Source organism: Gracilinanus agilis, chromosome 4, assembly GCF_016433145.1.
Source record: "Gracilinanus agilis isolate LMUSP501 chromosome 4, AgileGrace, whole genome shotgun sequence".
Taxonomy (NCBI): Eukaryota; Metazoa; Chordata; class Mammalia; order Didelphimorphia; family Didelphidae; genus Gracilinanus; species Gracilinanus agilis.
The window spans coordinates 196,872,036-196,937,034 of NC_058133.1; the positions used below are offsets into that span (position 1 = coordinate 196,872,036).

General features: G+C 40.1%; 1 protein-coding gene and 1 pseudogene across 1 annotated transcript; one reads left to right on the top strand and one right to left on the bottom strand.

The window, feature by feature from the left end:
* Window positions 1–46,226: 46,226 nt before the first annotated feature.
* Window positions 46,227–47,941, top strand: LOC123246176 (annotated as a pseudogene).
* A 13,808-nt stretch (window positions 47,942–61,749) lies between these two features.
* HOXB13 (homeobox B13) lies at window positions 61,750–63,720 on the bottom strand. Its single transcript, XM_044676733.1, has 2 exons — window positions 63,120–63,720; window positions 61,750–62,003 (listed from the first exon to the last, which is right to left on the bottom strand). The coding sequence occupies exons 1-2, from the start codon at window positions 63,718–63,720 to the stop codon at window positions 61,750–61,752; spliced, it is 855 nt and encodes a 284-aa protein (XP_044532668.1).
* Between the last annotated feature and the right edge of the window lie 1,279 nt (window positions 63,721–64,999).

Below are 64,999 nucleotides of genomic sequence, written 5' to 3' on the forward strand. Positions count from 1 at the left end.
GAACACTTTCTCATGTGCTTATTGATACTTTTGATTTCTTTACCTGAAAATTGCCTATTCATGTCTCTTGCCCATTTATCAATTGGGGAATGGCTTGATTTTTTATACAATTGATTTAACTCCTTGTATATTTGAGTAATTAGACCCCTGTCAGAGTTTTTTGTTATAAAGATTTTTTTTCCCAATTTGTTGTTTCCCTTCTGATCTTGGCTGCATTGTTTTGGTTTGTACAAAAGCTTTTTAGCTTAATATAATCAAAACCATTTAATTTACATTTTGTAATTTTCTCTAACTCTTGCTTGGTTTTAAAATCTTTCCTTTCCCAGAGATCTGACAAGTATACTATTCTGTGTTCACTTAACATGTTTATAGTTTCCCTCTTTATATTCAAGTCGTTCACCCATTCTGAATTTATCTTGGTGTAGGGTGTGAGATGTTGATCTAGACCTAATCTCTCCCATATTGTTTTCCAAATTTCCCAGCAGTTTTTGTCAAATAGTGGATTCATGTCCCAAAAGTTGGGCTCTTTGGGTTTATCATACACTGTCTTGCTGATGTCATTTATCCCCAGTCTATTCCATTGATCCTCCTCTCTATCTCTTAGCCAGTACCATATTGTTTTGATGACTGCTGCTTTATAGTATAGTTTAATATCTGGTACTGCTAGGCCACCTTCCTTCACCTTTTTTTTCATTATTTCCCTTGATATTCTTGATCTTTTGTTATTTCAAATGAACTTTGTTATAGTTTTTCCTAATTCAGTGAAAAAGTTTTTTGGTAGTTTGATAGGTATGGCGCTAAATAGGTAAATTAGTTTGGGTAGAATGGTCATTTTTATTATGTTAGCTTGTCCTAACCATGAGCAATCATTGTTTTTCCAATTGTTTAGATCAAGTTTTAATTGTTTGGAAAGTGTTTTGTAGTTGTTTTCATATAATTCCTGTGTTTGTTTTGGTAGATAGATTCCTAAGTATTTTATATTGTCTAGGGTGATTTTAAATGGTGTTTCTCTTTCTACCTCTTGCTGCTCTAATGTGTTGGAAATATATAGAAATGCTGATGATTTATGTGCATTTATTTTGTATTCTGCAACTTTGCTAAAGTTGTTGATTATTTCTACAAGCTTCTTAGTTGATTCTTTAGGATTTTTTAAGTAGACCATCATATCATCTGCAAAGAGTGATAGCTTAGTCTCCTCGTTGCCTATTTTGATACCTTCAATTTCTTTTTCTTCTCTAATTGCTACTGCTAGTGTTTCTAGTACAATGTTGAATAATAGAGGTGATAGTGGGCATCCTTGTTTCACTCCTGATCTTATTGGGAAGGCTTCTAATTTATTCCCACTGCATATGATGCTTGTTGATGGTTTTAGGTATATACTGTTTATTATTTTTAGGAAAGGTCCTTCTAGTCCTATACTTTCCAGTGTTTTCAATAGGAATGGGTGTTGTATTTTGTCAAAGGCTTTTTCAGCATCTATTGAGATAATCATGTGATTTTTGTTTGTTAGATTGTTGATATGGTCAATTATGTGGATGGTTTTCCTAATGTTGAACCATCCTTGCATTCCTGGTATAAATCCCACCTGATCATGGTGGATGATCCTCTTGATCACTTGCTGGAGTCTCTTTGCTAGTATTCTATTTAAGATTTTTGCATCTATGTTCATGAGGGAGATTGGTCTGTAGTTTTCTTTCTCTGTTTTTGATCTACCTAGCTTTGGAATCAGTACCATATTTGTGTCATAAAAGGAATTTGGTGGGGCTCCTTCTTTGCTTATTATATCAAATAATATGTGTAGTATTGGGATTAGTTGCTCTTTGAATGTCTGATAGAATTCACTTGTGAATCCATCAGGCCCTGGCGATTTTTTCTTAGGGAGTTCTTTGGTGGCTTGTTCAATTTCTTTTTCTGATATGGGATTACTTAGGTATTCTATTTCTTCTGCTGTTAATCTAGGCAATTTATATTTTTGTAAATATTCATCCATATCTCCTAGGTTGCTATATTTATTGCCATATAATTGGGCAAAATAATTTTTAATGATTACCTTAATTTTCCCCTTCATTGGAGGTGAGGTATCCCTTTTCATCTTTGATACTGTCAATATTGTTTTCATCTTTCCTTTTTTTATTAGATTGACCAGTACTTTGTCTATTTTATCTGTTTTTTCAAAATACCAGCTTCTAGTCTTATTTATTAATTCAATAGTTCTTTTACTTTAGATTTTATTAATTTCTCCCTTGATTTTTAGTATTTCTAATTTAGTTTTCATCTGGGGATTTTTAATTTGTTTGTTTTCTAATTTTTTAAGTTGCATGCACAATTCATTAATCTCTGCTCTCCCTAATTTGTTAATATATGCACTCAGGGATATAAATTTCCCCCTTAGTACTACCTTGGCTGCATCCCACAGTTTGGTAGGATGTCTCATCATTGTTATTCTCTTCCATGAAATTATTGATTGTTTCTATGATTTCTTCTTTGACTAGCTGGTTTTGGAGAATCATATTATTTAATTTCCAATTAGTTTTTGATTTGCCTGTCCAGGTGCCCTTCCTAATTATTATTTTATTGCATTATGATCTGAGAAGGTTACATTTATTATTTCTGTTCTTTTGCATTTGTTTGCAATGTTTCTATGCCCTATTACACGGTCAATCTTTGTGAATGTACCTTGTGGAGCTGAAAAGAAGGTGTATTCCTTTTTGTCCCTATTTATTTTTCTCCACATATCTATTAAATCTAATTTTTCTAGGACTTCATTCACCTCTCTTACCTCTTTCTTATTTATTTTTTGGTTTGATTTATCTAGATCTGAAAGAGGAATATTTAGATCTCCCACTATTATGGTTTTAGTATCTATTTCCTTCTTGAGCTCTGCCAGTTTCTCCTTTACAAATTTGGATGTTATGCCATTTGGTGCATATATATTGAGCAGTGTTATTTCCTCATTGTTTATACTGCCTTTAATCAGGATGTAATGACCTTCCCTGTCTTTTTTAATCATATCTATTTTTACTTTGGCTTTGTCAGAAATCATGATTGCCACTCCTGCCTTTTTTTTCTCGTTTGAAGCCAAAAAGATTTTGGTAAAGCCCTTTACCTTAAACTTGTGTATGTCCACCCGCCTCATATGTGTTTCTTGTAGACAACATATGGTAGGATTTTGGTTTCTAATCCACTCTGCTATTTGCTTCTGTTTTATGGGTGAGTTCATCCCATTCACATTCAGAGCTATAATTATGAGTTGTGTATTCGCTGACATTTTGGTATCCTCTCCTAGTTCTACCGCTTCTTCTTACACTATTTCCTTTTAAACCAGTGGTTTGCTTTAAGCCAGTAACCCTTGTCTCCTCCCTTGATTTACTTCCCTTTCTTCTCCCTCCCTTATTATTCTCCTCTTTTTATTTTTAAGGCCTAAAGAATTCCCTCCCCCTTCTTCTTCCCTCCCTTTTTTTGACCTCCCCACTCCCCTGTTCCCCTTGGTTTATCCCTTCTGACTTTCTCAGTAGGGTTAGATAGAGATTTATATCCCAATGGATATAGCTACTCTTCCCTTTCAGGGTTAATTACACTGAGGGTAAGGTTTAAATATTACCTCTTAATGCTCTCTTCCTCTCCTTCTTATAATAGTATTCATCCCCTCCTCTTCCCATGCCCTCTTTGTGTGTAATAGAATATCTCATTTTTCTTATTCCTTCAAGATTCTCTTGGTGTCCTCTCCTATTCACCCCCCTGTTTCCCACCCACCCATATCATCTTAGACCATTTAGTATTCCAACCTCTCCCTATGAATAATTCTTCTAATTACTATAATAGTGAAATAGTATAATGGTGAACAGAGTTCACTACAGAGAATTATACATTACATTTCTCCACATATGAATACAAATAATTAGATCTTATTGAAGCCCTTAAAGAGGCAAAATTTTAAAAATATGAGTTTTCTTACTTTCCCCTCTGTTTCTTATTTACCCTTTCATGTTTCTCTTGATTTTTGTGGTTGGATATCGAACTTTCCATTTAGTCCTGGTCTTTTCTGTGCAAATACTTGGAAATCTTCTATCTTGTTGAATGCCCAAACTTTCCCCTGGAAGTATATAGTCAGTTTTGATGGGTACATGATCCTTGGCTGTAGACCCAGTTCTCTTGCCTTTCTGAATATCATATTCTAAGCCTTGTAGTCTTTTAGTGTGGAGGCTGCCAGATCCTGTGTGATCCTGATTGGTGCTCCTTGATATCTGAATTGTCTCTTTCTGGCTTCTTGTAAAATTTTTCTTTTACTCGGAAGCTCTTGAATTTGGCTATTATATTCCTGGGGGTTGTCTTTTCAGGGTCTAGTGTAGAGGGCGATCTATGGATCCTTTCAATGTCTATATTGCCCTCTTATTGTAGAACTTCAGGGCAATTTTGCTGAATAATTTCTTTTAGTATGGAGTCCAAATTTCTATTAATTTCTGCCTTTTCAGGAAGTCCAATGATTCTCAGATTGTCTCTTCTAGACCTGTTTTCTTGATCTGTCAATTTCTCATTGAGATATTTCATGTTTCCTTCTATTTTATCAGTATTTTGACTTTGTTTTATTTGTTCTTGCTGTCTTGATAGATCATTGGCTTCTACTTGCTCAGTTCTTGTCTTAAGAGACTGGTTTTCTGCTGTAAGCTTTTGATTTTCCTTTTCAGTTTGGTCTGTCCTGTTTTCCAGCTATTTGATTTTGGTCTCCAATTTGTTTATCAATTCTTTTGATTTGGGGGCATCTTTTTTCAATTGCCCAATTCTAGCCTTTAGAGACTGGTTTTCAGCTACAATCTTTTGGTTTTCGGCTGTAATCTTTTGGTTTTCCTTTTCAATCTGGTCATTTCTGGTCTTTGATTTACTTGCCTCATTTTCCAATTGTGAAATTCTGCCTTTTAAACTGTTTTTTTTTGCCAGATCTCTTCCATCTTTCTCATAACCTCAGTTTTGAACTCTTCAAGACCTTGTGACCCATTTTCATTGTTTTGGGAAGGATTGGATATGGTTACTTGTTTGTTCTCCTCTGCTGTCTGGATTTTTTCTGTGTAAAAGTTGTCAAGTGTTAAAGATTTCTTCTTCATCTTTCTCTTCTGGTTTTCCTGATTCTGGCTTGCCATTGTGTGAGCTAGGTGCCCTCTCAGCTTTATGCTCGTGCCCTGGGTCTGTCTGCACTCTTTAGGCTCCTGAAGTCCCAGGTCTGGTTGTTCTCTGGGTCAAGCCTTCTGGTGGTCTCCTTGCTCGTTCTTCTGCCTGAAGCTCCTTTGACAGTCTCAGGGCGCTGCTTCCACCACCAAGCACCTCTCTGCACTGGGTCCCCACTCAAGGTCCACTCCTGCGCTCAGGATCAGCCCCTTCCTCCTCGCCTTAGCCCTGCGCCTATGTCCACACCTCTGCCTGCACCTGCACTCAAGGTCTGTGTTCAAAGTCCGTGAGTTCTTTAGCCTCTTGGGGTCTTAAGTCTTGCTGCTCTCAGGAACAAGCCCTGGTGAGCTGCCAGCGACTTAATGGGTGCCCCAAACTTGCTCTAACTCTTTTGTGCTGGTTTTGGCACTGTAGGTGGTGTGGGGTGGGCAAGGGGGTTGCTCAGCTAGCATTTTAGTGAGAGCTGTTTCACCCCTTTATAGCATGGAAATGCCCCGAACCCACGTACCTTCAATGCTGCGCCCTGTTGTGGGGTCCCTTCATTCCTCTGGATTTGTTTTTCTGTCTTCTTGAGGAGTCCTATATGCATGGGTTAGGAGAGGTCAAGCAGCTGCTTTTTACTCTGCCACCATCTTAACCCGGAACCTCTGTGACAATTCATAAGTTCTTAATAAACGCTTTTTTTAAATCTTGACTTGACTCAGGATTGGATGGTACTGGTGACTCTATCAAGAGAGGATAAAGGGTAGAGTAGACTTGTCTGAGGTTCCTGCCTCTGAGGGAAAGTCTTCTGTTCTTTTCTGACACAGCATCCTTCCAACTTTTATATCTGCCTGTGCATAACTTGTACTTCTGTAAAGATAAAACATTGTATTCAGTTTTTGCTTTACTTTGAGTACTCTATCAAATAAACCATTAATAATATTATCTCTAATTTAGCTAGTCTCCAGTCAAGAGAGAACCATGATAATTTTAGTAAGGTCTAAAACTTTCTCTCTTTTTATTTATATATATTTTTAATCACTGTTCCTCCCCTTTCCTAAATAACAAAATGAAAATAACTTTGCAAATAACCAAGCACTTAAACCATCAAAATAGTTTTTGCAACCATTTATAAAAAACAATTATAAACCATATTATAACTTAAAGTTATAATAGTGCAGTTGATAGAATGCCAGGTTAGAGTCAGGGAGTCCTGATTTGAAGTCTGGCATCAGGCTTTTACTAGCTGTGTGACCCTGGGTAAATCACTTAACCTATTTTGCCTCAGTTTTCTCAACTATAAAATGTGAATAATAATACCATCAACCTCCTAGGGTTGTTGTGAGAATCAAATGAAATTATTTTTTCCATCTTTTTTATTGCCATGTAAAACACATTTCCATATTGATAATGGTTGTGTGAATACTCATACATAACCCAAACCCCAAAATAAAACCAGAAATACACTGATATGAAAGATGACTCCAACAGTTTTTTCTCTGCAGGTGGATTGCATTCCCCATCATAAGTCTTTCAGGATTGTCCCATTGCTGAGAGTAGCCAAGTTTTCACAGATAATTATCATCTAATATTGCTGTTATTATGTATGTTGTGTTAAAGAAATAATGTGGGTAGAGAGAGATATAGATATATAATGATGGTGATGACGTGTATCTATTTATGATCTCCTCAGCTGCAGTTGGTGGGAGGAACACCTACTCCTATCGCCCTGGCTGCTGCTGTAAATTATCCCCTTTCTCATAGGTTTGGTTGATAACCTGTTAGAAATTCCTTTAACAGCTGCCCAAGTAAGTACCCTTGAGAGGTTAGATAGATGGTTAACCTCTCCAGGCCCAATCTGGGGTTGGATAGATTGGTGATGGGCTATTGATCAGCTTTGGATAATGTTCAGGATCTGACTGTTTTTAGGAAGGTACTTGTTATTGAACACTCTTTTATCTAGAGGTAGGGAAAGGATAACAAGGTCAAGGAATGGGGATTTGAAACCCTATTGTTCTATTATCTATTGGACTAATTAATAACCAGGCCTGGAGGCTACTAAGCTGGTGGAGGCTTGAGATCTTTACCTTCCCTCTCTATCTCTGGCCAGACCTGGCCACAGCCAAGCCAGAGAATAGGGAAGGCTATTGCTGCTGATATATTGATGGTCTTTATTCTTTCAGCTCTCGCTCTCACAGTCTAGCCAGGAAATAGATTCAGGCTTATTCCTACCCTCTTCTTCTTTAACCACCCTTCAGCCACCCTTCAGCCACCCACTGCCCAGATAGAACCACAGAAGCTTGCAGAGATCTGTGATCTCCAGTTCTCAGCCTCTGAGTCCAGAGACCTTGTACGTAGCTGTGAGGGGGTATATATAGGGTGGGGTCAACTGACGTTTGCCCCTGGCTCACAGCACCTGTAAACATTTCAAACTCTCAACTGCCATCCCTGTCAGTCAAGGTGGCATCCATCTCATCCTAGATTATGAATATAACAGTTGTTCTCTTGGTTCTGCTTATTTCACTCTGCATCAGTTCCCGCAGATCTTTCCAGCTTTTTCTGAAATCATCTTGCTTATCATTTCTTATAGCATAATAGTATTCCCATAAGATGATATTTGTAAAGAACTTAGCACATAGAAGGCAATTAATAAATGTTTGATCCTTCCTCTCTTCTTACTTTTGGCAGTCTTTATTAGTACTGACTAAAAAGAAAGTAAATAACTTTAATGAAAAGAGATAAGCTTTGGATTTACATATGATCCAAGGGGAAAAATGAAGGAAAAGAGGAAGGTAAAACCTTACCTTTCACTGAGTTCTCTTAAAATATGTAGGGGCTGAGACTGGAAGAATTCAGTGCAATCTGACCTGGACCTTATCTTGGCTCCAGACATTTCCCATCTGACCAAAGGGAGAGAAGGTTTTTATAATAGTGACCAGCTCTCCGCCTCACCAGCACAGCATCTCCATTTCTCCCTTACCTCATTAAAACAAAAACAGACTTAAAACTCCAAGAACTTGATCTTCCAGGCCAATGCTCAGGTCAAATACTGCTAGTGTGGAGATATGAGGCCTAATCCCACTACCACCTTAAGCCCAGGTGAATACAGAACGGTGCCTTTTCATTTGCCTGTCAGAAGTCACATTTACACATGTCCTCTATTCTGGAGAAATCTTAGCAAGGCAGGATGTTTTATCATACTTCATAGAACAACATCCCCAGCATGTGTTTTTTCTGTGTCAGAGAGATACCCAAAGAGACATTTATTTATTTATTTTTGCTATGAACCCATACTGACTTAGCAGTTCATTAAAGTTTCCAGTATTCTCTTCTCTAGGCTAAATATCTCTAGTTTCTTAAATTGATAACATAAGAAGGGCTACATCCCACTGAATATGTGCAGAGCTGCCCTGCCTACTTCTAGACTTCCTTGTATGCTGGCTTAGTGATAAAGGGTTATACCATTTTAGATTGTTGAAGCAGGACCTTTATGGGTCTTTTATACATATTGCTGCAGTGGAGGATGTGAAATGTGTGAAATGGCTCTGGAATGTATGAAAAGTAGTTCTATCTCACAGGACTGTTATTTTCTCCAACGGTGGCAGAATTGGTGAACTGCATGAACATGACAGTTAAAGCAGTTGTGTTCATTGGGGAGGCCAAGAGTGGAGGTCTGATTTCTTGCTGTCATGCCTGTTCAATTTTTTTTTTTTTGACTGATCGTAGGCAATTGAGCATTGATCCTGATATGGATGTGGTTAGTACTGGAGAAAACTTTGTGAGTTAGAGAGATCTGGGGATCCTGGGTCATCCATTAGTGGTTGAGGAGCCATCTTTGAATCTACTTAAACATAGATAAATCCATCTTCTGGGTGACTTTCCAGAAGACTTAGACCTAAAGAGATTTGTTTGGACAGTACAGAGCTGAGGTGAAAGTGAAATATTAGTGTAGCTGTCCCACAGGTTTCCTCAATCCTGATGATTTTAAGCTTCGACCTTGAATGTATGAATAATTTTAATTCTTGGTCCATGAATATTTGTGGGACTTTGTGGTTAGAATTTCTTGGGGTGGGGGCAGCTGGATGGCTCAGTGGATTGAAAGCCAAGCCTAGAGATGGGAGATGCTAGGTTCAAATCTGGCCTCAGACACTTCCTAGCTATGTGACCCTAGGCAAGTCACTTGACCCCCATTGCCTAGAACAGGGGTCGGCAACTTTTTTGGCCATGAGAGCCATAAAGGCCACATTTTTAAAAATGTAATTTCGTGAGAGCTGTACAGCACTCACAGTGCGCGCTCCTGTAACACTGCCTGAAAAAAAAATTGACTTTATGGCTCCTGCAGAAAGAGCCATACATTGCCGACCCCTGGCCTAGACCTTACCACTCTTCTGCCTTTGAGCCAATACACAGTATTGATTCTAAGACGGGAGGTAAGGGTTTAAAAAAAAAAAAGAATTTCTTTTGTAGGGAGGAAATAGATAACTGTCCCATAATGTAGTTTATATAGTACAATGAAAACCTTTCTATTCCCCTTTTTGAGGGGAGACCCAAGCCTATACTTTAAGTAATTTGTTCTGGCTCTCTGGGTTAGAGATATATAAAGAGCCAAAGATATGAGAAGAGGAGCCTTAATCTTTTCATTAAATTCCAGATCTAATCTGGTTCAGTCCCCTAACAGTGAACTTGATCACCCCATGGTGTAAGTTCAATGTACATTTACCTTCCCTTTCCACTATGTATATTCTGTATTTACATTGTTGCTTGCATGTTGCTTCCCCCATTAGAATGTGAAAACCTTGAAGGAAATGATGGTTTTTGCCTTTCTTTCTATCCCAACCACTTAGCCTCGTGTCGGGCACATAATAAGGATTTAATAAATGCTTGCTGACTGACTAAATTACTTAGTGGAAGATGAAGAGAGCATAACAGACCCAATCTTTGAGCCCTGAAGGGGTTCTGATTGTCAGATTTATGTGTCATAAATTCCTCTGATAACACTCAAGTTTCTTTATCAAATGTCCTTCTGAATAGAACAGGTGCCCATGCCATGCCTTCTATTTATGACCCATCACCTGCCCCTCCTGAATGATTTTCAGGTTCTCTTCTCCGCGCTAAAATATCTCTACTTCTTTAAGTTGATAATATAAGAAAGGCTGCTTCCAATGGAGTATGTGCAGAGCTGTCCTGCTTACTTCTAGACTTCCTTGTGTGCTGGATTAGTGATAAAAGGTTGTATAGCATTTTGGGTTGTTGAAGCAGGACCTTTACTGGTCTCTTATCCATTTGATAGCTGCAGGGGAGGGGCTGCATCAGAGCAAAATGGAGAAGCAACATCAGGTTTACACCCTTTCTTTCTGTCTCTGGAATGTATGAAAAGTAGTTCTGTCTTTACATCATGGTAGTAATTTGGAAAATGAAGGAATGCCAAAACACTTTTTTAAAATCCTTACCTTCTGTCTTGGATTCAATACTGGTATTGATTCTAAGGCAGAAGAGTGGTAAGGGCGAGGCAATGGGGGTTAAGTGACTTGCCCAGGGTCACACAGCTAAGAAGTGTTTGAGGCCAGATTTGAACCTAGGACCTCCTGTCTCTAGGCCTAGCTCTCAATCCACTGAGCTACCCAGCTGCTCCTCTAGCTATCTTCTGAAGCATTTCTCATGCTTAAAATGCCTCTCCCTCTCACAAGGAAGCATCAAGATTGCCCAAGGTATTAATTCACAATAGATAGTAAGTCTCATGATAGGAGGGAGTGAAATTGAAATGTAGACACCATTGTCCAAATCCTTTGTTCTTGATGGAGACTTACAGTCTGTACACGGGTGTTGGGCAGCTGCAACAGTCTCACTCAGATGCAGTAGGCAGTCCTAACTCAATCTCAATCTGCTGGTGAGGGAAACTGCCTTTAGCTGGCACTGTGGACTTGATCCAAAGAGTCCAAGACCAGAAAATCAAAGAGCTGATGGAACAGAGTGTTGGATGTTGCCAGCTCCTGTGATTCCTGGTAGACAAGGGAAAAGGCACCTTCCTGTTTTCCCTTGTCTACAGTTTCAATCACAACTAAATGGATGGTGAGGGTATTCCAAGGCATGGACTCCTTCCTTTGGATCTTTCCCATGACAGTTGGGGTGAATGAAAAAGAGGAGTGCTTCAAGAACGTCTCTGGCACTCCAGAAAAAAAAAGATGAGATGGCAACCAGGAGATTTGGGAATATGGTTAGAAGTGGGATATTCCACGACGGGATGATGAAATTTTTACATTTTTGCTATAACAGCATATAAACTATAATATAAATGACATAGCTGTAGTTTATTGACTGATTGCACTTTGCAAATCTGGAGGAATTGGACATCCAAAGTGAAAGATGAGGCCCAGCCAGGTGGTGGCAGAGTCCCAGATTTTTCACATATAATTATGAGCAATATTTCATCATCTTCTAGACTAAATTCAGAAGCTGGACAGTGGACTTTAATCAGTCCCACCATCTGGCTGCGTGGGAGGCTATTACACATATGTACCAGAGAGACTCTGATTAGACCATTTTGCCTGGTGATTTCACTACAGTATCACCCAGTAGACAACTTTAATTGGTATCATGAGTGAACTGAATGATAGGATTGTGTTTTCAGAGGTGAACAGAAGTCACTGCCATTATAGTGAGTTAGTGAGTTGATTCTGGATATGATTTTTTTTCCTCACAGTTAAAATATTATAAATAACAATCTTTGTCTTTTACTTTTTTATTTCACCGCTGAAGATGGCATATTGTTGCCATAGTGCAGGGCATTCAGCTATTTTCAAAGATGTGAATTGTTGTGGAATTGTGTAGACACAGCCTATCACTTGTCAGAAGCTGGGGGAAGCAGAGGCAGAAAGAAAATTTTTTTGGAGCAGGAAATGTATCTTTGGTGTTCTGACTAAATAAAAATAAGTAGGGACTCTTCCTTGTCAAGGTACAGCACGTCTGACTGGCTGATCAGACCAATCTGAGCTCTGAAAGCTCCACCACAATGTCAATACAAATAGTTCCACTGAGCATTTGGGATAGAGATGTCTAACTTTGCACATCTCACATTTCCCTTAAACTAATAGTTCTGCTTTGCTCATAGAGTTCAGCACCGTCTTTGATCCAGGCATACCATGGATGGTCCTGTGCCAATGTCTCCCATATCTCACAAACAATACCAAAGTTCCTCAGAGAGATCCTTAATAGTGCCCTTGTACAGCTTCTTCTGACCTCCATGCAAGTGCTTGCCTTGTGTGAGTTGTCCGAAAAATAATATTTGAGGTAAATATGCATTTGGCATTCAAAGAATGTGGCCAGAATTATTAGAGTTGCACTGTAGGTGGTAGAGTTTGAAATCTTGGAAGTTCAACTTCCAATACTGTGCATCTTCTGTCTGTCCTCAATACCCAGAAGGCTCTCCTTCATTTTTGTCTCTTCGATTCCCTAGCCTCCCTTAAGTGCCATCTAAAATCCTGTCTTCTACAGGAAATCTTTCATAACACCTCTAAGTTTTGATGCCTTCCTTCTCTTATTTCTTATTTAAAATGTATGTCTGTTGATATATATTTATTTGCTTATTATCTCCCCTGTTAGATTATGAGCTCCTTCAGGGTAGGAACTATCATATATATATATGTATATTTTTTTATTCCTAGCACTTAGCATAGTGCCTGGCAGATAATAAGGCTTAATGAATGTTTATTGATTGACCAACTAGCAAATCACTGCAACAACTTATAATGAGATCTATCTTCAAAGAAAGAATAAAACCAGAAGTGAGATAAATGGAAGAACTAAGAAGGATGGACCAACTGCAAATGGAGAACATGTCCATTTCATCCCCTCCAATAGTTTCAACTATTATTTATCTATATCTGAGATCCTGTGTTTATTTACTTTCACTGCTGAATTCCCAGAAAGAATCACCTACATGAATAATGTCAAATTAAAATAGAAAAGGACACCACTAAACCATATATAAGGAACCATATTGACTTTAAAAACTACATATTGATATAATATATGTTTTATTTCATTTTACTTATATATTTTGTTAAATATTTTCCAGCTGTATTAAATGTTTGTAAACCCTCACCTTCCACCTTAAAATCAGTACTAAGTATTAGTTCCAAGGACAGGCAGAAGAGTGGTAAGTGCTAGGTAATTGGGATTATGTGACTTGTCCAGTGACACATAGTTTTTTTTTTTTTTAATAATTTCTATTTTTTAGAAAAGTTATCCATGGTTACATGATTCATGGTCTTACTTTTCCCTTCAGTCCCCTCCCCAAACTCCCCCCACCCCCATAGCCAACACTCATTTCCACTGGTTTTAACGTGTCATCGATCAAGACCTATTTCCAAATTGTTGATAGTTGCATTGGCAGTGACACATAGTTTAGAAGTATCTGAGGTAAGATTTGAACCCAGGAACTCCCATCTCCAGATCTGACTCTCTATCCACTGAGCCACCTAACTGCCCTTCCCAATTACATTTTAATCTAGTTCAGGCAGTGCTCAGGAGGGTAGCAGGAGTATTTGATGCTTCTTCTCTCACCTGGTTCTCTCAATTTCCTCAACACACTCATTTTTCATTCCCTTCATTGCAAACTGCAAATTCTGACCCTATTACACTTTTTTTTTGCTCCCTTTTGCTCCCTTTCCAGGTCTCCTTTCTCTAGTAATAGCCTCTTTTGTACTTAAGATCTGAGGGTCATAAATTTAGATCTGGAAGGAACCTTGGAGACCAACTAGTCCAACTTTCTTTTAAAAAAATAAGAATTGGGGGCAGCAATGGGCTCAGTGGATAACAAGCCAAGCCAGAACACCAAAGGTCCTAGGTTCAAATGTGGCCTCAGGCACTTTCTAGCTATATGACCTTGAGCAAGTCACTTACCCTCAGTTGCCTAGCCATTACTTCTCTTTTGCCTTAGAACTGTTACTTAGTATTGATTTCAAGACAGAAGGTAAGGGTTTAAAGAGAAAGAAAGGAAGGAAAAAAGAGAAAAAAGAATTGAAAAAGTGAATGAATGAATATTTATTATTAAATATCAAACATTATTAAATAATATTTATTAGTAAGTGCCAGGCACTGTGCTAAAGTCTTTAGATATAAATTCACAAGATCATCTTGAAAAGACAAAATTTATAGGCAAGTGTTGAGCAGCAAAAAGATTTTAGACAGGGAAATGAGGGAATAGTGATTAGAATAAAAGGCAATTGAGTAAAATCTTTCAGAAAATAGTAATATAAGTTTAATTACTGTTAATAGAGCTACCACTGGAAATATTGGAGGCCAGGGTGTTTCCCATACTATGGCAGGGCAAATGACCAAGAAGCGTCATGGTGGGCATAGAGCCAGGGAATATTAAGGGAAAGCTTACCCATCAGAGCTCAGTGTTTCAAGTAGGGACATGAGTTCTAGACTGGAGATGGAAGCTGGAGAATAGGCAGTATGGCATGTAGATGGTTTGGAAGTAGGATGGTGGCAAGATGGTGGAATGATTTGTCCAATGTCTTTTTTTTAACTGTTATTTTTAGAACAATTTTCCATGGTTACATGATTCATGTTCTTATCCTCCCCTCCATCCACCCCCTACTCCCAACTCGCATTTCCATTGGTTTTTACATGTGTCATCAATCAAGACCCATTTTCATATTATTGATAATTGCACTGGGGTGGTCATTTAGAGTCTACATCCCAAATCATATCCACATCAACCCGAATCAACTTGTGTATTCAAGCAGTTGTTTTTCTATGTTTCTACTCCCACATTTCTTCCTTTGAATGTGGGTAGCATTCTTTACCATAAATCCCTTAGAATTGTCCCAGATCATTGCATTGCTGCTAGTACAGGAGTCCATTACATTCAATTTTACCACAGTGTATCAGCCAATGTGTCCAATGTTCTTCTGGCTCTGCTCCTTTCACTCTGCATCAATTCCTAGAGATCATTCCAGTTCACATGGGAGTCCTCCAGTTCATTATTCCTTTGAACACAATAGTATTCCATCACCAGCAGATTATAAGTAGCAGAATTAGGTTTTTCAAAATCTTTACTTTCTGTCTTAGTGTCAACTAAGACTAAAGGACAAAGGTTAGGCAAATGAGATTAAGTGATTTGTCCAGGATCACACAGTTAAGAAGGGCCTGAGGCCAGATTACTTCCTATCCAATTTCTTTCCCAGTACTCCATGCTGCTAACATGCTTTTTGTGTGATTTGTAACTTGAATTCTTTAAAGACCTAGATGCCATGACTAACAGCAGTAGAACATCACTAAAAGAACAAGGATGGAACAGCAAGGTGGCACAGTAGATAGAATAGCAGACCTGAAGTCAGGAAAGTTCCTCTTTCTAAATTCAAATACAGCCACAAACACTTACTAGCTATGTGACCCTGGGCAAGTCATTTAACCTTGTTTGTCTCAGTTTCCTCATCTATAAAATGATTTGGAGAAGGAAATGACAAACTGCTCCAGTAGCTTGGCCAAGAAAACCTCAGATGGGGTCAACAAGAGTAGGACATGACTGAAACCACTGAATGATAACAGTTAACTGTTGCTGAGTATTTAGAGTCATCAAATCTCTCTCTCTTTTTTTTTTACATTTTACAGATAAGGAAACTGAGGCCCAGAGACATTAAGTGACTTGGTCAGGGATCACATTGCCAGGTTGAGCTGAGATTTAGACCCAAGTCTTTCTGAAGACATGTCCAGGACTCTCTTTACCATATAGCTGTCTCTATGGCTCTTTGCATGACCTATTTCTATCTGAACCCAACTACTTTGTTCAGTATTTTGATTTTATGATTTTATACTTCCATCTTCTTNTATATATATAGATAGATAGATAGATAGATAGATAGATAGATATAGATAGATAGATAATATCTCTCTCTATATATATATATTTCATTGAAAGAATAATGATTTTAAAAATACAGGCCTTTGTTACAAAGGGATGCTTTGGGGGAAAGCTGCACAATTTCCCATATGCAGTCCAGTTTGATTTCCTTCTATTCAGTTCTAGGCCCAGGATATCCAACCACTATAACTTTCCAAGATATATATGTACAGATGTCCTAGCTCAGTGGGGTGTCTGTTTAACTTTATAGCATAGTTTGGGACTCAATTCCCTTCTCTGTAAAATCAGGTGGATTTTATAGTCCCTCTGATCTCTAAATCCTATGACCTAGACTAGAATTTCTCTGTGTAGATAATAATCAGTCCCTAGTTTGATGCTGCTCACCATTGCCTTATAGTTCTCCTGAAGAAAAGTCTCCAAGCACAAGGCTAAATGGAAGCAAGGAGGGAGCAACTGCTCCCCCATTGCCAGTCCTGCTAGGGTTGGATTGTCTTCATGCTCTCCTGGACAGATGTGGATAAATAAGCATTGTTGTATCCCCATCATCCAGGGACCTGTTAAGACATTCCATAATGTTTATCAGTCTCGACACCTTGACAGGACTAGAAATACTGATTTCCTACCTTCTCAATGCCCAAGCATTTTCCAGGAAGAGGGGGAGAAGGAAGGAGAGGTGGAGAGAGGAATAAGGGAGAAGGATGAGAAAGAGAAGGAGATGGGGAGGAAGGAAGGGAAGGGGAAAGAGGAAAGTTAATGGAGTAAGGAGGGGAAAAGGGAGAGAGAGGGAAGAGAGAGGCAGCTAGTAAAAAAAGTAGTGGTATACTATGGAGAGTACGAAGGAGATGAAGGAAAGGAGAGATGGAGAGAGGAAGATGATAAGAAGGGGGAAAGGAAGAAAAGAATGAGTGGGGTAGGATAGGGATGGGGAGAACGGAAGATAAGGAAGGATCAAGGGGAGAAGGAACACAGATCTAGAATTGCAAGGGGCACTGCAGATCATATAGTCGAATCCTTTATTTTACAGGAAAGAAATCTGAGGCTCAGAGAATTTGAGTGGGTTAACGAGGCAGTAAACATTAGAGAAAGGATCAGGATCAGACCCCAGTCCTCTTACTCTGGAACCAGTTAACATTCCACTATACCACACTGCAGATGGAGGAGGCAGAAAAGGAGGAAAATGATAAGGAGCAGGATGAGGAAATAATGTGAATTGGTAAGGGGAGAGGGAGAGAAAGGACAGGGGAAGGGGGGTAGGAGGAGGAAGGAGAGACAAAAGAGAAATTAGAGAAAGAGGAAAGGGAGGAAAAGAGGGCTGAGAGAGAAGAAGGAAGGAAAAGAGAGAGAAAGGGGCAAATGAGGAGGAAGAGAGAGAAAGGAGAGGATAGAAAGAAGAAATAAAGGAGAAAGATCAGGAGGAAGAGAAAGGAAAGAATAACGTACAAAGTCCTTCATCACAGAACCCCACTGCTATTTGCTAGTCATGAACTTCAGAAATTATTGGATAGCCAATAAAATCCAGGTAATAAAAAATGATGAGCTTTTTTTTCCTTGTCACTTCCAAAGCATCAAGGAGCTAAAATGGATGGGGTTTCATTTGCTGATGGATGAAGGAACATAAGCTCCCCCTGGATATTAGGAGGAAAGTACAGAGGATAGATTTATAGGTTACCTATGATGTAATTGGAGGTCACATCTGCACAGAGATTTTTTTCATAGTTCTCTGGAATATTGAGAAACATGACCTATACATACACACCACTGACAACATATTTTTATCCATTATTTAAATATTTCAGGCATTTTTCATTTTTAATCCCTGCATTTGTGGAAGGGGGACACGAAAAATCTCTCTGGAGAGAGTCCAAATTCTAGACTGGAAATGATAAGACATAGGCTTTACTTCTAGTTCTAGCCATTATCTAACTGTGTGACCATGGATAAGTTGCCTATCATCTCTGAATTTTAGTTTTCCTCTTTGGAAAAGATCTCTAAACTTTCTTCTTCTTTTTTAACCTTACTTCTCTCTAAGTAATGACTTTAAGATAGAAGGGCAAAAGCTAGGCAAATGGGGTTAAGTGACTTGCCCACCCAGCTGGGAAGTATCTGAGGCCAAATTTGAACTCAGGTCATCCTGACTCTGAGCTTGGTGCTCTATAAACTAAACCACCTTGATGTCCCTTAACCCTTTTTTTTTTTTTTACTTAACAAATATTTATTGATTGGTCTATTGAAAACTCTTATACCAAAGAAATAGAATGATGCCTTCAAAAATATAAAATACCCAAACTATCAGAATAAAAGTTATATATATGTATATATATATACTACCAACTATATGTAATAACAAATTTCCATACAAGTTTTTTTGCTGTTTTTTTTTTTTGTAAAACCCTTACCCTCCGTCTTAGAGTCAATACTGTGTATTGGTTCCCAGGCAGAAGAGTGGTAAGGGCTAGGCAATGGGGGTCAAGTGACTTGCCCAGGGTCACACAGCTAAGAAGTATCTGAGGCCAGATTTGAACCTAGGACCTCCCTCCATACAAGTTTTCCCAAGTTATATAACTGAACTTATCTTCCTCCCTCCCTTCCCTCCCCACTCCAGGAGCTGGCAGGTGATTTGATCTGACAACTCTTTTTTTAGACAAATATATAACTCTATGATCCTGCAGGGACAGTATGGTCTCATGGCCTGAATGCTTGGCCTAGAGTCAAGAAGACTTGGTATGCTCATGAGCAAACTTCTTGATGTTCCTGAGCTCTAGGAAATTCTCAGAGATTTATCTATGAAGTGATAGAAAGGTTGAGATTTCCTCTATATTGGTGAAAGGATGAAATCGCAGATCCTGCATATGTGATACCTGTACACTCACTCTCTGGATCTGGGTCTATTGTTTTTCCTACTTTATAGTCAAACATGTGCCCTAACAAAGAGTCCTGAGGCCTGCTCTTATGGGAAAAAACTGGGGGGTTAAATTAAATATTATCGGGGTTCTGAGGAAGGATAAGTAAGAAACAAGACAGGGCAACAGACTGGGATAAACAAGTTGGGGAAATACAATGTAGAATGGGTTTGGCTATTGGAGTCTGTGAAACTAACAAGTGAGTAGACTGACAAACGGTTTTATAAATAGGGGTTTAATTCAAATGAACTATAGTTTGAAGGAAGGGAAAGGGGTTCTATTCTACCAGTCTATGGGCAAGCCTCAGGATCAGGGAATGAACTTATCTACCCTAAGCTTTAGACCAGAGCAGGGCAGGGCACAATGAATATCAGGAATGAAAGTGGGACCCTCACTGCTGAGTCCTGTCAAAATCCAGCGATGATTCAGCTCTCTCCCAGGTCCTCAGCCAGTACTCCTCCAGGTGGGTAAATCAGGGAGCTAAACCAACCTGAGCTGACCAGCAACCCTCAACCAAACTTCCCACAGGCAGATGACTTTTTCCCTCTGGATACTAGGATATTAGGATACAAACTCCACTTCCTCTGAGGTCTCCAAGGGGGTCTGTTACAACTTGTCCCCAGCCAACATTGAGTCCATCTCAGAGAGAGAAGCACTTCCTGCTTCCCCATTCCATTTAGAATTCTCCAGCCCTGCTTGCTAAGCCTCCCAAATAACTAATCTTAAACATCTTATTAATTTATCTTACAACACTACAAAAGCCCAATCCACTGCAACCTTCTTCTCATTCTCCCTGATGCTCAAATGCCTGCTCCTTCTTTTGGTGGCTGCTGAAAACTACCTTCTTGATCTCCTCTTTCTCTTTCCTTCTGTTTCACAGCAAAGATAGGCTTAACTATCCACCAGGCTAAACCTTCTAAAGATAGAGGCTGCAGAGGTGGAAATGGGAGGGTACCCCCTTCCCATATTTTCCCTAAGTGAAGGTTGTTGTCTATAAGCCTTTAACCAAAAAACAACAAAAAAAAGCTTTTATTCAAAAATTCAAATAAAGGCACTTCCAAAGTCCAGTATAAGTTCAATTTGCATTTGTAAATGAAATTCACACCAAGGCGTTAATGACTGGTATCATTTCAGTTTATGGAGCTAGGGAGTAGACCTCTCACTTCATTGGTACAGAGAATTTATGGGTGAGGAGACTTCTACCAATGAAGGTAGTCTTAGAGAGAATTGATTAGAACTTTGGGGGGTTAAGTGACTTGTCTACAGTCACAGAGTCACTATATGGAGGAGGCAGAATTTGAATTCAGTTCTTCCTGGATTTGAGGCCAACTGTCCATCCACTACACCAGGGGTCGGTAACGTATGGCTCTTGAGCCATATCTGGCTCTTTCTGCAGGAGCCATGAAGTCAATTTTTTTTCAGGTGCTGTTACAGGAGCACTGTACGGCTCTCACGAAATTACATTTTAAAAAATGTGGCGTTTATGGCTCTCACGGCCAAAAAGGTTGCCAACCCCTGCACTACACCAATCTGTCTATTATTTCTGTTTATATAATCACAGAAAGAGTTACAAGGGGTGATAGATGGGACAGGAAGGTGGAGAGGGTGAAGAAAAAGAAATATATAGAAATGAAATAGATAGGGGCAGTTAGGTAGATAGATCACCTGGCCTGGAGTCAGGAATATCTAGGTTCAAATTTGGCCTCAGATACTTCCCAACTGGGTGGGTAAGTCACTTAACCCTGATTGCCTAGCCTTTGCCATTCTTTCGTCTTAGAACTGACACTAATACAAAAGATAAGGGTCTTAAAAAAAAGAAATGAAGGAGATGCAAAACCAAAAGATACACAATTAAAATTTTTTTTAAAGTTGGGGGTGGTCCTAAAAGTGAGGTGAAAAGGCCATTGAACTGGAAAGCAAGTGCCTTGGGTTCTGACCTTTGCTTTTCCACTAACTCACTAGGCAACCTTGGACCACATTATCATCTGTAGAGTGGGATGCTTAGACCAACTGTCCTGCAGTCATAGTCTTGCACTTGGGCCAGACCCCCATTACAAATGAAAATGATGGTTTTATGCTAAGCTTCTCAATATCACTGTGCTTTCCCCATCTAAATATATTTTGCCTTTAATTTTGATATGAGATCAAGAACAAGTCAAGTCAATAAGCGTTTATTAAACATCCACTTTCTGCCAGACATTGTTGAGTACTGGGGAAAGAAAAAGAAAGAAAGAAAGAAAGAAAGAAAGAAAGAAAGAAAGAAAGAAAGAAAGAAAGAAAGAAAGAAAGAAAGAAAGAAAGAAAGAAAGAAAGAGAGAGAGAAAGGAAGGAAGGAAGGAAGGAAGGAAGGAAGGAAGGAAGGAAGGAAGGGAAAAAGAGAGAGAGAGAGAAAGAGAGAGAGGGAGGGAGAGAGAGAGAGAAATATAGGAAGTTTCAGTGTGCATTCAGACTCTATCAGTTTTTTTCTTGGAAGATAAATAACATTTTTCATCATGAACCTCTGGGATTGTCTTGAATCACTGCATTGCTGAGAATAGCTAGATTCATCAAAAAATATTGCTGTCACCATGTATAATATTCTTCTTGTTCTGCTCACTACACTTTGCATCAGTTCATGTCTTTCCATATTTTTCTGAAATTGTTTGCTTGTCATTTAAAAAAATAGCACAATAGTATTCCATCATAATAATTTACTACAACTTGTCCAGCCATTTCTCTATTGTTGGACAATGTTTAATTTCTAATTCTTTGCTATCACAAAAAGAGCTGCAATAAATATTTTTATACAAATAGGTCCTTTTCCTTTTTTTGGATCTCTTTAGGATACAGACCCAGTTGTGGTATTGCTAGATCAAAGGTATGCAGAGTTTTAGAGATCTTTGGGCACAGTTCCAAATTGCTCTCCAGAATGGTTGAATCAGATCACAACTCCACCAACAATATATTAGTATCCAATTTTCCCACAAACACTCATCATTTTACTTTTCTGTTATATTAGCTAATCTGGTAGAAGTGAAGTGGTACCTCAGAATCATGCAACAGCTTCTTGGAACTACAGATGAGAGTTGAGTGTGAGCCTTGGGAAGGTAAGGATTCTGAAAGGCAGAAATGAGGAGGTAATAAATTTAGTCCAGAAATGGGAAGAGGGCAGGACAGCTTGGGAGAATACAGAGAGGTAAGAAATAACTTGTTGCTTTCCAAGCACAGCTAGTAAATCATGAATGGGAATAGGGTAACAGGAGATTTGGAAGGGAATGTGGGAATCAGATTGCAGAGGGCCTTCAATGTCAGGCTGAGCCACGAGTGAAAATTTTTGAACAATTGAGTGACATGGTAAGACCTGTATTTTGGTAAGGGACTAATTTGGGCAGCTGTGTGAAAAATGGATTGGAGAGGTGAGAGACTAGAGGCAAGTGGGCCAACTGGAATGCTATTATAATGTAATAGTGAAGAGGTGATGAGAATCTGGACCAGGTTAGTGACCATGGGAACTAAGTAAAGTTACAAGGGATACCATAGAAGTAGAATAATTCAGACTATTGCTCTAGGTAGAACCTCAGATCTTAAAAGGAAAATGGGAATTTGGAATCAAGCTAGATCTAGATGAGATGTCTGTCCTTCCTAGAGTACCAGGCATGACTTACACACACTTAAGAAGGGAAATAATTTCCATCAATCCAAGTATAAAGCCTGTTCAGAAAACTCTATACACCTCAGATACCACCAGCTCATTGATGGAAATAGACAAGGATAAGATTGAAGAGAATTCTTTTTTGCTATTTCAGGAGAGAGGAGACTTTGGGAAATATCTTGCCCCAGTACATCCTTCAAGTTGACCTCCACATATCTATATTCTATGTCTGGCTGCCTGACCCAATTTTTCTCTTCTTTCTCTCCACCAAGAGCCTTCTCTTTTTCTCTCAGATATCTAATATATATTACAGTCAATTTTATTATTTTCTACAGAAACTTCAAGCTTAAGAAATTGATGAGAGCATGTTACCAGACCGTAGATGTCACCAAAGGGAGTCTCTTAACCAGCTCAGCTTCCTGAGCAAATTTGGAGAAATGACTGGGAGAATGGAATTTCTATAGCAACTAATAAGACAAATGTAAGATTTCTGATTACAAGGTGTTACTATCAAACCCTAATATAAGCATTTGTCAATCTGTGTATGACAAGATGAATCACTGGAATATGAATTGGGAGTAAGGTAAAAAGATGCTATGGGGCAGGCAAAGTAGAAACCAAAGTATTTTTTATTTTGGATTTGATATTGATATTTGTATGGTATGTCTGATGTTCTATGAATGGATGATACTTCTTATTCAAAACAGGTTTGAGATTAACATCTAACACCATGTCAGAAAAATTCAAAATGGATAAATGAAATAAATATAAAAAGCCAGACTATTAGAAAGTTAGAAGAGAGTGGGAGGTTATATCTCTTAGAAATTGTGGACAGGGGGTGCATTTTCAGCAATCACATCATAGTACATATTATAAAAAGCAAAATGGATTGGATCTGTGACTTCTTTAGGATATGGAATTCCCAATGAAGAAACTCTCTTGAACAATACAAATAAGAGAATATCTTCTCTGCTCTCTAATAATCTCAGAGAGGTGCCTGGAACAGAACCAATTGTTTCAATTACATAAAAAGAAAAAGGGTTTTCAGGGGAAAAACTTGCCTAGGATAAAAATAAAGGTGCAAAAATCTTTGCACCAATCAATAAATAAATCAACATTTATTAATCATTATGTCTGGCAGAGTGCTAGGTAAAGGGGGATACAAAGCATTTCATATTTTGTCTGGGCCTATATCACTGATAGAGCAGTCTTCAAGGAGTGTGAATAATTGTTTGATGGGACACAGAGTTCAGTGAGGGAGTTCTTTGTGTGAGAGCTCACAAATTTAGTTCCAGCCCTAGTCAGTAACTAATGGACTAAAAGTGGAATTCACTGATCCAGGGACCCAGAGACCTCTTGTTCATATTCTGAATCATAATGCCATGATCATCAAGATAGCGGGGTGGCTACTGAGAGTCTTGGTCTTAGCCCTATTCAGTAAATACCTCATATATCAGGAGAACTGCCCAACACTAGCCCATATCTAGTTCATGGGGTACCGAAAGAAGACTCCTAGACTACTCAAGGGCAGATTTATTGATGGTGTATTGACATTGATGGTGTAGATTGCATTTGCCAGTGGGAACAGCAAGATCCCAAGACAAATGGTGCAGGTAACAAGTAGAAGAAGGTAGACTCATGAGGAATAGCTCAGTAGAGCTCTAGGTGATGCCTACAGGAAAAGGCAGAGTTTCTCCAGGCAATATACCAAGAGTAGAGAGCTTGTATGTGGTCCTGAGGTCAGAATTATGAGCTCCCTATTGCACCTTTTTTTTTTAGGTATTTATTATAGGTAGGGGTCAAGTCCTATCAAGAATAATAGGCTAGGGCAGTGATGGTGAACCTTTTAGAGACCAAGTGCCCACACTGCAACCCTCATGCTCCATGTGAGCCCCTCACCTTACCCCAGACAGGGGAAGGAGGAAGTGTTCCCATTGGGCTGCTGGGCAGAGGGGTGGGTGATATGAGAAATGTCCTCAGGCTCAGTGGAGAGAGGGTAGGGAGCAGCCTCTTCTAGCACATGTGCAATAGGTTCATAAACATGGGACTACAATATGGGATCCTTCCTGTTTAGTCAGGCCAGGCATTTCCTAAGAAGGCCCAGGAGTGGAGTACTCTTCTATACCCATTTTACCGATTATCTATCAAATAGATGAGATATCTTCACCTTCATGCTAGCCGCTTCTCTCAGAAGGACAAGACCTGAAAGGAGCCAAAGAAGTTAAGAGGCAGAGATAAAGAGGGAGACTATCCCAGTTATGGAGAACAATTATTGTAAAGGCACAATGTGTGTAGATTGAGTATTGTGCCTGAGGAACAGCAAGGTGAGTATAAATGGATATCAGAGTTCATGGAGGAAAGTAATGTGTAAGAAGCCTGAAAAGGTGGAAAGAAGTCAAGGTGTTAGGGACTTTATATGCCAAAACAGGCATATATTGACTTTATATTTGATCCTAGAGGCAATAAGAAGTCATTGGAATTTGTTGAATAGGAGGTCACAGTCAGACCTACACATTAGGAAAAAAATATTGGCAGCTGAGTAGAAAGTTGGATTGGAGTGGAGAGAGGTGATTTATGGAAGGCTATTGCAATAGTTCAGGAAAAGGTTAATGAGGGCCTATACAAGAGATAAGAAGATATAGGAGAGGTGTTGTTAAGGCAAAAATGAAAAGATTGGACTATAGGTTGGATATTTAGGGTGAGTAAGAGTAAGAAATTGAGGATGACACCTAGGTATAAGCTAAGGTGACTGGGATATGGGGGAACATACTGAATTTGAGATGCCTATGGGACATCTAGTTTGAGATGTCCAAAAGTTGGGTAGTAATTCAATATAGAAGTATAGGAGATAAATTAGAGCCAGATATATAGATCTAGGAAACTGCATAGAGATAATAATTTAATCTATGGGCACTGATAAAACCATTAAGCAAGATATTCTAGAGGAAGAAGTGAAGAGGACCTAGGTCAGAATCTTAGAGGATGACCACATTCAGTAGGCATGATATAGAATAGATGGATATTCAGCAAAGCAGACTGGAAGAAGCAATCAAACAGATAGGAAGAGAATCAGAAAAAAGTTTTTTATATAAATAAAACCAACATAGCCAAGATTAGAAGGAAAGCAATAATTTGGGGGGAAAATTTTATAGACAGTTTCTTTGATAGAGTTCTCTTATCTAAATTATAGAGAGAATTTTGTCAAATAAATAATAATATGGGCCATTCTCCAATTAATAAAGTCAAAAGATATGAACAGATGGTTTTTGGATGAAGAAATCAAAGCTATGTATGTGTGTGGGAAAATGCTCTTAATCATTATTGATTAGAAAAATGCAACTCAAAGCAACTCTGGGATATCATCTCACACCTATCAGATTGGATATAATGATAAAAGGGCAAGAAGAAATGTGCTATGAAAAGATTGGGACACTGCCACATTGTTTTTTTTAATCTTATTTAATTAATTAATTTAGAATATTTCCCAGGGTTATGAGATTCATGTTCTTTCCTTCCCCTCCACCCAACCCCCTCTCATAGCTGATGCACAATTCCACTGGATTTTACATGTGTCATTGATCAGGACCTATTTCCATATTATTGATGTTTGCACTAGGGTGATTGTTTAGGGTCAATATCCCCAATCATATCCCCATCAACCCATGTGATATTGATACACTGTTGGTGGAACTGTGAACTGATCCAACCATTTTGCAAACTGGAATTATGCTCGGAGTTATAAAACTGTATATACTTTCGACCCTGTAATACCAAACTAGGTTTGTTTCTTAAGGTGATCAAAGAAAAAGGAAAATAAACTGTATGTTCTGTAATAAAAAGCTGAAGAGCCTTATAATAAGGGGGGCTGGTGGTACCAGTAAGGCTCCTGGGCCAGGGAGCCTACAATTCCAGTATTTGTTGATTTGGGACAGTTAGGGATGTGAGATCCTGAACTGAGATGATCAGTCAGTTTCCCCACTGTCTGTAGGCTCCTTTAAGGAAAGGAGGGAGGAGCCCTCCCTGCTGGTGAGAAACTGGAAGCCAACAGGAAGTGAACCTGGTTCACTTCCTGAATAAAATGGAAGCCTGGTCAAAACCCCTCTGGAAACAAGTGATAACTATTCTCCTTCTCCTCAGCCCCTGGTCCTGGTTGATGATCTGAATGAATCACTGATACTCTCAGAATCAGGCCAAGGGGTTTATTAAACACAAGGGTAAACTGAGGGAAGAGGGTTGAGGTCTGGAAAAGCTGTTGCTATGGGTGAATGGCCAGTGCTGGCAGAGGGTCTCAGAAGATAAGATCAGGCTGAGGGAACCAGCCCTTCAGCCAGGAATAAATTCCACGGCCCTGATGTAGAGTGGTCAACCAGCTTGATAAATGAGGGTAATGATTTGGTTTAGGGGTGATCTGGCTAGGTTAAGCTAACTAATTTTTCCTACATTCCACCTCCCATCAAGTCCCTCCTCCTGGGGCCCAAGGGGAAGTCCATGGGGTAGCTGGATGTCTGGGAGAGGTCAAGGAAATCAGAACCCCCAGGTTGATTCTTCAGGGATATTTATAGTCCCAGCTTCAATGGTCTTTTCTTGAGACCAGGGACTTGCTGGGTCAACATTCTGTTGCCCTAACTGCCAGGATTGCCTCAGGTAATTTTGCAAATGCAAGATATCTTGCATCAATCCTGCATTACAGTTTTAAAGTATTTATAGCGGTTCTTTTTAAAAAAAATGGAAAAGGAGACAGATCTTGGGAGTAATACAGGGCTGAAGTCTGACATGGTGTGATTAGGAATAAGACAAATGGGAAAGAAATATAAGGGAAAAGAGTAGAGTATTATCAGGTTAGGGATGATGACTTAAGAAAGAACTCAGGGGTGGTAGAGGGAATGAAAGTCAGTGTGAGGATGAATAAGATTAGAGATCATAAGGAATAGGGAAGGATTGAATGATTAAAAAATATGATGAGATAAAAGAATTTTGGAGATCTAGAAGTATTCTGTCTCTGAGATGGTAAAGGTAGCAACTCAGCTGAACTTTCCCAACATTCCTCTCCAAATAACATTAAAATAATGCATCAAATCAAATTCTGGAGCAGCAAAGCCAACAAAAGATCAGAGTGATATATTTTTCTAGCTTAAGACAACTTAGGATGGTGATGGCAAACCTATGACATGCGTTTCAGTACTGACATGCGTAGCCATTTTTGATGACATGTGGCCGCATGCGGCAAGTATGGGGCCACATGCTGAGGATGAAACATTTGCTGTAGTGTAGTGTAGACACTCTGTGCACTATAGATGACAACTCTACCTATATTAACTTAACTATTTTGGTTTATTAAATACAGTTATATATTATAATTATACATTTTTGTTATTTAAACTATAATATCACGAAATTGTGGTTTTTTTCTCAAAGTGACACACCACCTGAGTTATGCTTGGTTTTTTGGTGAATTTTGACACACCAAGTTCAAAAGGCTGCTCATCACTGACTTAGGAGGAGGCAGGAGAAGTGTGTGACACCAGGCTGGCTGAGAGAGCATGTTGTAGCAGCAGCAGCAACAGCAGCTATAGGAGCTTTCAGCCCAGGGACAGTATGGGGATGAGCCAACTGTCCAGAAGGAGATTACAGGAGACCCTGAGCTGACACAACACACAAGACCTGGCCCTGTTTTGCACTGTCATTGCCCATATGCACTTCTGGTTTGCATTTCTGGGGTAGAAAGGAGCACTTGTGGCTAGGTACAAGGGAAGCAGAGGACCTGGTCACAGTTCAAGGGCAGAGAGGACTGCTAGTGCTTGTGGTTGTAGGAGAGCAGGGGCCTTTCTTGTAGATGAGGAAAGCAGTGACCAAACCTCTTCACAGATCACACCACCTGGTGTGAAGATGGGATTGACTTTCCCCTTGCCTATTTTTCAATTAATCAACCAAAGTTTGAATACCCCTACTTGGCACAAGGTAGGGTAGGGGTTCAGCAAACCACTTAGAGAGTTCCACCATTTCAACTCAATCAGTCAGAAACTTGTGAATCCTTTCATAAGAGTTTACACCCTCATAGGATGAGAAGTGGAACCTACAAACACTGTCCCACCCCACTGCAATGTTAAGCATATTTAAAGTGGAGGAAGGGACAGGAAGTGATGTAAAGAAAGGACTATAAAAGATGATGAACTTCCTATGCAAGAGGGTCTTTGTCCTGAATTTTTGGGTTGAAGGAGTTTAGACTGGGACTGCAGCTCTTGGACTGCTTTCAAGAAGACTGCTTCTGGATCTTCTCCCTTTGGATCTTCTCCTGGTGAGTGAAAAGCTGACCCTCCTTTCTTGGCTTCTGGAAAGATTAGTTCTGGAAAAGCCCCCCTTCTTAGAGGAGGCCATGTGGGATGAATCCTTGCTTAATTCACCACCAAGTTCTCTGGCTGAGGGGTTAACAAGACCTGCATGGGTTGAGACAGGGACCAGAGCAACATTTAGAGTGATAAGCTAGACTTCTTACTCTATTGTCTTTTATATTTCACTACTTTCACTCTCTCTACTTTTTTTGTAAATAAACGCTGCTAAAAGTCATTTTAACTTGGGCTGTATTAATTTTAAAATCAGCAACCACAGTATTATCTTAAAATCCTCATATATTTAGTCCAACCATAAAATTTAATTCCTTATACTTAGAAGCACTAAAAACCTGTAGACCCCCAAAACTAACTCTGAAAGGAGTAATTCAAAAGACCCTAAAGCTTGGAACAGGGCCTCCCACCCCAACATGAATAGAGCCCAACATTAATATAAAGTTAAAAGTCAAGGAATAAGCTGGAAAAATCAATAAACAATAAAAGACCCTAATCATGAAAATTTACAATGGTGACAGGGAAGATCAACACAAAAACACAGAAGACAACAATGTAAAAACATCTACAAGCAAAACCTTGAAGACACAGGTCTGATAAGAATTGTTGGAAGAGGTAAAGAAAGAGATGACAGTGGTGGAGGAAAAAATGGGGAAAGAAATGAGAATGATACAATAAAATTATAAAAAATAGAATTAACAGAAAAGAACTCCTTAAAAAGCAGAATTAGCCAAAAAGAAAAGGGGGCACAAATACTCACTGAAGAAAATAATTTCTTAAAAATTAGAGTTGGTCAAGTGGAAATTAATGACTCTATGAGACTTCAAGAAACAGTAAAACAAAACCAAAAGAACAAAAAATAGAAGAAAATGTGAAATTTTTCATTGGATAAACAATTAACATAGAAAATAGATTGAGGAGAGATAATTTAAGACTCAACAGACTACTTGAAAGCCATGAAAGACTCTAAACATCATATTTCAAGAAATTATAAAGGAAAACTTCCTCAGTATCTTAGAACCAAAGAGTAAGAGAAATAGAAATTTCTATTGAAGTTGAAAACAAATCACCTCCTAAAATAGATTCCAAAATCAAAACTCCCAGAAATATTATAATTGAATTCCAGAGCTCCTAAGTCAAGAAGAAATCATTGCAAGTAGCCAGAAAGAAATAATTCAAATACAAGGAGCCACAGTCAGAATAAAACAAGATTTAGCAGATTCTATATTAAAGAAGCAGAGGACTTGGAATATGATATTCTGGAAGGCAAAGGAACTAGAATTACAATCAAGAGATATCTACCCAGAGAGACCTGAGTATAATCCTTCAGGGGCGGGGAAATGGAAAATTAATGAGAGAACTTTCAAGTAGTCCTTTTGAAAAGATCAGCACAGAAAATTTTACATTCAAACATAAAAACCTAAGATTCAAGAAAAGTGTAAAAAGGTAAACATGAGAGAGAAGTCATAAGACATCCAATAATGTAAAAGTAACATTCCTATATGAGAAGGTGATACATTTAACTCCTTAGGACATCATTATTTGGGAAGTCAGAAGGATGCTACATAGGCAGAAAGCATAGATGTGAGTTAATTGTTGGAATGATCTAAAAAATAGAAGAATGAGAAAGAGGGATGCACTGGAATAAGGAGAAAGGGAGAGAAATAAAGGGGGAAATTATTTCATATAAAAGACTATTAAGAAGCATATGAAAAATTTTTCAAAATTATTCTTAAGAAGAGAAATGCAAATTAAAAGCACTCTGGGTTTTCACTTCACATCTGTCAAATTGGCAAACAAGATAAAAGATGGAAACAGACAATACTGGAGAAGCTGTCAAAAGATAGGCAGACTAATATACTGTTGGCAAGGATATGCATTTGTCTATCACTCCACCATTCTGGGAAACAATTTGGAATTTTACAAAAACAAGTCACTATAGTTGTTTATACTCTTTGGTCCAAAGATTGCACTACTGAAATATACCCCAATAAGGTCAAATGCAGAAGGAGTAACTCCATATATACCAAAATATTGATGGTGATAGTAATTATAAAGATAACAGCTAGCATTTCTAAAGGCTTTATGGTTTGCAAAGTACTTTACATATATCTTCTCATTTGGTTCTTACAACAATCCTGTGAGGATTTGATTCAGAGAATCTCCCCTATCTCACTCCTAGTTATCTTTCCTAATTATCATCTCTTATACAGATGCAATCCTTATTTCACAGAAGAGGAAACTGAGGTCCAGAGAGGTCAAAGTGACTTTTAAAGAGTGATGCAGCTAATCAATCTTTCAGGCAGGATGTGGACTCAAGTCTTCCTGATTGCAGCAACTTCTATGTTAGTCAAGTGAGTGACTATCAATTGTGGAATGGCAAAATGAATTTTCATATATGAATGTAATATATCACAACAAATATAAGAAATTCAAAGAAACACAGGAAGACACAAACATGTATAGTAAGATAAGTAAAAACACACACATATATAATAATTACAGCAATGAAAATGACAAGGATAATAAAGAAACTGTATTCTAATTTTAATGACTAATCTTAGCCCTAGAGAAGATGCAAGGAAAGGTACTTCATTCTTTTGGAGAGGTGGGAAGCTAAGGATATGAACTGCTGCATCCCTGTCAAACAAAGCTTCTGCATCGATTAGTGTAATCAGTTTTTTGATGTTATTGTTCAAATGAGGTGTTACTGATTTTTCCTAACACCTTATCCTATCTACTCTAAGTTTTAGCCTACTTTTCCCAGGGATGTTGTGTGCATTTGTGTGAGAGTGTAAACCAACTTTACACAGGAATGTTTTCTAGCTACTGTTTTAATTATGCTTTCTTGGTAAAGATCTTTGGGCCGTGTCCACAGAGGTATTGTTAGTGGGAAGTACACTGGAGGTTCGTAAGCTACAATTTTAGAAGTACAGCCATACAGGGTAACCCTAGAACCTGAGAGTAGTCATCACCTTATGAATTGATCCCACAAGTATGAGTGCAGATTGGAGGGTATCCCAGAGGAGGCTTAACATTTGTCAGAAGGTAAAGATTCTGGCATTGAAAAGGTTGAATGCAGAACTATTTATGATAGAAAGAAAGAAAGAAAGAAAGGAAGGAAGGAAGGAAGGAAGGAAGGAAGGAAAGAAAACCAAAGAAAGGAAAAGAAAAGAAAGAAAAAGAAAAGAAGGAAAAGACAAAAAATTATGTGCCTAGTTACTGGAGAACTCAACAAATTGGTATATGAATTTAATGGAATATACTTTTTCCAAAAGCTAGCTAGCTAATAAGTATGTAGAGCATTTGTTAAGGACTTACTATATGCCAGGCACAGTGCCAAGCTAGGTAGAGTGGAATACAAAAAAATATAAGATGATCTTTCCTTTCCAGGAGCTACATTCTTTTTTTCTTTTGTTTTTAATTTTTGTTTTCAATTCCAAATTATTTCCTCCTCTTCACCTCTTTCCTAAGAAATACAATGTTCATTATAAATCAAGAAAAATATATTTCCACATTAGCTCTGTTGCAAGAAAAAGTGAAAAACGTGCATCAGTTTGCTCTCTGAGTCCATTGGATCTCTATCTGAAAGTGAATCACATTTTTCATCATGAGTCCACTGGAACTGTGGATTATTGTTTTGATCACAGCAGCTATCTTTCATGGTTGATTATTGTTACAATATTTTTTTTAATTAAAAAAAATTTTTTAAGAAAAAATTTCCATGGTTACATGATTCAAGTTTTTACTTTCCCCTTCACCCCGCCTTCACCCTCCCCCCATAGCCAATGTGCATTTCCACTGGTTTTAACATGTGCCATTGATCAAGACTTATTTCCATATTATTGATAGTTGCATTGGTGTGGTAGTTTCAAGGCTACATCCCCAATCATGTCCGCCTCAACCCATGTGTTCAAGCAGTTGTTTTTCTTCTGTGTTTCCACTCTTGCAGTTCTTCCTCTGAACGTACATATCGTTCTTTTCCATAAATCCCTCAGAATTGTCCTGGGTCACTGCATTGCTGCTAGTACAGGGGCCCTTATATTGAGTATATAAGAATGCTAGTACATTTGATTTTTATTGTTACAATATTGCCGTTGCTGTTTACAATGTTCTCCTAGTTCTGCTCACTTCGCTTTGCATCAACTCATACAAGTTTTCCCAAGTTTCTCTGAAATAATTCCCAACATTATTTCTTTAGCACAATAGTGTTGCATCACAATAGTACATATGCCCCAAGCTGTTCAGACATTCCCTAATTGATGGACATTCTCTCAATTTCCAATTCTTTGCCACCACAAAAAGAGCTGCTATAAATATTTTTGTGCATATGGGTCCTTTTCCTTTTTCTCTGATCTCTTTGGAATAAATACCTTGTAGTGGAATTGCTGGGTTAAAGGCATGCACAGTTTTATAGGTAGTGCTTTGGGCGTAGTTTCATATTTTACACCAGTATGGTTAGACCACTTCACAGAAGGAACTTACACTCTAATAGGGGAAAAGAAAAATAAAGAGGAAGTGGATGCTAGATGGTATAGTGGATAAAGTGCCAGGCATAGAGTTGGGAGGAACTGAGGTCAGATATTAGAAACCTGACCCTGTTTGCCTAGGGCTTGTTCTTCTGTCTTAGTGTTCTTAAGACAGAAAGTAAGAGTTTAGAAAGAAAAAACAAAAATAAAGAGGAGTTGGAAAGCAGACTGGAAAAAGAGAGGAGGATTCCAGGTTGGGGGTAGGGAGGGCAGGGAATAAGGCAGCTGGTGTGGAGGTGTATAAAACCAGAGAATAGACCCTCAAGATATGATCATCCCAAGCAGGAACTCATTAGTCATTAAATAAGCTTTAGGGTAGAGTCATTCTTAGCTGGTAAACACAGCAGGTAGGGAAGCAGAGCAAATTTAAGATTTCAAAGAAATATAAGACATGCAAATTCAGGTTGAACAAAACTGTGCCCAAAAGAACAATTTGCAAAATAATCACAACTAGGCCAATGAAGGCAACTTCGAGTGATCCAAAAAAAAAACCCAAAAAAGATAACTCAGATCTTTTGGATTGGACATTGCATTGGACAACAGTAGCTATATCTCAAAGCACATAGTCCTCTCTATTTTTCAACAAACCAAAACTTATCATTCACAATCATTTTTTATGTTACTTATTTAATTGTTTTCAAAGATCGTGCATTATGAACTGAAATGGGAGTAAATAGTTGCTTTTGCATTATATATTTAAAACAGAACTTCTCAATAATTTTTTCAAAGAAAATTCATGGTGACTAAAATCAAATAGCCAAACAACCTTGTGAGGACTTGATTCAGAAAAGCTTCCCCATCTTCTTCCTAGCTATCCTCCTTGGTAGTTATCATCTCTTAGATAAATGCAATGTACCTGCTTAAACAGAACAGTTCTCTCTCTGTGTTTCTCTCTCTGTCTCTGTCTCTGTTTTGGTGTGTGTGTGTGTGCAGGCGTGCACGTTTTTCCTTTCTGCCCCTCTCTACCTGTTTTTCTGTCTTTATCAATCTCTTTCTCAGCTAGTCTTTGGATTGGCTTCCATATGATCTGAGACTGGGTGAGAGAATGAAGGACACTTCCAAAGTGTCCTCTGACACTTTAAAAAAAAAAAAAAAAGGACAGTTTCAAAGGACACTTTACTTGCCTTGCGTGAGAGTTCATTTTAGCTAATCCTGGGCTCTAATCTACATTTAGAATAAGAATTAATAATGAAAAGGTTGGTTTCCGCATTAGGCATACTCTGCGTGTAGGTTGCCTAAAGTGAGCAGAGTTCATGTAAATGAAGAATTCAATAGTGTTCGGAGTTAGACTTCAGGCAGGCAAACTGCATTGTGGAGGATCTAGCCACAAGAGACCCAGTGTGGTATAGTTGAAAAGAGCATTTATTCTGGAATGAGGAGACTTAAATTCAAATCCACCCTTCAATATATGCTAGTTGTATGACTTAGTATGTCTTTCTCTGATTCTTGGTTTACTCATCTAGAGAATGAGGATAATAACATTTTCACTATCTACCTCATAAGAGTGCTCCATTGAAAGCATTTTATAAATCTTCAAGTACTTTAAAAAATGTGAGCTATTATTTGAGAATTGATTATGCTTTGGCCCCATTTTCTCATTTGGACTTAGGCAAGGACAAACAAAGGAAGAACTCACTTTCTTATTCTCTTTCTCCTCTAACTCATTCTTCTTCAATTATTGGTCTTTTGTCCTAAAAAATATGAGTTCGGGGACAGCTAGGTGGCTCAATGGATTGAGAGTTAGGCCTAGAGATGGGAGGTCCTGGGCTCAAATCTGACCTCAGACACTTCTTAGCTTTGTGACTCTGGGCAAGTCACTTGACCCCCATTGCCTAACCCTTACGAATCTTCTGCCTAAGAACCAATACATAGTATTGATTCTAAGACAGATGGTGAGGGTTTAAAAAAAAAAAAGATATGAGGTCCCAATACAGAAAAGCAGATCCAGCTCCCAAGTCAGCTTCTACAAAGAAGTTGGGCAGTAAATGCAACTCATCTAGACTTAGATGTGTGCTACTAGAAAGCATTTTAGAAACCCACGAACAGTCATCACAGTCCCAAATCATATGGTAATTTGAGTGTTGGCAGCTTTCGGGGCCCTCGGAAATACTTCTAGGTCATGGAAACATTTAGGGTAAAAATAGCACACTGGATCAATTGCAATGTTTCCAGGAAAAATATCTCACTGGCAAATAAAATATTTTATTAGCAAAGTACTTGTGTTTATCATCGAAATCATCTCTGAAATGGAAACACTCTTCAGCTTGTCAATTTGACCTATGGTGATTCAGCTGTGATGCTTTCAGAGGGAAGCCCTTCAGTAGCTTACTGAGGGATAGGGGTATCCTTTGTTCTGTGGGGATGTTCCCCTTTATGTGATGGTCTCAAGTTCTATGGAATAAGAAAGGGAAAAGAAGTCTATAGTATCAGTCAGCATTATCAATTTGATTTAATTAACTTTCATAGATATTTACTAAATACCTACCATGTGCAAGGCATCATGCTAACTAGACAAAGATGGAAAATGACATAGTCCCCACTCTCAGGAAGTTTATAAATCTCTAGCTAGATTTGGCTAGTGGCCCAGTGGATTAGAGTGCCAGGCAAGGAATAAGAAAGATCTGAGTTCAAATCTAGTCTCAGGTACTTTAGTGGCTAGACAGAAGGCAAGTCACTTAACTTCTGTAAGCCTCAGTTTCTTCATCTTCAAAATGGGGGTAATAATAGTGCCTGTCTTCCAGCATTGTTGTGAGAATAAATGAGATTCAAAAAAAAGTTTTGCAAATCTTAAAGTGCTGTGTAGATGTTATATAGATGTCACAATTAGAGAAGAGGGGAACTTGGGCATACAAATATGAATATGCTGTAAGATAGATTGGCCTGAGATCAAGTAAGAGGCTTAGACAAAGTTCTAGAAGAAAATTCAAAGGACAAGATAATAACATGTTCAGTTGGGTAGTTCAAGAAAGGCACTTGAGAGCTCAGTTTTGAAGAGAGGACTTAAACAGGTAAAATGGTCAAGGGGCCCTTAGAGATATGAAAAATGCTTTGTGCAAATTCAGTCAGGTGAGGATGGAACAAGGTTGATAACTGATGTAGAAGGGATATTAGAAAGAATGTTGGTTAAGAAACCAATGCAAATTCATAAGACTTCAAGAGATATTTCCCAATACACATAGATAAATGATCAAAAAATATGTGCAAGCAGTTTTTAAAAGAAGAAATTCAAGCCAAAGACAACCATATAAAAATGTTCCAAACCGATAATAATTAGAGATATACAAGTGAAGGCAAAAAAGGAAAATCACATATGTTGGAGAGGCTGATTGGGAAATGAGCACTTCATCGCACTGTTGTTGGAGCTGTGAATTAATCTAGTCATTCTTCTGGAAAACAATTTGAAAGTACATCTAATCACTAGATTGAATCACTCAATAGTATTTGCCCTTTAGCCCAACAATACTGCTACTAGACAAATGCTCCAAAGAAATCAAAGAAAGAAGGAAGTATACCATATACAAATATACACAAATATAACAAATTTTTTTTCATAGTAGCCAAATACTGGAGACCAGAAGAATGTCCACATATTGGGGAAGAGATAAACAAGTATATGGATGGAAAAAAATATTTTTGAGTCATAAGAGAAATGAAGAAAGAGCAATTTCGGAGGAAACTAGTAAGATATCTAAGAACAGATACTTAAAGAAAGGAGCAGAACTAGAAAATCTGATACAATTACAATATCGTAAATAAATAAACTTTGAAAGACTTTAGAATTCTAATAAATGCAATAACAAACTATGATCCAAGAGAACTAAAGGTGAAACATGCTGTCCACCTCCTCTTGAAAATGTCATTGACATAAAATGTGAAACAATACGTGCATATTTGGACATAACCAATGAGGAAATTTGTTTCATTTGACTATGCAGGAAAGTTTTCTTTTTTTTTTTTAAGTTGTTCAATTGTCAGAGAGTGAAATGGAGAGCAAATAGAGCCTGTTAATGGTGAGGGGGATAAATAGAAGAGAAGAAAAAGGAAGGAAGAAAGGAAGAGGGAGGGAAGGAAGAAAAGAAAGAAGGAAGAAGGGAAAGAAGAAAGGGGGTAAGAAGGAATGAGGAAAGGAAGGAAGATAAGAGGAAAGAAATGAGAGAAGGAATGAGAAAATGGAGGAGGGAAGGAAAGAAGGAAAGGACTTGAAGTCAGTAGAGGCCTTGGTTCAAATCCTATTTCCTCCATTAATTAGTCAGTACCATTGGGCAAATCACATAACCTCCCTAAGCTTCTATTTCCTCAACTATAAAAACAGATAATTACTACCTGCTTCACTGCTGTAAAGAAACTTTATAAATCTTAAAATGATATATAAATGTGAGGACTTTTAAAATTTACTAGTATATAAAATGTCTAAACCCTTTGATCCAGAAATACCACTCTTGGATATACAAGCCCATGGACAATGAACAAAAAGAAAGGTCTCACATATATCAAACTATTTGAATTAATAATTAATTTATGAAATAATGAAACAGGGGCAGGCATATCTAGTTCTTTGGGTGCTCCCCAGGAAAGACCATAATTGGCAATAGGAACCATGTGACAATCACATTTTAATAACCTCAAAGGGTATGGGAGCAAACAGTATAGAAAATACAGACAATATATAGACAAACGGCAAAAATTAGGGAGAGACACAGAAGCAGAAGGGAGGATGAGAACAGAAAATGGGGTAGTGAAGGCAGGCAGCATGGGGAAAAAGTTGAGGAGAGGGAGTTGAGAGCACAAGGAAGCACAGACCCAATGGAACTGGAAGTGTGTTCAGGGTAGAGTAGGGGTAGGAGTTTAAAGTCTCATTTTAATAGGATTTTGGGGAGGAAACAGACCAACTTCTATCTGGGCCACCTTGGGGTTAGTTCATTAACATATTCAAATTTTCTCAAAGTTATTGGTAAGATTTCAAGGTTACCATATTCCCATCATCTCAAAGTTATCACTGCCTTATGATGTTCTGCTGGTCTGGAACAGTAAAAGTCTGGAATCTGTCTGGGATCTATACGCCTACTGTAGGACCCAAAACATTAACAATGGCACTTGGGTGGTTTTCCTTTATTCAGTACATGTTACCAGGATTTAAAATTTGATTAATATCTGATACAATTTGCAAGTTTTGCTCCTTTGATCTTTGGGACCATTTGTATGTGGAAAATGAGAGGTTGCCCATCAGCTGAAGAGTGGTTGAATAAATTATGGTGAATGAATGTAATGGACAACTATTGTGCTATAAGAAACGATGGAGGTAGTTTCAGAAAAACTTGAGAATACTTATATGAACTGATGAAAAGTGAAGAGAGCAGAAGCAGGAGAAAAATGTATGCAAGAACTACAATATTATAAATACAAACAACTTTGAAAGACTTAAGAACGCTTATGAATGTAATGAACAGTCACAATTCAGGAGCACTCAGGCTATCCCTCTACAGAGAGAGAGAGAGAGAGAGAGAGAGAGAGAGATCAGTTAGAGACTCAGAGTACAGACTGTGGTATATTTTTTTGGACATCACTAATGTAGAAATGTGTTTTGCTTGACTCTATATGTTTGTAATGGGTTTGGTTTTTCTTGCTTTCTCAATGTGAGAGCAGTGTAAGGTGGGAGTGAGAGAATAAATTGAGCTAAAAATAAAATTGAATTAAAAAAAGTAACTGTCAGTTGAGGGATAACTAAACAAACCATGGTACATGCAAGTAATGGTATATTTCCACATTCTAAGGATTGCATACATGAATGGTTTAAAGAAACATGGGGATATAAATATGGAAGTATGTTTTGTATGATAGCACATGTATAACTGATATAAAATTGTTTACCATCTTAGGGAGAGAGGGAAAGGGAGGAAAGGAGAGACATTTTGGAACTTGACATTTTAGAAAAATTAATGCTAAAAATTATTTTTACTTGTAATTGGGAGGGAAAAAAAGTACTGAATGGTTAAAAATCATGGGAAGACATAGGAACTGATTCACTGATGTAAGCAAAATCAGTAAAACTTACATGAATAACATATAAAGAACAACTAAAATAATACTGAACGTTATATGTTTATAATGACCAAACTGCTCAGGAGAAAAGAGGGGAAAATGCACTTCCTTTCATGACAGGTGGGGCAGAGGATAACTGGAGGAACTCTGAGAATAAGCTCTGAGTGGAGCATATGTTCTTCAGATCAGTTGACATGTTGGTTGGCTTTCTGAATCAGTGGCTGGTTTTTGTTGTTGTTTTTAATCTTTATTACAAGGAAGACTCCCTGGGGTAAGGAAGGGAAGCAATTAATTCAGAAATTATTGAGATATAAAATTGTTGCTAGATATTCCATACTGGGAATAGACTCGAGGTAAAGGGGAAAACTGAACGGGGAAGAATCTGAATGCCTTTTTTCTGGACTCCACCTTTGGAACATGGGTTTTGCTACCCCAAACCAGTTACACTTCCATTCTTCTCCATCCACCTGGCAGTTTCTGAGCCTCCATCACTGCCTTCAACATAAACCTCTGAGAGGTTTTCTATAGGGTACTCTAATTCATTGTTGGCTTGTGGCACAGTTTCTTAGCCTTTTGTTGAATCATGGACTCTTTTGACAGACAGGTAAAGTCTGTGGACTCCTTTTCAGAATAACATTTTTAAATATACAAAATAAAATGCATAGGCTTACTAACAAAATCAATTATATTGAAATAGTTTCATATGCGTACATGCTTGCATGTGAAACAAGTTCACAGATACGGTTCTAGTTCATTTTAGCCTTTTAGGAAGTTTATTTTTTTAATTATCGACAAATGAAAAACCATAAAATTTCTCTCAGCTCTGCCCGTAACCTAATCAGTAGAGAGACTGGCACTTTTAGACTGGACTCAAGCTCTGATCCTTTATGTACTACTGAATACCAATACTCAAACGCTGTTCCTCCTTACAATGATCCTTCTGTTCAGAAATAAGGCAACAAAGAGATCAACAACAGTTAAGTCTGTTGAATTTTTCTAGTGTGTAAAAGAAATTAAGCTATTGAAACAGAAAATTTTAAAGCAACTATACAACAGTATGAACTTGAAATCTGTTTCTACCCTACTTGGGTGGATGAGATGACACAGAGATGAAGGAGAGATCATTCTTCATAGTCTGGTACTTATTCTCTCAGACAAAAAGTCAGCAACCAACATCCTCCTGCTGGCCACTGAAAGTGGAGGCAGCTCCAGTGTCCAAGGATCCCTGACCTTAGTGCTCAGACAGAAGCCCCTCAGCCTGCCGTGGTTCATATTAAATTTTCCATTCTCCCTTCCAATTGCCATTCCATCTCCTTGCTCACTAGAATTACTTACTACCATGTCATTGCACAGACTGAACAATGAGGCCCAGAGAAAGCAAGGAACTTGTCCAACATCACATAGCAAGTCATTGGCAGAGGGATCTAAATTCCTAGAATCTATGTCCAAAGTTGTTTTCAGCCAAACCTTCCAATTATTTCCTAATTGCAGAGTTAAGAGGGACATCTGGGGTAGCTAGATAGCACAGTGGATAGAAAGCCAGTTCCAGAACAGGAGGACCTGACTCAAATTTGGCCTCAGACACTTCCTAACTGTATGCCCCTGGGAAAGTCACTTAACCTCAATTGCCCAGCTCTTACCGCTTTTCTGTCTTGGAATCAATACTTAGTGTCAATTCAAGACAGAAGGTAAGGATTAAAAAAAAAGAGGGACTTCTATTAAAACCCCTCCCAAATTTTCACATGTAGTTACATGGAAGGCTTGCTATCTCACAATCCAAAATCCACTTTGTGTGGCTTTCAGCTGTGACAATATAGCACTGGAACTAGCATCAAGGAAATCTAGAAGTAGAGGCATAACTATTATCTCAATCCATCAATGAATCCAACTTCTTTGTTTCTTCAGAGTTATTCAGATCCACCAGAGTACCCTTATTTTTTGAGTGATCTTTCTCAATCTCTCTCCATGTGAAAGACTCATATTTATATTTATTTGGGTATATTTACATGGGTAGAACAAAAGAGAGGACTGAGGCAAAGATCTGTAACACTGAGGTAAAAAATGACCTCAAGTCACCTGAATGATGAAGATACATGAAACCAAATAAATTTCTCAAATTTGCATGAACCCAGGGCATTGCTTCAGTTCTATTTCTTTTAGAATCTATTTAAAGCAGGGCAGCTGGGTGGCTCAGTAGATTGAGAACCAGACCTAGAGATGGGAAGTCCTAGGTTCAAATCTGGCCTCAGACACTTCCTAGCTGTGTGACCCTGGGCAAGTCACTTGACCCCAATTGCCTACCCTTACCACTCTTCTGCCTTGGAACCAATACACAGTATTGACTTCAAGACAGAAGGGAAGGGTTTAAAAAAAAAAAAAAAGAATCCATTTAAAGGAAAGTATAAAGTAAAGACAAATGTTCAGGTCTCCAGTAGAGCAGTACTTTTAGGAATATACATACACACACACATATATGTAACCCATATATGTATATTTATGTATGTATGTATCAGCTTGGACCATATTTTCAGATCAATGTTTGGAGTGCAGAATGCACATAGCCACAGGTTTAGAGTGCAATAGCAGTGGCACTTGGGAAGTAAAGGGAGCCCACTGCAAGCAAATATTGTCAATGTCAAATTTCGCCCAAGGATGTCTCCATTTGCCTTCATGTAAAAAAAAAAAATTTCACTTTGGTATTTGGAACAGAAATAAGTCTCCTGTGGCTTTCAACACCAAAAAAGATTGGTTGTGATGGCATACCTGGCAACCTACAACTTTGTATGATGCTAAGTTAATCCATTAAAGTCTTTCTTCATATTTTATTGCACTATGAATGTGAATACAAGTTTTCAATGCACAAAATCACAGAATTTAAATTGGACAGAGGAGTGTGCTAACAAATGTTTAACAACAGACTGTCCAAAAAATGCATGTGACAAACTTTAGAGTTTATCTTCATTTCTTCTATCATTTTCTTAAGAAAATTGTCGAGATAATCAACAAAACAATAAATTAAGCCCTGGTTTGTAGCACTTGCTTATTTCTGAGGCATAAAGAGAACGCTGAAAACTTAACAATTGGCTTGCTAGCCTATATGAGCTGGCTTCATCACAGCAGAAGTCAGAAGGGACTGTATTTTTCCAGAGTTAAATAATTTTTAAAATGTAATATTTTTGAAATTAAATTAAATTTTAATTTTTAATTAAATTTAATTTTTTAATAAGAAACTTTAAGTACAAATATTTCTTGCCCATATGGATACTCAAAATTATTCTAATAACTCAAGGGCTCTCCAGGAATGTTCATTTCAAATTAATTCAACTTAAGAAATGGTCATTACAAAGCATAGTTAGGAGGGCAAAGCCAAAATGGCAGAGTAGGAGCAGGAATTTGCTCTCTCAAATTCCCCTCTTAACAACTTTAAAATAATGCCTCAAAATGAATTCTAGAGCAGTAGAAGCAACAAAAAGATGGAGTGAAACAATTTTCCTTTCAAGACAACACTGAAGGTTGTCAGGAAAGATCTGCTTCACCAGGATGAGTGTGGTGAGTATGTGAATCCAGTAGCAGACCTCGGGGTGACTTACTTGGTGCCAGCAATGGAGTTCTCAGTCCATAGATGATAAGAAGGTTGGACAATTGGTCAAAAAGAGATTACAAGGGCAGCTAGGTGGCCCACTGGATAGAAAGCCAGAGCTGGACTCAGGAAGACTTTGATTCAAATTTGTTCTCAGACACTTCCTAGCTGTGTGAACCTGGGCAAGTCACTTAATCCCAATTGCTTAGCCCTTACCACTCTTCTGCCTTGGAACCAGTACTTAGTATCAATTCTAAGACAGAAGGTAAAGGCTTTTTTCTTTAATGTTGATTACAAGGGACCCTTTGCTGACACTGGGTGTAGAACTCTGTTGCATTACCATACACAGTTCCAAATTAGAGAGCCACACCTGGAGAAGCATGCAGCTGTAGAGAAGTGGGGTCACTGGTCACAATTCTAGGATATAAAGAGTGCCTGTTATCATTCATAGACTAGAACAAGGCCAGGAAAGCAGTGACCTCATTTGTCCTTAGATACAACACTTTGGAAGAACTGAAAACTTACCAAGTCCCAAAACTAGCTCTGAAAATAGCTTCGCAAAAAACCTGAAGCATATGAAGTGCCCAAATGCCCTCTCTACCTGGAGAGCAGGGTCCAGCTTTAACTTACAGTACAGAGTCAAGAAAAAGCCTGGAGAAATACACAAACAACAACAAAAGAACTTGACCATGTAAAGTTACTATAGTGACAGGTAAGATAAAAACACAAACTCGGAAGAAAATAACAAATTCTCAAAGAAAAAATACTAAAGAAAACAATATCTTAAAAAACAGAACAGTCCAAATATCCACTGATGAAAAGAACTCCTTAAAAAGGAATATAAATCCTTCATGGGAATGATGGGATGGGTATTTAATAAAATAGACGACTGTATAAACCTTGGTTATATTTTAGGAGTACTCAAAAACCATGCTTATGAGCTACATGCCTGAACTCCTACAAATACTACAAATACTATGACTAAGTCTGTACCTTGAAGAGATCAAAGGAAAAGGAAAAGGAAAAGTACCTTTAAGTACAAAAATATTTATAGCAGCACTTTTTATGATGGCAAAGAACTGGAAATTAAAGGGATGCCCATCAATTGGGAAATGACAAATAAGTTGTGGTATATGATTGTGATGAAATAGTATTGTGCTATAAAAAATTATGAGCGGGATGGCTTCAGAAAAACCAGAAAAGACTTACATGAACTGATGCAAAGTGAAGTGAGCAGGAGTAGGAAAACAAAATTACACAGTAACACCAATATTCTAAATATGATCCACTGTGAATAACTTAGCTTTTCTCAGCAATACACTGATCCATAACAATTCCAAAGGGCTTATGATTTAATATATTATCTACCTCCAGAGAAGAAACTGATGGAGTATGAATGTGTATCTAAGAATACTTTTTTAACTTTATTTTTCTTGTTTGTTTGTTTTTTGGAGGGGCCTCTGTTTTCTTTCCCAAGATGACTAATATGGAGATATGTTTTGTATGACTATATAAGTATAATCTATATCAAATTGCTTGCCTTCTCAATGAGTGGTGTTAGAATCAACGCTATGTATTGGTTCCAAGGCAGAAGAGCAGTAAGGCTAGGCAATGGGGGTGACTTGCCCAGAGTCACACAGCTAGGAAGTGTCTGAGACCAGATTTGAACCCAGGACATCCCGTCTCTGGGTCCGGCTCTCAATCCACTGAGTCACCCAGCTCCCCCCTTAATAAATGCTTGTTCTCTTCGATCCTCTTAGACCATGGGGTGTGTGTGTGTGTGCGCGCGTGCGTGCGTGTTTGTGTGTGTGCGCGTGCGTGCGTGTTTGTGTGTGTGTGCGTGCGCGTGCGTGTTTGTGTGTTTGTGTGTGTGTGTGTGTTTGTGTGTGTGTGTGTGTGTGTGTGTGTGTGTGCTGGTCCCTCCACACACACAAATACACACTGGGCCAAAACCTCACTCTTGAACTGAATTGTTTGTGACTTGATTTTTGCTGTCCCACTGTTATATCTCCCTAATGCTGGGGGTCTGCCTATCTTAATCTCTCCTTCTCAGTTGCAGCAGACTTCACTAATAGTCATTTGCCAGGGTATTTATCTACTGCCTACTATTATATTATGAAGCTTGCATGTATTTGCTTTGATTTCCCTCTGCTGGGACCTTACTGGATCACCTATTCTATCCTACTAAATCTCTCTAATATCAGATCTGACCCATTTCCTATTGATATAGTCCCAGTTTAAAAGCATTAAGGAAAATGCAAAGTTGGGGGACAGCTAGGTGGCTCAGTAGATTGAGAGCCAGGATTGAGAGCCAGGAGGTTCTGGATTCAAATATGACCTCAGACACTTCCTAGCTGTGTGACCCTGGGTAAGTCACTTAACCTCCATTGCCTAGCTCTTACCATTCTTTGGCTTTGGAACCAATACACTATAGATTCTAAGATGGAACATAAGGTTTTTTCTTTCTTTCTTTCTTTTTTTTTTTAAAGGAAGTTAGTACAGGAAGACTTCCTGAAGAAGCTAAATCCAAAACTAATCTTCCAAGAAGAGGGACTTTTCAGGAACAAAGGCACAGAAACCAGAATCAATAATGTATGTGTGTCATTAAATGATTGGGACAGACTGAGAAGTCAGAACCATGATAAACAGGATAATACCTTGAAAAGGTAAGGACTACTTAGGAGTAAGTCAGAAACTAATAGGTAAGACTGATAAGGCATCATAGTAGAGTGGACAAAGCATTGTACTTTGAATCAGAAAGAACTGTGTTCGAATCCTACTTCAGATACTAGTATGATTCTGGGCAGATTCTTTAAATTCTCTGGTCCTTAATTTCTTCATCTATAAAATGAGGGAAATGTAGTCAATGACCTTAAAGGTACCTTCCATCTCTGAATGTATAATCCTATGATAAAATGTAGCCAAGTGTCATGAACTAGACAAATATATGTGTACCATTCAGATTTTAGAAATTAAGAGAAAGTTACTTATCAGGCAAACAGACAGAAATTGGGTGTCAGAAGCCAGAAAATGAATCAGAACAGTAGATTTGAAGTATCATTAAATGACTAAGATTTAGTCCAAGACTAAGAGATCAATTTGGAAATTAGGGCAGTTCCTGCCTCAGACATAAAGCCAATTATATACTACCTCCTCTTCTCCCCCATTAGAGCAAAAGCAAATTACAACAGCATATGGTCAAGAGCCAAGAGCTTGCAAGTGAGAATAGATGAGCAGGGTTTAAGATATAGCAAGTGGTCAACCTAAGGAAAGGGAAGAATGTAAGAAAGATCTTGACCCTGAATTGTTAATGATGTAGCCAGAGTCACAAAACCAGACCTATCTGCATATAAGCATATGTCACAATTCTTGCCTGATGTCCCAGATTCCAATATTGAAACTGGTAATTAGCCCCTGGTGGCACTGAAGGTTTGGGGTATTGAAATGATGGTTTTAATAAGCTCAGCCCATGCACCAGTCACCAATAATGGAAGTGCTGCCAAGGAAGACGGAGTTTTCCTTGTTAAAATGCAACAAGGCAATAAATTTCCAGTGTAATAACTCAGCCCCCAAATGAGGGCTAGTAACCCACCAACCCCATAATCTGGGACAAAGCCCTTTGGATCTCTTGATCCCTGAGTTCCAGCCCCTGCTAGCCCTAATTACTTGACCTCAACAAGGACCCTTGTTTGTTCATTAATTTTACATTCCTGGTATTTTCAAATGAAAATCCTGATGGAAATTATTATGGAAATGGAATACAAATGTAGAACCCAGTTCTTGGCAAAGCCTGGAGTAGAAATCCTGGCTATGATTTTCTGCAAAACCTCAATTTTCTATTCTACTCTAATGACAGAAAATTTATGGCATCCAAGTCACATATGTAGCAAAATATTCACAGTATTTTGTGGCAGCAAAAACTAGAAACAAAGTGGGTGCCCATGGACTGGAGAATCATTTAATAAAGAGCAGAACATGAATATAATAGAATATTATTGTGTCATTAGAAATAAGGAATATGAGGAATTCAAAGAATCATGGGCTTACCTGAATAGGCAGAACCAAAAGGATAACATAAACAATGATTACAAGAACATAAATAGAAGTCACATAAAAAGGCACTGAATTTGGAATAAATGCAATGAACACCGTGGAGTACAAGGGGCAGACAATTATGGATGCTGAGTCAGGAATATTTGTACGGACAACTCATTTTTTGCTGTTATGCTGAACAGTTTTTCTTTGTTACAAAGGAGAATGCAGTGAGAAAGGAAAAGGGAAAGAATATAAAGGGAAATTTTTGGAACATAAAAATACAGGCATGAGCAAAAAATAACTTACAACACCCACCAAAAAAAAATTTATTCTCTGTTCTCAATTACCATTCAGTCCATTCAAACAAATACATTTTGTCAACTTCTTTTGTTGGGTTTTCCCCCTTTTAAAACTACCTGTGCTAGGCTCTGGGCTGCCTGTGATGATGGACTCTCCCAGATCCAAGAATTGAAGCAAGGTGATGGCTGATATCCAAGTCCTGGCTAAGAAAAACAGAAGAGCTTGCTAAGTACTGGCCCCAGAAGATCATGGAGAGCCCTGTGGCAATCATCACAGGATCTGAGAAGGTAGAAGCTGTTCAAAGCGCTGTTAACACCAAGCTGAAATATATAGTTCAGTCCCTAGAGATTGATCTGGACTCCCTGCGAAATCTAAAAGCCAACTTGGAGGAAAGCCTGTGGGAGGTGGAGAGCTGCCGCTATGCTATTCAGAGAGGGAGTTGGTCAATGCAGCCTTGCTACACCTCAAGGCAGAGCTGAGGCAGTCGTCCACTGAGGGGCAGCATGAGACACAGGAATTCCAGGCCCTGCTCAACATCAAGGTCAAATTGAAAGCAGAGATTAACACCTATTGAAACCACCAGAGGATGGAGGAAGGGGAGACTTCAGTCTTGTGCATGCCTTGGGCAGCAAAAGCAATTCTTTGCACAGCAATTGAAAGACCCATATCCGGGGGACTGTAGATGGAAAAGTGGTGGCAGAGACCAATGGACACCAAAGTCCTCTGGTGTTAGGGCCATAAATGAGGACCTGGGCTAAGTCAGGAAGTTAATAAAAGCTCTGTGGTCACCTGGCCAGAGAGACAGAGAGACAGAGACCAAGACAGACTGACAGAGACAGAGAGACAGAGACAGACAGAGACAGCCAGCCAGAGAGACAGAGACAGAGACAGAGACAGAGATAGCCTGCACTAAAATGAAGTTGAAAGTTCATACAATTATTTGGATAATTTATATGGAAAGTCAGTGTATAGGGCAACTAGGTAGCACAGTGGATAGAGTGACAGGCCTGGAGTCAAGAGACCTAGGTTAATCTGTCCTCACTCAATTCCTAGCTGTGTGACCCTGAGCAAGTCACTTAACCCCATTGCCTAGCCCTTACACCTTTTCTGGTGTAGAATTGGTATTGATTCTAACACCAAAGGTAAGGGTTTTTTTGTTTGTTTGTTTGTTTTTTTAAAGGAAGAAAAACAAAGTCATGGTAACCTACTGGCTAGATCTCATAGTCTTCATTCAGGAAAACCTGGTTGAATATCCAGTCTCTGATGCTTACTCAGGTGACAATAGAGGAATCTTTTCACTTTCACAGAGCCTCAGGCAATTCTCTAAGGGTAAGTAAAATGAGAGACAGGCCTCTAAGGACACTTTTTTCTTTCTTTCTTTTTTTTTTAAACCCTTACCTTCAGTCTTGGAATCAATCCTCTGTATTGGTTCCAAGGCAGAAGAGTGGTAAGGACTAGAGAATGGGGGGGTCAAATAACTTGTCCAGGGTCACACTGATAGGACATGTCTGAGGCCAGATCTGAACCCAGGACCTCTTGTCTCTAGAACTGGCTCTCAATCCACTGATCCACCCAGCTGCCCCCTCTAAGGACACTTCTAACTCAAGGTCTTGATCCTATGAAAACAAAAAATTAAGACCTGCTTTGATGGAGGGAGTTCCCATTCATAATTCAGTGATGTCTCCCTATGACTCCCTCCTTGTTCCTATACATAGATACTCACACTTCTATCTCTAAGATATGCAATCTTTGTCTGCAAGTGTTGTTTTTCTTTTTTTCTTTAGAATATTTTCCCATGGTTACATGATTCACAATTCCCCACCCCTCTCCCAGAGCTGACAAGCAGTTTCACTGGGTTATACATGTATCATTGTTCAGAACCCATTTCCATGCTATTCATATTTGCAGTAGAGTGATCTTTTAACGTCAAAACCCTAATCATATCCCCATCGAACTACATGATCAATCATGTTTTCTTCTGTGTTTCCGCTCCCACAGTTCCTTCTCTGGATGTGGAGAGTGTTCTTTCTCATAAGTTCCTCTGGATTGTCCTAGATCATTGCATTGCTAGTAATAGAAAAATCTATTACATTCAATTGCGCCATAATGTATCAGTCTCTGTGTACAATGTTCTCCTGGTTCTGCTCCTTCAACTCTGCATCAATTCCTGGAAGTTGTTCCAGTTCACATGGAAATCCTTCAGTTCATTATTCCTTTCAGCACAATAATATTCCATCACCATCATATACCACAATTTATCCAGCCATTCCCCAAGCGATGGACACCCCCCCATTTTTCAATTTTTTTGCCACCACAAAGAGCATAGCTATAAATATTTTTGTGCAAGTCTTTTTCCTTATGATCTCTTTGGGTACAAACTCAACAGTGGTATGACCAGGTCAAAGGGTAGGCATTCTTTTAAAACCCTTTGTGCATAGTTCCAAATTGCCCTCCAGAATGGTTGGACCAATTCACAACTCCACCAGCAGTGTATTAGTTTCCCAATTTTGTCACATCCCCTCCAACATTTATCACTTTCCTTTGCTGCTATATTGGCCATTCTGCTGGGTAGAAGGTGGTGTCTCAATTGTTTTAATTTCTCTAATCAAGAGGGATTTAGAATATTTCTCTAGTCAAGAGGGATTTAAACTATTTTTTTCATGTGCTTATTGATAGTTTTGATTTAAATCATGTGAAAACTGCCTATTCAGGTCCCTTGACCATTTGTTGATTAGGGAATGGCTGGATTTTTTTGTAAATTTGACTTAGTTCCTTATATATTTGGGAAATTAAACCCTTGTCAGAGAGTTTTGTTATAAAAATGTTCTCTCGGTTTGTTGCTTTCCTTCTAATTTTGTTCTGCAAGTGTTTTCAAGTCATAACTCTGACAGCTACTTCTGGGTAAAAATTCTAGCCAAACTTTGTAGAAGCCAGCTTTTTTGTTCAGGTTTAGTTTATCTGTGAGTAGTTCTGTTTTTTAGTAAATATGGTAGATCTTTCTTAATTTTCAGGAATGCAAAGGGATGGGAATGAGGAGAATGGGTATTGTCTTTGCCTCAATAATCCCACTATTTCTTTTCCATCCTGCTAATCCAGTGGCCCCAGGAGAGATAAATTCAAGATAAGTATACTGTTTTGTAGGCACATTATTTCTTCCTCTGCACTACTGAAAAACAAATGCAGATTAGGAAATTTGGGGACAATTCTTGTATCCATTTTTTCTAACATGCAATTTTCTGAATAATTCTCAAAATGGAACTCCTGAGGTATACATTGGTCAGTGTCTATGCCCATCTGCCTATGAGGAGGATGATGGAAGGTGCTTCAACTTGGTCAGGTTTTTTAAAAACCTTTATTTTCTGTCTTAGAATCAATACTAAGTATCGATTCCAAGAAAGAAGAAAGGTAAAGGCTAGGCAATTGGGGTTAAGTGACTTGCCCAGGGTCACAAAGCTAGGAAAAGTCTGAGTCAAATTTGAACCCAGGTCCTCTTTACTCCAGGCCTAGCACTATACCCACTGATCCAACTAGCTGCCCCTTGCCCAGTTTTAATCACACATTTTCCCTTGAATTTACATGCCCTAGAAACAAATCCTGTTCCCTGATCTGTCTACTCTTCTCTCTGACACTCAGGAGTTTGCCCTGGCCAAAGTAAAAGCAGAGTTACTAGTTTTGTTCCTGATCTCTGCCCTGAAGTAAAAAAAAGAGAGTAGGAAAGGGAGGAACGCAGAAAACAAAGAAAAGAAGGAAGTGAAAGGAGGGAAGGAGAAAGGGAGGAAGGAAGGAATGGAAAAAGGAAGGAAGGAAAAGGAAGGAAGGACGGAAGGAAGGAAAGAAGGATGGAAGAGAGGGAGGGAGGAAGAGAGGGAGGGAGAAGCAAAGAAAGAAAAGTTCACCTATTAACGATTCAATTAACTATTTATTAAATACCTAACGTGCAAGACACTGTACTGCACACTGAGTAGGAAGACAAAAAATACAATATTCTTTGTCCTGAGATTCACATCCTACTAGCATTCTGAATGATTAATCCTAGTCTTTTAGGTAATAAAAGGTAAATTGTGGGGCAGGGGATTGCAAAGTATTCTGATAATTCCTTCAAATCTCCCTTTTACTTTGCCTCATGGAGAACTACACTTGGATCAGAACTAGACTAACAAAGAGGGGGAAAGAGAAAATACTTTTTCCTTCCTTTCTTAGAATCTCCTAGGAAAATAATGAGGATCCATCTCCCTTCCCTCCCCTATCCTCCCCAAATTATCCTCTGGGGGATACCAGGACCTAAAAGTTGGCAGTCCGGGGGAGAAAGGTGTCAGAAATAAGATTCTGTCCATCTATCCTCCAGAAAAGACCATCTCCTTTGAAACCAAGTCTCCAGAATTTCAGAATGAGAAGCACAACAGCTGTAGTACCAACTGTGCCTCTCCAAAGTCCATCTCTCCCTATATTGAATGCTAATACCTTTCATGCTAGCTGCAGGCAGATACAGACACAAACACATACAGACACACAAAGACATACGCACAGTCTCAGTGCAAATCCTATGCCACCCTAGGGAAACTTATCAGAAGAATACTATCTCTAGCCCCACAGCTTTTCAATACTACATACTAAAGCAAAAAAAAAAAAAAAAAATACAGGACATCCTACAATGAACTCACTAAATTCTTTTTCTGAGGGTTATTGTTTGCAACTGTGGCTGTTATTGGTTATTGTTGTTGTGGAATTAAAGATATTCTAACTCCCAGCGCCTGCCTACATAGTTCCTAGCATCCAGACCAGAAGGTGGGAAAAACATTGCGAAAAGTCAGAGCTGAAAAGGATCCTAGTTATGTAGTCCATCTGCCTCCTAAAGCATATCTTTCCTTACTGTTGCTGGCCCTCAATATTGGGGCCAAAACAATGCAGGATTCCATTTACCCAGGCATTTGTTCTTAGGTTTTGAAGAGAAAAAGAAAGACTACTGAAAAGTTTTTGGAGAAGGAAGATGGCTCTGCAGCTATAAAGAAGAAGACAGTTTAACTCAGAACTTTCCTTTCAGTCATTCAAGGGACAAATACAATAAAATGCTTCATTTTTCCAGATAATTCAAGGTTTAGGCTTTTCTCTAAGAATTAGGAATCTCTTGAAATCACTGAACTAAATTACCCTAACAACGAATTCACTTTAACCTACATTATCCTGATAATGAACCATCTTTTTCTTAGAATGTGGAAATAATTGACCATTTCATTTCTTAACTAAGTTAAATGAAGCAAAGATAGGCAGGGTTATTTATTTTTGTAACAGGAGGGAAGTAATCCATTTTAAAGAGCCTTAAAGGCATTTATCAAAGAAGCTTTGGGCAAAGCTACTGGGCTCTAAGAGGCTGCAGAGCTGAGATTGGATGGGAGGGAAGACCTGGCTCCCTCCCCTCCTTTTTCCTCTCCCCCTCCCCCTCCCTGGCTCTTTAGGGACAAAGGAATGTTTATGACCCAGTCTCAAGTTCAATGACAAAAACCTTGGGTGGACGGGATGGGCTGGAGGAAAGGAAGGGGACATCGAACTTCAGCCAAACAAAGGAAGTAAGAGTAAAAGAAGAGGGAGAAGAAAAGGGGTGTGTGTGTAAGAAGCCCAACAAAGTGGGCCTCTGGCTAGTCATCCCCGGGTTTTCTGGAAGATGAGAATGTAGACTGCCATGTAGTTTCCTCCAAGTCTGTGGGAAAGGAGATCTGCAAATTTCCATGGGAAATGAGTATATGTCTGTATAAGAGGATGCCCTTAAGGATTTGGGAGTGGTAGCCTCGTATGGGGAAAAGAGCAGTATATCTGGAATCGATAAATCCGGGTTTGAACCTCAGCCAGTCCAACTAGGTGATCACTTGGGGAATTCCTTCTCCTATTTGGGTCTATTTAGCATCTGTAAAATGAGAGGATTTGGGCAAACGAGCCTAAGGTTTTCTGAAACATTAAATCCAGTGAATAAGGGGGAAATGAAGACAGGGAAGGGGGAAGAAGGAGAAAGGGAGAGACACAGACATGGGCAGACACAGAGAAAAGATAGACACAGAGAAACAGAGACAAACAATCTGTGCAGGAGGATGTGTGAAAGATACAGACATGTTAGGGTACTGGTTGTGACTTTCAGGATGAAGATGTTTGTGTGAGTCTGTATGTGTCTTTATGTGTCATTAATTTTTTCCAATTACATATAAAAACAATTTTTAACATAAATGTGTGTTTTTTTTAGTCAAATTCTCTCCCAGGGGGTCTGTTTAGGAGGAGCGCCGTATATATGAGTCTCTACCAAAGACTGAGGGTTCCTAGACATTTTCCTGGATGTCCAGTCCTATGTGTACATGTCTGTGCTTATGTGATGGTTTATACAAGTGAGTCTCTAAAAGCCTTATGAGAGAAACTTTGTCAATTTCCATAGGTGTGCAAGGACATAGAAATACAAATGCTAATTAATTAATATATGAGCGTCACATATGGCACACATCACCTACAGGTGCATGTAGAGGATAGTGGCCTGTTTGCTTGTGTCGAGTGGGAAAATGCCAGTTGGGTATACTGGAGAGGAATAAGGTGGGGAGGGGGGCCTGACTCGGGAATAGGGGAGCACGTGCACATCTCTATGCCTCTGTGCTCGTGCACAGTAAATGAACGGGAATGTGAGCAGGGGCTCAAACTTGGTAATTAACTGATATATTCAGAAGTATATATGCTGCCACAAACGAAAAGCTCAAGGAAGAGCCTTTGCAGATCATTGTGCCTACAGGGCATCCATACCTGTGCATGTAAGCAGCTGGGAGCTCTGGGTAGTGGATGTAATAATGAAAGGAATGGCCATGCACGTCCAACACATTACAACACACACCCTATGTACAAGGACTCATCTAGAAAATTAATAAACAAGTGAATTCACGTTGAGCCACTAAATCAACGACATCTCTGAACTGAAAACCACTCTGACCAGGGAAACCGGGGGCCAAGACAATTCATCGTTCTGAGCTTCAGTTTCTTGATCCGCAGAATGAAGTTGATAAGAATGTCTGGAAAATACTTAGGTCCCAGGATGTTCGAACGGAAAGTACTTTATAATGAAAAAGCTTCGGCTTCTGGAATAAATTGGGTCCAAGTTCAAAACAAAAGCGGGTGGGGCACCTAGGTAACACGGCGCATAGAGCACCAGGCCTGGAGTGGCGAGGACCTGCGATCAAATGGGGCCTCAGACATTTCCTAGCTGGGTGACCCTGAGCAACTCACTTAACCCCGTTTGCCTAGCTCTTGCCTCTCTATTTTAAGAGTTGATCCTAAGACAGAAAGTAAGGTTTAAAACAAAACAAGCAAAAAAATCGACAAACAAAAGCCAGCGAATAACAAATAGTCTTGAGGCTCCAAAGGCTCCCAAGCAAAGAAGTATTGCGGGGAAACCCTACGGCGGGGAGGGGATGGTGAGAAGTAAAAAGCCCTGAGCTGTCAGCTTTCTGTCTCCAGGGCAGCCCTAACCCGCCTCCAACGAAATTCCCACCCCCTTTCAATCACACCCCACCCCCAAATCCTGGGGTCTTTACATCCCGAAAGTGAAAGCAAAAAAGTCCCGCGGCTTCCAAGATCCCTTTGATTTGTGATCGACAAATACCTCCCACTCCTAAAGAAAAAACGAATAAATCCTCCCAAGTTGTCAGTGAAGTGGGTCCTTTGAGCACTGGCTGAAAGAATCCACAGGACAAAATCGATATCCTGGCAAAGAGATCTATTAGTCTCGAAAGGAGGCAGTCCTACTAGACCACAGATAAATACGTTTGCCTTGCGCCTTCTATTTCTCTAACAAAAGTAATGGTCCCCAGATTGCATCTACCGAACGCTCGGCGTTCCCTAGAGGATCTCCCCGGTCCCAGCTCTCTGCTACAAGGAGGTCGGACTGCAGGCAAAATTCCCTTAGCACAGATTCGGCCTGGATCTAACTGCAGAACTGAAACCCTGGGCTGGGGGAGCGGGTTAAGTAAGAAATTTCACCAGAGAAACTGCCTGTGGTGAAAACTGGTAGGCTGAATTGATCCTTAAGCAGAGATAAAGAAGCAGGGCTAATTCCTAATTATTAATTAGACAAAGCCACCTGCCCCGACCAGTTGTGTATAACTTTAGCAAGCCAGTTAATCTCTAAATTCTCTGGTCTCTAACTGAATAAATCTGGGGGAGTGGTTTTCTTCTCTGTTAACTTTTCTTTAAAAAAAAAAAAAAGTTATCGCTATCTTTTTTTTTAACACCACTTTAATTTCTAAATATTTCCCTCCTCCTCTTCCTCCCCCTTCCCTACCAAACAAGTCATCTCTTTTTATAAAGAATAAATAAAGAAAACATTTACCGGAAAACCAGCCAAAACATCAACCGAATTTGACATTATATGCAATGTTACTTCACATCCATAATTTAACCAGCTCTGTAAGGAGGTGCATTTTCTCAAACCTTCTCTCTAGCTTACTTTCAAGGACTCCCAATTCTCTTGCCCGTCAGAAGATTGGAGAGACTTTAAGCCCTGGAGAAATATAGGCCCAAGATAAGGGTATCTGCCAAAGGCCAGAGGAGGCTAGCATAGGATATCATCTAGACTTCCACTCCAAGCCAAATGGGTCCTTCTCTCTTAAAGACCCAAGACTCCTGAGTCTCAATTTCTTTCCTCTCATCTCTGGACCTGGCCTCCTCCTGCCTGTCCTTTTTCGGGACTGAAATCTCCAGCGCTGTTGGAATGTTTTCTGATCTCCTGTACATATTTCCTCTAATCTTTCATGGAGTTTCAATTCTTCCCTGCCCCTATATTTAATCTTCCTGCACCTCTACACCCACCCCACCCCCTATTGCCCAGACAAACTCCAGAAAATTTCTAAGCTTAATCAGAAACCCAATCTTTCCTTTCTAAATGGGTTGGGGCTGGGCCTGGATTCTCCTTTCCACTGCCATCCCTTATGCCTTTGCTCTGAAACCTCAACTCAGTTTTAATCTGGAAACAAACTTTCCCTCTCCAACCATCCTCTTCTTCCCTTTTGTGCTGTTTCTCACTTACCCCAACCCACTTCCAGCTCAAAGCCAGGGCGAGAGAGGTCAAGACCACCAGCCAGGAACTTCAAGTTCAATGGCAAAAGCCCCTCCCCCCTTATTCCCAGCAGGGCCTCACCTCCCTTCCCCCATCTTTTGGGCGGCTTTTGAGTCCGAAACTGACACCTTTTAGTAGGGAACCTTCAAAATTCCAGAAGGGACCCCTTGCCCCATCACTTCCGGGGCAATTTAGAGAGGGAGCTAATTGAAACATTTTCTTCTTTCTTTTTCCCCTCCCCTACTTGACCCGGTCCCCCTTCCCACCCCCAGCCAGTCCTCACCTCCACCGTTTTTCCATCTCGATCCGGGAAGCTGAGAGAGAAAGAAAGGCTATTATTTGTCCTTATTGGATGTTTTAAATCGTTCTCCGGCTCAAGCCAAGCCACTAGGGGGATGGGGTGACGGAGTGTGGAGGAGGTCAGAGGCTCTGACTAGGGTACTGGACACACTGGACCCGTTCCTATTCTGAACCGGAAACGAACTGAATCAGGTGGGTGAAATTCGTGTATAGATTAAAACAACAGCAAATCACGTCCCCCAAACCCCCCGCGCTCCCTTTTCTGACTTCCGACCATAACCCTCTTTCTTCCCCAGCCCGAGTCATGGATTGTGCTTTATTCCACAGATTACGGTAACGAGTTCTTTTTATTGAATTCGCCCGGGTGATTTGGAGGAAGGAGGTAACTACATAAAGAGCTGCGACGGGGTGGGGGAAAGTAGATTAATTCCCCAGACACTTAAGTGCAAGCACTTGGGACTTCAACTAAAACTTGAATAAAAGGGGGAGGGGAAGGCAAAGGAAGGGGGGATGGAGGCAGGGGATTTTGTTTCAAGGGGATAGTGCTTTGGGGAGAGAAGACAACTATTGGGAAAGATATGGGAAGAGTGAGCAGCGTCGAAATTGAGAAAAATTCCGCTGACGTGATAGAAAAAGGAGAGCCTGCTGCTCAGACTTGGAGTTGTTCTGCTCTTCGCCCCAAATCCGTACTTTTAGCAGGAGGGAACAATGAAGAGGTGGCTAGTAGAGCGAGGTGTACTATGCTTTTCCGCACAGCTGGGGGCATCTGGATTCAAACCCTGCCCTTGGAGGCCTTATTCATATTTGCTCATCGTCCTTTTTCCTCATGTCCGGGCCAACTCGCCTGTCTCGGTGGTAGTAATGATGTGGGTCCTGGAAACCGGGTAGAGTAAACAACCTGGTCCGTGTTCCATCCTCCCGATTTATTTACAAGCCACTGTCTTGTATTCCTCCCAGGAGGCCACCAGACAGAGGCAAAGAGAGATGCTAAACCCAGTGGGATCGAGGGACTTAGGCGGCTGGCGATGGCTTTATTCTTAATAGTTAATTCCAACGAATGGTGTGTTCTTAAGTGGAGCCATTATATTTGATACGTTTGTGTCTGAATTGAAATTCCAAACCCCCAACCCTCCCCATACCTCCTCATTATCTTCAATTGCTCCATGTTTTAAAATAGCACAGGAAAAAAAAAAGAGTCAGCATCCGGTGCGAATTTTCGTTAATATTTAAAGATATTCTTTGCCTACAAGGAGTAAGGTCACGTGTCTCTGTTGCGGTTCAGGGCTGGAGAATCGGTTCTCCCAGCTCCATGGAATAACGGTGACAACCTTTCCGTTCGAATTTCGGCAGTAAACCCTTCTGAAGGTCTGGAGAAATTCGCTTTCGTTCCTGTTTCCCCCTTGTATATGCAAAGGTACGACCAGTTACACATGTCCATTTGATCTCTTTGTAGCTGCATGTGACTGAGAGAATTAAATATGGACGATCTTTATAAGGCTAGGAGCATGCACACACACACATAGGAAGGAATTGCATTTAAAAGGAGAGTTGTATCGGTATAAAGAAAAAAAAGTTAAAAGGGGATGCTCTTGTTACAGTCATGTGTATGAATCACATATTTATACATATGAACATGTCACACAGAGAATTTTTAATACACAGAATATTGATGTAGGTATAGAACAAAGACAGACTGAGAGGGAGAGGAAGCGCTTGGGCTCTCTTTAGGTGGGGCTATGGCTCTCTGGCTTTCTTTCTCCATTTTAGAGCTCATTCAACCCCATTCTTTGCTGACTTCTACTTGTATGCCCAATCTACGGTTTAATTAATCGATCAACCTACCAGGAATGTGCACTGGGTCTTGGGAGCTTCTGCACAATCGCTTTCTGACCTCCTCCATGCAGCCCAACCCGTCCCCACCTTTTGGGGATCCTTCCCTGTAGCCCAAAAACCTAAAGCCGAAAGCAAGCCGGAAATCAAGGTGGCAGATTCATCGGCTGCAGTAGCGCTTTACGGCCGGGAGGAGGAGATGTTGTTCTTCGCATAATATAGTCCCGCTTGAAAGAAAATTCCTTACCTCTAAACTCCTGTGACTTTTACTAAGAGTTGAAAGCGAAAAGTTAAATTATAAAATTATAGACTATCAGAGCTAATGCCAGAACTTATTTAAAACAGCTCCTCCTGGACCAAGAGGTGGGAGTCCAGGCTCTATAGGGTCCCTTCACCCTCAAACTCGGGAACAGGTTTGTTCGCATTCTACCCCAGTTATTCAGAGTGGCAGCCGGACTGGCCCTGTCTCTTCACCAGCTGGGGTTTCCTTTCCTCCCTCCTTCTTTTTCGACTTATTCTCTTTCTAATTTCTTAGCTTACTGAGCTTCCAAAAACTTCCCTACAGAAGTCCAATCCCAGAACCCACTTAAAAGTAGAACCTTGTAGCTGAGACTCAGGGGACCCCCTGCCTTCTTCTCCCACACCCCATTTCAGCACACTGGAAGAGGACATTTATGGTATATTTCGGTTTGGTTTGTTTATGGGATGAGGAGGGGTGAGATGGGAAGAGGAGCGGGAGGAGATAAAAATTAGAGATGAAGGAAGCAGATCCAAAAGGGAAAACAGAAAGTAACCGATTCCCAAGGGAGGAAAAGTTTATGTCCCAGAGCCTCTAGAATTGCTTTCCCTGTTAATGAGGTGAGATCATTCGAGCTCGGTTCTCCATCTCATTCTTTCTCAGAATCTGACTTCAAGACTAGGATTCCCCTGGATCGGATGGCTGAGCATTAAACAAATTCCCAGACCCAGATTCCGCTGTCCCAACGTCATCGTCTCCTCTGCGTTTGGAAAAAGAGGGAATGGAACTCAAAAGACAGTAGTATGGAATCAAGTCTAATTCATCAGATACTGTTAAACGGGGCATTCTACCTTATTTTCATCAAGATCTATCACCTTCTGCTATAATGTACTGTTCTACGAAGCTTGCATTATATTAGTGTCATTAAGGGCTTCTACTATAAGTATATATCGAATATGCTATATAACAATAACACCTTAAACAAAAGAGAGCCACAGGAAAGGGAGTGCCCTCCGTGGAATCTTTGCTTTCCAAACAACGATTCTTAGCCCTTGTCACTGAAATGTCTTCCAGGGGTGAGGGTGGAGTGTAAACGTGGAAGTCAAAATGTGGACATTAGTGAATCCCTAAGCTCCAAGAGAGAAGAGGAAAAAAAAAAGGATGAATTCAAAGATGAACTGAAATCAGATGTGGGTTCCTTTAACCACTGACATTGTCCCATTTCGTGCTTTTTTTCTGATTTAAAAATTTGAAATCCTGCCTCTGGATACTTTATATAGAGAAGGACCTCTACTCACCCTTACCACCAGCCCAGAGGCCTCATAGGCAACCAATGAAGTTCGAAAGGTGGTGGGTAGTCAATTGGGCGATTTGTTGTTTTCCTTTTTTTCCTTCCTTCCTTCCTTCCTTCCTTCCTTCCTTCCTTCCTTCCTTCCTTCCTTCCTTCCTTCCTTCCTTCCTTCTCTTCTTTCTTTCTTTCTTTCATTCTTCCTTCCTACAAATCTACCTATTTGTCTCTCTACCTAAGTATCTGTTTGTCTGTCTATCATTCTTTCCAGCTCAAAATCCATGACCTTACATTCTTTAATGAGTAAATATGAGCCTGTTCTCATTCAAAACTATTAGCTTAGCAATGAATCTGTGTAAAATCATGCTCTCAGTTCCTGGCCAATGCCAACATATTTTGGTTCAAGAGATCCAGACACTTCCAATTCCCCTTCTTCCCAAAAGGCCTCACTGTACTGATTCCAGTTCCTCCCACCTGGTTCAAGATCCAGCCCTTTCAATCACTGAGATACATCCATGGTAGCAATGCTTTTCTCCAATNCTTCTCTTCTCTTCTAGAGCATGTAGAAACTCTAGTTTGGGGAGGAGAGTGGATGTTCTCTAACCAACACCTTCTGGGTAACAGCTTTTTTTTTTTTTTTTTTTTTTTTTTTTTTTTTTTTTTTGCAGCTGGAAGAAAGGGAGATTTACACTGCCAGAAGTATGCAATTCATTCAGATCCTATCTAATCCCTAATCCTCAACTTTCTGTCCAGATAACTTTGCAAAACTGGGTGCTAGGAGTTTGCTTTGAAGGCAGGGATGGCAAAGAGGAAAAACTGAGCTAGCCAGATTCTTTCTCTAGCTCCATTTCGTTAGCGCCAGCCGATCAGGGCCCAGGAAAGAGAAGTGGGAGAACATAGGGCCCACTAAGTTTGCTTCATCCTAGTTTTCCAGGGAACAGAAGGAAAAATGTAAGCAATCCAAAGTTGAGAACTCTTGAGCTCGCCTTCCTAAATAATCTTAAGGTGGAAAGGATGTCCTAATGAAAGTAGCACCCTTTTTGTCAACTGCCGTTGCTAGAAGGCTAGCTCCTTGCCTTCAAAAGATAAGAACTGGCTGTGTAGAAATCATTGCAATGTGGACAACTTGCCCCCAGTCCTTCTGTTCCCTCACTGTAGACAAGGCCTGCAGAGATACCCCAGTTTTCCAGCTGGACCTGGATCTGGAGAGGAAGCCACCACTGAGATGGGTGTCTTCGGGACTTTATTAATTTATTAATCAGGCTGGATCCATTGAAAGTGGTTTGTAAGGCTCTCTAAGGAACTGCTAAGCAGAGAATATGGGAATGATTATAACCTTAACTAATATCATTATTATTATCTCTGTCATTGTTATTATTCTTACTCTTTTCTGAGCATAACTATATAGGCAAATAGGGAAGAAAACCTTGGCCTTTTTCCTACATATATAATGACATATCGCAGCTGTCCTATTCATCGAAGGGGCCCTCGACTTCTGGGAAGTAGGGCTGATCCCAGGGGATACTTCCTTGGCAGAGTCCGTGGCCCAGCTAGGGCTTTATGCCTCATAACTGGTCCCAGACCCTCCCCAGCCCCTGGCTGGGTCCTGATCCCCCGGAAACGGCTTTCCTTCCCGCCGGGAGATCACCATCAAGGGGTGGCGCTGGTCTTGATCTTAGCTAAGACCTTCTTCTCCTTGACCCTGCGATTCTGGAACCAAATGGTGATCTGTCGTTCGGAAAGGCTGGTGGCCGCTGAGATCTTGCGCCTCTTGTCCTTGGTGACAAATTTGTTGGCTGCATACTCCCGTTCCAGCTCCCGCAGCTGGCCCTTGCTATACGGGATCCGCTTCTTTCGGCCCCGGCGGTAGGAACAGCCGTCTGGAGGATGCTGGGCCGAGGCGTCTGGGGAAGAAGGAGAGGTAAAGGAGAGAGCTACTTAAATCGGACTGTGGGTCCTGAGCCCTCTAAGGTATTGCTTTCTCTCAACATACATGCAAACTGACAGAAATTAATCCCCAACTGAATCTTATTTACACATGCACACCCCAAAAGACACACATATGTGTCAAAAATAATTCACACATATGGCGAGCACACCAGAGCACTCTGGTTGTGCCTACACAACCACAAACACAAACGGAAAGCTTACACATGAGCCCCTTCCATGCAGGTACAGCCACAGGTGTGTACACTCACAGAACATATTGCATACCCACTTACATATCTACACACACACGTCTGCTTAGCCACAGACACGTACACACGGGTTTCAAACAAAAACTGGAATATTAAAAAACTTAGAGATTCCCTGCAGAGCCACTCAGCACATCAGTGCTCCCCAAGCTGCCCCCCAAAAGAGGACACACGCGGGTGCTGTCTTCACGATACCAAAACAACCAGGAGTAAAGTGAAAAATTCAGCGCAAGACGTTAAGTGAGACCTAGCCTTTTCCATTACTCCGGGGCAAAATATTTGTTTCACTGACGTGGTCACAATCTATGTGCTCTGTCTTTGTCTAGAAATAATCTACTCCTGTCTTCCATACAAAGAGACCCATGCAAAACGTATGGACTACACGTTCATGTATATTATAGTACCTCATTCCCCATCTACACACATGCAAACTGCTGTGCACACAATAGGAAAGGCTCCTTCCTCTCAGACCTTCTGGGCAGCAGCAGCAAAGGAAAAGGGCCTGGGATGGTAGACTAGTGGTGCCAGATTTCCCAGAGTCCGTCTCTGCTCCCTCAATATTTAGGGGCCTCTGGCCATGTCTCTGCTAGCACAGGCCCTTGTACTTCATCCCAACTACCACTTTTGGAAGAGTGCCAACAATAAACTGCAGCCAGTCCTCGCCTCCTTTTCCTTCCCGAATCTTACGAATCTCACATCTTTCCTCGGTTCCAATCTGCCTTGATTTCAACGCCACTCCCCCGCCACACACACACACACACACACACACACACACACACACACACAATCTGCAAGCAAAGGGAAATTGGTTTTGGGGAAGGTTACCTGCAAACGCAGCCTTCCAGAAATGACCAGGCTGATTCTGTTCCCCTTGGCAACACATCTGGCCACTCCAACCACTGGCGAGGGCCCAGGGCTGGTAACTGTCCACTGGCAACAGGGTGTCGTGGCGGGGCTCCCCAGGGCCTCCAAGAGTTTGCACCACCGACACATCCAGGTAACTAGCCACGGGCTGATAAGGTCCTGGGTACCCAGGATAAAAAGCAAACTCGGCCGGACGACTAGGATACTCCTCCCCGGCTGCAGTGGTCTCCGTGGGATAGGCAGCCAGGGTAGCTGCCTGGGTGCACGGTTTCAGCGAACTCCGAGACACTCGACAGGAATAGTAGCCTCCGCCAAAGTAGCCATAAGGAACGGATGTTGGGGAGCCCCCCTGCGGCACCCCGGGGCATGGGTGACACTGCTTTGGTGGCTCCCCGGAGCCAGGTAGATCTATGGGGGTATAGTTGGCGGTGGGCAGTAGCGCAGGCGCTGAAGGGTGACTCGCCAGTGGCGAGTGGGAGACCAGATTCCGACACCCGCCCGCTCCCAACAAGCCTTCGATATCTTTGCCAGCATCCAAGGTGGCATAAGCACCGGACTCCATGGGGCTGGTGGGAGGCTCATGGGGCGGAGGTGGGTGGGGAATCCGGGGCGCTCAGCTCGCACTCCCCATCCAGGCCCCGGGAATCCAAAGCGTTTTAAATCGCTCCCAGCTCAAGAAACGCCTGCAATAGCTCCGGCCAGCCGTCCTGACGTAAGAGACGCAGGGACCCAAATCCCGATTGCGGATTGGCTGCTGCTTGGGGAAAAAGACTAATAAAATCCTCAAGGCAGAAATTGCGAAAATACTGCCCCCCGCACTCCCCCCTCGCTCCAGCTCACTTTTATTGCCACTGAAAACAACACGAGAGAAAGGGGAGGGTATCTCCCGCCCCAACCCAACCCCCAGCTACCCAGTTTAGAGAGAAGCAGCTCTGGGTCTTGGGAGAGGGAAAGGGAGAAAGAGGAGGCAATGGAGGAGAGGGGAGGGAACTGTGCCCCACCTCCCTGTCTTTCCCTCTTCTCAGCTCTCTGTCTCCGGCGCTTTGGCAGGCTTAACAAGATTTTTTTTTTTTAACTGTTCCTATAAAACACATTTCGTGAGGGGACGGGGGAGTTTTCCGGGAGGTGGGGGTGGGGCGTTGCAGTACTAGATCTATAATGATAATTTGGGGGTAAGCAGGAATGTGTAGTGTTGGGGGAATGAGGGGTTAATTTTTTTTTTTTTGAGACTCACCCACCTGGGGGTGGGGGGAAGCGGTTAATAGGATTCTAGTCACACACACCGCAGGCATCATACCAGGTGCTCCTCCTATCCCGGATGCCGAATCACTGGATTTCTCTGCCCTGGGACCTTCTCACCTCCAATTTCCAACAGAGTTCATTCCTAACTGGAATTTTTCTCTTCTCAAGGTCCCCGAAAACAATGAAAAACCTATGCCAACCCTCGTCCCTTCAGTATGGGTGGGAGAGGAGAAGGTCAGGCAGAGAAGCTAAGGAGTTGGGAGAGTACAAGAGCCTGAAGCTTCGAAAAAGCAAAATAGAAGAAAGGGAAAAGCCTTTCTATAGGAACGTGAGGGACAAAACTGACACATCATTAGACAGCTACTGGATTTTAATCCAAGGGAAAGAGAAAGAAACAAGAAAAGAGCAAAAGACTGGGAAGGACAGACAAGGAAGGGAAACAAACAGAGGTATATACAGAAAAGAAAGAACAGATATGGACAGAAACAGAGAGGCAGAGAGAGATGAAGGAACAGAGACAGATTTGGAACAAGAGCAAGAGACAAGGAAAGGAGAGAGAGAGAGAGAGAGAGAGAGAGAGAGAGAGAGAGAGAGAGAGA

What these genes read in the sequence shown, in the direction of transcription:
- HOXB13 (XM_044676733.1), bottom strand. Translation starts at nt 63,720, where the DNA reads ATGGAGTCCGGTGCTTATGCCACCTTGGATGCTGGCAAAGATATCGAA. An exon ending in CTGGAAGGCTGCGTTTGCAG is followed by an intron (nt 62,004 to 63,119) that starts GTAACCTTCCCC and finishes CTTCTTCCCCAG; the next exon opens with ACGCCTCGGCCCAGCATCCT.